Here is a 59,373-nt window from a genome sequence, read left to right as displayed (position 1 = left end):
ATCTTCTGTTTGTTGCAGCCCCACACTCAAAATTTTAGATATACAACTGAATAAATTATGTCAAAACTGATAGTTTTTACAATGCCTATAATCTCAGAATTTGAGAGGTTGAGGCAAATGGATGGAGTTTGGGGCCCCTGTGGGATACAGAGCAAGACTGTTTCAAAAAGGAAGGGAAGTGGGTGTGGGTGGCAGACACCTTTAATCCCAGCACTCCAGAGGCTGAGGCTGGTGAATCCCTGAGTTTGAAGTCAGCCTGGTCTACAGAGTGAGTTCTAGTAGAGACAGGGGTACACAGAGAAACCCTGTCTCAAAACAAATAAATGAATGAATGAATAAATAAATAAATAAATAAATAAATAAAATTTATAAGAAAGAAAGAAGAGAATGTGGGAAGGATGGAAAAAAATGTTGCTGGAGGTAACAGACATTTTATTTGGTGTATGGTAAATAAGAATGAACACTATCCGCCAAGTGTTTCAGATTTCTTTAGGAGCTTGGTAAAAAGTGTTTTATGTGATAGAAGAGGAAAAGGAAAAGAAAACAGCCTATAGAGCCTCACTTTGGCAAGGTGAGCTGGTATACACTTTGAAGGCAGAGACAGGAAATGCTGCAGTTTGGAGACCAGCTACGGCTACAGAGCAAATACATGAGAAATATCTGGCCAGCCAAGCTAACCTAACAAGGTCCTGTCTCTACAAACACAAAAGATAGCATCTCATTTTCATGGTGGTTAAGGCTTCAAACCTCCGTACTGTAATCACTGGTTAACTAGGGTAACTATGGGCCTAGAGCTATGGTTGCGTTGTTGCAGTGTTTGCTCAAGCACGAGGACCTGAGTTCGGATCTCCAGCACCAAAGTGACGTGGTGAGGCTCACCTAACCTTACTTCTGGGAAAGTGAGGACAAGAGGATCCCTGCAGCTTACTGCACAACTAGTGTTAGCACACATACAGTCCTTCAGGGGCCTTTCAGGGGCCTAGCAACTTCTGAGGTCATCAGCTGCCATGGCAAGGACCCTACCAGCCTCCCTAGCTCTTTCTTTCTTACACTCTCCCCAGGTTTCACTCTCTCTGTTTCTGTGTCTCTCCTCTCTCTTTCCCCTCCCCCTTTCCCACAATAAACCTCCCTTATACCAGATCTGTTGCCTGGCATGTTAACATTGGGGGAGGGGGCACTCTCCCGTTGTCTTGGCAAACTGGGACCCCTTCTATACCCACCCACAATAGATTTGTTTTCTGGTCCACTGATGGCTGCATTCCCACATACAGCGCCGGTCACCATGAACAGCAATGGCAGGCTGTTTTCACCGACTCTTGTTCTGACTCTTTCCTCAATACTCTCTTCTACCAGCAGTTTCCTCTCTCTAGATAGCACTAGGTGGAACTGGTGTCCCCATTCGGACCTCTAAGCTCCCCATCTTGTTGCTCTCTGGAGAACCTCACACCCCTACACCTAAATTGCCAGATTACACTGCCAAGTGATGGGAGTGGGAGGGGGGTTGTGAACCACCAACCCCTGTCCCATTCCTGTCTGGTTGCTCTGCTAAGCTGTGTTGCAGTGGGTCAGCGCTGGATGGGAGCACCCAGGCTGCAACAGTCCTGCTCCCTCTGACAGCTGCTCCGAAGCAAACAGCTTCCTCAAGAGCAATCCTTGAAGTATGTATGTGCGGACCGCTTGTCTGTTAATTCTACTCAGAGACCAATCCCTCCACATGGCTCTGGTTCTCAATTTCTCCATCACATGGACCCCACCGCCTCTGGCTCCTCCCCCCTTCCTGAAGCCACATTGAAGCCACATTGCAAGCACGCACTCCCTTCTTCACTCTCTGCTACAAAAACCTGGCCGCACTCAAAGAAAAAAAAAAAAAGGCGGCACACCAAATACCTACACTCTGCTCTACGCTCCCAAAGCCGCTCATCTCTGAGCCTCCACCTCCCAACTCTTAAAAATCTTTTCTCTCTGTTCTCTTTACACTCTGCTCTCAAAAGAAAAATTCGTATCTTAAGATTGAACTGTGAACTCTTATCTAAGGATTTATAATTTGCTTATTGGGCACGGGGTTTAAAATCCAAGTCCAACTCTTGTTTAGGACGTAAGTTTGCGATTGTATGTGCATGTAAGCAGCCATGTGGACCACATGGCTTACAACCTGCCATGTGACCCACCATCTTAAGATGATCATGTGGCATAAAGCACCAATTAGAAAGCCTCTTAGTCCTAGTGAACTCTCTGTTTATTATTTTACCTTCTTTTAGACTAAAAAAGCAAAAAAAAAAAAAAAAATCTCATTTTAAATTGGTCTGTATCTTTATAGAAACTCAAAGTTACACTTTTTACAACATTGTACGTTTGATTCAATCCTGGTTCAAAATGTTCTTTATGTGATGGTGAACTTTCAAGGTTATAATGTCTATTCAGATTAACAAGCTAATTTAAAATACACATCTAACTACTTCTGTCTTTGCTAGTTCTTGCTGCATACATGAATCAAGTGTTTCTTTCTCTTGCCACCAGCTGCCTGTGCTCAGGGTTTACCACTAGGCTTTCTGGCCAATGGATTTGGTGTAATAAATTCAACTGTAATTTTAAAGTTGTTTTGTACTGTGCTACTGTATTGCTGACTCTAGAAATAGGTTACTCACCCTTTCACAGACCCAGCCATGTTTTTAAGATCCAGGGTCAAAAACAGGATATGGTGTTACTAGGGTTAGTAGTTAAAAGCTTGTGCTTAGGTAATTTTAAACCATATGATATGATTCCAAAGATACTTTTGAGTTGGGATATATCAATTCTAGAGACATTCAATTGTTTACAATGTTAGCACTTAGTTAGCATTGTCTTCACTCTCAAAAATCACTGCCTTAAAAATGTGTTTGGCCTCCATCACCTGTACCAAGCCCAGGGAACACTGCAGGTTTATTTGACTCAGGTCTCACGGTCACATTGCCAACTTCTGTCATGGGAGTGGACAAAACCTTCCTCTTTTCCATCTAAGATCCCGACTTCTATCTCAGGCCATGGATGGGTTTAAAGGATAGTTAGTGAAAGATTTATCGATATAGCAGCAGAATCCAAGGCTTCAGATGCCCTCTCAGTCTTCTTCGTGTGTAAAAATCAGGCCTTAAGCCTTATGCATAGGGATGCTCTAGGCCTGCACACAGTCTGCCTTGTTACCATACTCGGAAAAACAGGCCTCAAATGTGACTTTTTACCATTCCTTTAACTAAAGGACAATGACGGCGCCCAACAGTCTCACCTGTGTCTCATGGTAAATAATTGGATGGGAAGAAAGATGTAAAGCTTACATAAGGCCTAAGAATGTAGATGCTTAAGTTGGGAGGACCTTAGAAAATATTTTAAGGTCTAAGGAGGTGTTTTAAGGCTAACAAATACAAATGAAAGCCTAGATGGGTATAAGAAGGTGATTTAAGGTATCCAAAAACTAAAAATCACTTCAGATTTCTTCCTGTTGTTATGTTACTGTTGTATTAAGACTATTCAGAGCTTTGACATTAATCAGTGGAGCTCTGATTTATTCACCTAACTCTGGTAGAACATTCCACTATATGATCCACTATCATAGTTCCCAGATCAAGATTTTAAAATTCCTTTGGTTTGTCTCTTAAGTATAGACTTAAAAACGTTTCTCATTGTACTAAATTTTTTTCTTTTTTTTTAATGTTAATGAGGTAGAAGCTTAGAGGTGTTACAGGTTAGTCATGGGTTATTCATGGGATAAGAAAGTCAGGCCAGCTGAGATCTTATAGATGGCCACCATGCGGTTGCTGGGAATTGAACTCAGGACATTAGGAAGAATTGCCAGTGCTCTTAACCTCTGAGCCGTCTCTCCAGCCCTCACTGTACTAAATTTATACACATCCAGCCTTCTGGATAGAGGGAAGAAGTCCCTCTTTCATGACAAGTAACCATACTGAAAATCAAGATCAAGTGAGCTTTTGCCCCTTCTACTTCATGGAAGGCTTCTTGTCTTTCCTGAGCTCACCTCAAATAGTGTTCCTGTGTTAACACAAAGATGTGTGTCTACTGCCTTTTTTGACAATATGTGTTTTCATTGCAGATCACAAACAATGGTGATGCTAACATGTTTAAAAGTCATCTTCTTTGTAAACTAAAAAGGATTCTTGTAAGCTACAGGAAATCCACCTCTTAGGTCAAATGAACTCCAGATAAGTACTGCCATGCAACAGCCCAAGTTTCCCACCTGTTGCCTATTGCAGAAGGTGGGATTCCTCCCCACATCCCTAGTTTGGGGACCTCCCCCCAGTTCCGAAACCATGGGTCCAAAAGTTTCAAATGTGCACCTACAAGGAAAAAATTTCTCCCTAACCTACTTAACTTTGTCTTCTGCCCATATATGTGTTCCAGCAGCCTGGCAAGTCCAGGTGTTTCCTACATCCATGACAGCACCAAAACAGCTGCTCACAGGTGCACCAGTCTAACCTCGAAGGCTGAGTCAGCCGGACCTGCGTTTTCCTTCCTAACCAGCAGATGTTCTCACAGATCCTGGACAGCAGTAAAACAGCCAGCTCTCCCCGGACTTCGCCAGCCCCACCCCCATTCTCTTCAGATCCCTGAAGATGTCACCACCCTGAAGTCAGCAGGAAGCAGCCTTTTTTTAACACAACATCCTCATCCCCTCCCCACCCCACCCCTTAACTTTGTCATTTTTAAATTAAACCAAAAGGGAGGAATGTTAGCAAACAGTTGGTCCCTCTGGCCCACCTTCAGGGGTCTTTCAGGAGCCTAGCAACCTCTGACATCATCACCAGCATCACCTGGTGTGCACCGGGCGTGTGCCTGATAAGAGGACCCTGCCATCCGCTCCAGGTCTTTCCCTCTTACACTTTCTCTCAGTTTCACTCACTCTCTCTGTGTCTCTCTGTCATGGCTGTTCCCTCCTCTTCATCCCACTTCCCACAATAAACTTCCTTTTTCCAGTTCTGTTGCGTGGCCTAATAATAATTAATAATTATAACAATCATTATTATAACAGCTAGTCTAGCTGAATCAAGCAGCTCCAGGTTCAGAGAGACCCCGCCTCAAAAAATAAGGTGGAGAGCCAAGATGGCGGCGTCAGGAGAGCACTGTGTCTGAGAAGCGGGACAGCACTCTCCGTGCAGCGACCAGGAGACTGAACTCTGGGCCCTAAAACTGCAGCGATCGTGTTTCCCAGGTGAGGGGAGGCTCCCACGGCGTGGGAATCGGTCAGGTCCACTCTCGGCTGCCCAGCCAGAACCCGGAAGAAATCCTGGGTAACGCGGGCTTTGGGTCTCCGGGCTGGAGCCGCAAACCTGCGTGTCCTGATCACTTTCCCAGGCTGCTCGGTGGGCACAAGGGTGCCTGAGACTGGGAGTCCCAGTCGCAAGAAAACCCCACAGGGAAGCAAAGTTGTGAGTTTGATCATGGGTCACCTAGTCTTTCCCTGGAAGGTCTCCTGACCGCAGGTACCCGCCAACATCGCAACTGAGCTCCCGCCGCGCTGAGAGCTGTGCGCCTAGCTCACCGGCACAGACAAGCTGCGCGCACCACTGCAAAAGAGACTGGGAATCCCTGTCCGAAGAGGGCCCCACAGGGAAGGAAGAAACCATGCTGCTGGGGTCACCTAGGCTGTGCCTGGGGAAAGTCTAGCAGACTGCAGATCACAAACAGGCGAGTACGCCTAGCCATCACAGATCATGGCCCAAGCAGGGAGCACAGAGATATTGGGAACCCAGCCCCCCCAGACTAGCAGGCGGGCACACGCTCCGCCAGCCCAGAAGCCTGCTTTGTACCAACTACTCCTTACAGACAGAACTGTGTGCCCCAAGACACCAGAGTCTTAGACTCACTGTCTGGAGAAACCCTCACAAGGAACAAGGAACTAAGCAAAGGGGTTGGACTTAGGCAACCCAGTATATCCCCGGAAAAGGTCCCACAGACTGGCCCAACCCAGGGAACTGCTGTGCCCCAGATAGCCTGCTGTTACCAGGAGAGCAGTACTCACCCGCCACAGATTACCTCTTGGGTTCTGCGGCACAGAGCCCCAACCTCAGACCTACAAAAGACCAGGAATCCTGAGATCAACCCCCAGATACTGCTCCAAGGGGCAACCAGTTATCCCTAACAAAACCGACCAAACCACGGGACACACAGGTTACAGCAGCTGATCACTAAATTTACAGCAAGAAACCCAGAAGGAGGGCAGCTGTCTCCAGGACTTCTCCCGGTAAGAGGAGAGCCCTCTTGACTAATCAGGACCACAGTTACCACCCAGGTCTCTATGCCTGAGGTGAGCTGTAGCAACTCCTGAAAAACACCAGCCATCCAGTGACTATACCCAAAAAGCTGAGAAGGCTTCCTTCAGGAAAAACCATCTTCCTACCAAAGGGATTCTCTCCACTACAAGAGTCCAAGAACAACCAGAAACTAAGTTCAAACAACTAAGATAGCCCAATGGGTAGAGGACAGCATAAAAGTTCAACCAACAAAAACCAGAGCAATATGGCATCTCCAGAACCCAGTTATCCAGGGGCAAATAGCCCTAGATACCCCAGCATAATTGAAATTCAAGGAGATGACCTAACATCTATGCTCATGAAGAAGATAACAGAGGAAACAAATAAAATACGAAAAGAAATAGAGGAAGCTGCAGCCCAACAGTCTGTGGCCTTTAGAGAGGAAATGCTTAAATCACTGAATGAAATAAAAGAAACAGTGGATAGTTCAAACAAACAGCTGAAGGAATTGACGGAAAAACATGAAAATACAGTCAGACAGGTGAAGGAAACCAACAAAATAGCTCAAGACATGAAGATAGAATTGGAAAAATTAAAAAAAAAAAAAACACAAATGGAAGAAATTGTGGAAAGAACTTAGGGAAGAAAACAGGAACTACAGAGGTTAGCATAACCAATAGGCTACAAGAAATGGAAGGAAGAATCTCAGGTGTGGAAGATACAATGGAAGAAATAGATGTATCTGTCAAAGAAAATGTTAAGTCTAAAAAATTCCTGACACAGACCATCCAAGAAATTCAAGACAACATAAAAAGACAAAACCTAAGAATAATAGGAATAGAGGAAAAAGAAGATTCCCTGCACCAAGGCCCAGAAAATATCTTCAACAAAATCATTGAAGAAAATTTCCCCAACTTAAAGGAGAGGCCAATAAGAATACAAGAGGCCTATAGAACACCCAATAAATTAGACCAGAAAAGAAAATCCTCCCACCACATAATAATCAAAACCGTAAGTATACAGAACAAAGAAAAAATACTAAAAGTTGCAAGAGAAAAAGGCCAAGTAACATATAATGGCAAACCCATTAGAATCACACCTGACTTTTCAACAGAGACTATGAAAGCCAGAAGGGCCTGGACGGATATCATACAGACCCTAAGAGAACACAGATGTCAGCCCAAGCTACTATACTCAGTAAAACTCTCAGTCCTCATAGACGGAGAAAACAAGATATTCAATGACAAAAACAAATTTCAACAATACCTACAAACAAATCCAGCATTACAGAAGACACTAGAAGGGAAAATACAACCCAAGAAAACTAGCTACATCCAAGAAAACACAGGAAATAAATAACCCCACTACAGTAAAACAAAAAGCAACCAAGCACACAACCATATGACCACAGCCAACATCAAAGTCAAAGGATTTAACAGCCACTGGTCATTAATCTCTCTCAATATCAATGGACTTAATTCTCCAATAAAAAGACACAGACTAACAGAATGGATGCGTAAACAAAACCCAGCAATCTGTTGTATACAAGAAACACACCTAAGTCACAAAGATAGACATTACCTGAAGGTAAAGGGATGGAAGACGGCTTTCCAAGCAAATGGATGCAAGAAGCAAGCAGGAGTAGCCATTCTAATATCTGATAAAATAGACTTTCAACCAAAATTAATCAAAAGAGATGGGGAAGGACACTTCATACTCATCAAGGGAAAATTCCACCAAGAAGACATCACAATCCTGAACATCTATGCCCCAAATAGAAGGGCACACACATTTGTGAAAGAAACATTGATAAAACTTAAACCACACATAGATCCCCACACACTAATAGTGGGAGACTTCAACACCCCACTCTCAACAAAGGACAGGTCAACTAAACAGAAATTAAACAAAGAAACAATATCTCTAACAGAGGTAATGAATCAAATGGACCTAACAGACATTTACAGAACCTTACACCCAAACACAAAAGAATTTACCTTCTTCTCAGAACCTCATGGAACCTTCTCCAAAATAGACCACATAGTTGGTCACAAAGCAAGTCTCAACAGATACAAGAAGATTGAAATAATCCCTTGTATCCTGTCTGATCATCATGGAATAAAGCTGGACCTCAATAACAACAGAAATAACAAAAAGCCTACACATACATGGAAACTGAACAACTTGCTACTAAAAGACAGCTGGGTCAGGGAAGAAATAAAGAAAGAAATTAAAATCTTCCTAGAACTCAACGAAAATGAAGACACAACATACCCAAACTTGTGGGATACAATGAAGGCAGTGCTAAGAGGAAAGTTCATAGCACTAAGTACCCTCGAGAAGAAATTCGAGACAGCGCATTCAAGCAACTTAATGGCTCACTTAAAAACCCTACAAAAAGAAGAAGCAGACACAGGAAAAAGGAGTAGACGGCTGGAAATAATCAAACTCAGGGCTGAAATCAATCAATTAGAAACAAATAAAACAATTCAAAGAATCAATGAAAACAAGAGCTGCTTCTTTGAGAAAATCAACAAGATAGACAAACCCTTAGCCAAGCTAACTAAAAGGCAGAGAGACACCATCTAAATAAACAAAATCAGAAATGAAAAAGGGAACATAACTACAGACACTGAGGAAATTCAAACAATAATTAGGACTTACTTCAAAAGTCTATACGCAACAAAAATTGAAAATTTAAATGAAATGGACAATTTTCTTGATCAATTCCACTTACCAAAGCTAAATCAGGACCAGGTAAATCAATTAAATAGTCCTATATCCCCCAAGGAAATAGAAGCAGTCATTGAAAGTCTCCCATCCAAAAAAAGCCCAGGATCTGATGGTTTCAGCGCAGAATTCTACCAAACATTCAAAAAAGAGCTGACTCCAGTTCTCTTCAAACTATTCCACAAAATCGAAACAGAAGGAACATTACCAAACTCATTCTATGAAGCCACAGTCACCTTGGTACCTAAACCTCACAAAGACCCAACAAAAAAAGAGAACTTCAGGCCAATCTCCCTTATGAACATTGATGCAAAAATACTCAACAAAATACTCGCAAACCGAATACAAAAACACATCAAAGATATCATCCACCATGACCAAGTAGGCTTCATCCTAGGTATGCAGGGGTGGTTCAATATACGGAAATCCATCAATGTGATCCACCATATTAACAAATTGAAAGAAAAAAAAAACCACATGATAATCTCCCTAGATGCTGAAAAAGCCTTTGACAAAATCCAACATCCATTCATGTTTAAAGTATTGGAGAGATCAGGGATACAAGGCACATATCTAAACATAGTAAAGGCGATATACGGCAAACCTATAGCCAACATCAAACTGAATGGAGAGAAACTTAAAGCAATCCCACTGAAATCAGGGACAAGACAAGGCTGACCACTCTCTCCATATCTCTTCAACATAGTTCTGGAAGTCTTTGCTAGAGCAATAAGACAGTTGAAGGAGATCAAGGGGATAGAAATTAGAAAGGAAGAAGTCAAATTATCACTATTTGCAGATGATATGATAGTATCATATCATCTGCACGTTATCATATCATCTATCACGTTAGTGACCCCAAAAACTCTACCAGGGAACTCCTACGGCTGATAAACACCTTCAGCAAAGTGGCCAGATACAAAATTAACTCAAAAAAATCAGTAGCCCTCCTGTATACAAAAGACAAAAGGGCTGAGAAAGAAATTAGGGAAACAACACCCTTCACAATAGCCACGAATGACATAAAGTACCTCGGAGTAACCCTAACCAAGGAAGTCAAAGACTTGTATGAAAAAAATTTCAAGTCTCTGAAGAAAGAATTAGAAGAAGATATCAGAAGATGGAAAGATCTCCCATGCTCATGGCTTGGCAGGATTAACATAGTAAAAATGGCCATCTTACCAAAAGCAATCTACAGATTTAATGCAATTCCCATCAAATTACCAACACAATTCTTTACAGACCTGGAAAGAAAAATTCTCAACTTCATATGGAATAACAAGAAACCCAGAATTGTTAAAACAATCCTCTACAATAAAAGATCTTCTGGAGGTATCTCCATCCCTGATCTTAAGTTGTACTATAGAACAACAGTTTTAAAAACTGCATGGTACTGGCATAGAAACAGAATGGTGGATCAATGGAACCAAACAGAGGACCCAAAATAAACCCACACACTTATGGACACCTGATCTTTGACAAAGACGCCAAAATCATACAATGGAAAAAAGATAGCATCTTCAACAAATGGTGCTGGTCTAACTGTATGTCTACATGTAGAAAAATGAAAATAGACCCATACTTATCACCCTGCACAAAACTGAAGTCCAAGTGGATCAAAGACCTCAACATAAAACCAGACACATTAAATAGGCTAGAAAAAAAAGTAGGAAATACCCTAGAACTCATTGGTACAGGAGAAAACTTCCTGAACAGAACACCAACAGCACAGGCTCTAAGAGCAACAATCAATAAATGGGACCTCATGAAACTGAAAACCTTCTGCAAAGCAAAGGACACCATCATCAAAACAAAGCGACTGCCTACAGATTGGGAAAGAATCTTCACCAACCCTTTATCTGATAGAGGACTCATATCTAGTATATATAAAGAACTAAAGAAGCTGAAAAGCAGCAAACCAAGTAATCCACTTAAAAAATGGGGAACAGAGCTAAACAGAGAATTCTCTGGAGAGGAATATCGAATGGCAGAGAAGCACTTAAAGAAATGTTCAACCTCATTAGCCATGAGGGAAATGCAAATCAAAACAACCCTGAGATTTCACCCATGATAATGGCCAAGATCAAAAACTCAAGTGACAACACATGCTGGAGAGGTTGTGGAGGAAGGGGAACCCTTCTCCACTGCTGGTGGGAATGTAAACTTGTACAACCACTCTGGAAATCAATCTGGCGCTTTCTCAGACAACTAGGAATAGCGCTTCCCCAAGATCCAGCCATACCACTCCTGGGCATATATCCAAAAGAGGCTCAAGTACACAAAAAGGACATTTGCTCAACCATGTTTGTAGCTGCTTTATTTGTAATAGCCAGAAGCTGGAAACAGCCCAGATGCCCCTCAACTGAAGAATGGATGCAGAAACTGTGGTACATCTATACAATGGAGTATTACTCAGCAATGAAAAATAAGGAAATCATGAAATTTGCAGGTAAATGGTGGGACCTGGAAAGGATCATCCTGAGTGAGTTGTCCCAGAAGCAAAAAGACACACACGGTATATACTCACTCATATAGACATACAACATAGGACAAACCCACTAAAATCTGTGCATCTAAAGAAACTGAGCAAGAGAGAGGATCCTAACTAACACGGTCAATCCCCATCCTGAAAGGCATCAGAAGAAGAAGAAAACAGGAAACAACCTAGGAACCTACCACAGAGGGCCTCTGAAACCCTCTGCCCTACAGACTATCAAAGCAGATGCTGAGCCTGATGGTCAACTGTTGGGCAAAGTGAATGGAATTTTATGTTAGAAGTGGGAAATAGTAAGAGCTGGAGAGGACAGGGTCTCCACAAGGAGAGCAACAGAACAAGAAAATTTGAACACAGGGAACTTCCCAGAGACTCATACTCCAACCAAGGACTATTCATGGAGATAACCTAGAACCCCTGTACAGATGTAGCCCATGGCAGTTCAGAGTCCAATTGGGTTACATAGTAATGTGAAGAGGGACTGCCTCTGACATAATCTGATTGGCCTGCTCTTTGATCACCTCCCCCTGGGGGGGAGCAGCCTTACCAGGCCACAGTAGAGGACAATGCAGCCACTTTTGATGTGAACTGATAGACTAAGATCAGAAAGGAGAGGAGAACCTCCCCTATCAGTGGACTTGGGGAGTGGCATGCATGCAGAAAGGGGAGGGAGGGTAGGATCGGGAGGGGAGGAGGGAGAGGCTTATGGGGGATACAAAATGAATAAAGTGTAATTAATAAAATAAAAAAAATAAGGTGGAGAGGTAGACAGGAAGATACTTTGCCTCCACAGACAAGAGCTCGCACCTACACATACATACCAACAGACACCCATGCATATACCATACACAAAAATTAGTTTGAATTTCATAAACTTCTTAATAGATGGTATTATACCTTTTTCAACACATGGTCTTCCTCTCTGAGAATGAAGCACAGAAATATTATTGGGCTGATAAGTTATGCTTTATACAACATTTTACATAATTTTTATATAATTCCATGTAAATTATATGAAAGTTAGATACTAGCATGAGTCATAAAATTCTTTATAGTACAGAACCTTCTCTTAAATAAGATTTTCCCTTATATGATCAGAATTCTGCTGAGTAAAATAGATATTGATTTCTTCAATGTTTAGGTTATATTGAAGAACTTTTAAAATAAATATTATATTGACAAGCGAACTGGATCACATTGTGGCCATACCTTAATGATCCTCAGTAGCATGTATGAAATAAGATGTCTAATAAAAATATAGAGAAAATCCCTAGTTCAGCATTTGTCCCATATCTTATGCTGATCTCCACAGTCCCTCCATCTTTCATCTTCCATGAAGACCGTGCTTTCACACATTGTTGGAACACCATGTTGGGTTTTCAAGGATTCAGACCACTTGCGTGTCATTTTCACAAGCATTTGAGGGTGAGGAAACCGGAGCCAGCCAGGTAAGCAAAAACAACTGCTCTTAGGTCAAGCAGGAATGAGGTACATAACTGGGAGTCCAGAGGTACATAACTGGGAGTCCAGCCAGACATTATCACCCAAGTTGACCTCAGGCCCTCCCTGCCAGCCTCACCAGCAGCCATCTTCATGTGGGTTCTGTCACTTGCCCGGGTAAACCTTTCTAGCTAGTGTGCTTTTATCGTCTTTGCTGAAATTGATATAAATGATCTATGATTCAAACTTTGTCATTCAATCAAAATGGGAGAATTAGTACATTGTGTTTGCTGTTCTTTTTCTCAGCTCAATTTGTGCTGGGTTTTTTTCAGCCTTAGCCTTAGGGAAAATCTGAACTGCCTGATAGCCACCAACTGGCCCCAGGCAGGGCCAGCAAAGCCAAGGCTGACTGAAATAAGAAGCTGACTGGTGTAACTGAGGAGTCGTTCAGAGTACTCTGGGGATAGGCAGTGAGTGAACAGACAGTGAAGAGTGAAGGAGGGGGTTTTGTCTTCAGTTTTAGTTGTAGTTTTTACTTTGAAACAGGATCTCAAATAGCTCGGGTTGACCTCAAGCTCAGCTTGTAGCTGAAGATAACCTTGAATTCTGATCCTCCTCTCCACCTTTTAGAGATTATAGCCACTCACCACCACACCCAGCTGAAGAATGAAGATAAAAAGGGTCAAAGTGCAGCCGAGTCACACAGAAAGCAAAGCTATTGTCCTTCAGCGGAAGGGGTGATCTTAGCCGTCCAGGTTGAATAGAAAAGTCTGCCTTCACTTGTTTGAGGATAAAGATATGTGGGGGTCTGTGAAACCCCAAAAAGGCTGAGGGCAGTCACCATGCTGACACTTATGTATCTAGGTCTGGTTGAGGAGAAGGGCTTATTGTTATTTATTAGAATGGAAGTCCATGATTGCTTCCATGCTAGTGAGGGTATCAGCCACCGTGGAGGCTCACCACGTGGTTGCTATTTAAAACATCTGTTTTCCCAAACAAGAGTAGAATTCAAGCTGCATGTATAGTAAGTAGATCTAGTTTTCTAAGTGAGAGTTGAATCACACATAGCAAATTAAGAGTCAACCTTTTCTTAAAAGTTTTAAAATAACTTTTTGTTACAGATTTTGCAAATTCTTTAACCACACCCAGTGAATTTATAAATATTTAGGTAAAGAGTGCTTATGCTATACTTATATATATGTGTGTGTGTGTGTGTGTAATTTATTTATTTATTTATTTATTACAATTTAATCACTGTGTATCCCCGCTGCAGCCCCCTCCCTCACCTCCTCCCAGTCTCACCCACCTTCCCTCTTCTCTCCCTATGCCCTTTCCTTAGTCCCCTGATAGGGGAGGAACTTCTCCCCTTCTATCTGACCCTAGCTTATCAGGTCTCATCAAGGCTGCATCAGAGGACTGAGAAATTATAGTGATAATGGACTTAGAACAGTGAACATTGAGACATAAGTGTAGAACAGAGGAAACTGAGATGTAAGTGTAGAGGTGACCTTCATTCACTTTGTATTAGAGTGTGTCTCTGTATATTCAATTGCTAATTGCGGTGACCTACATGCTAACAGATTCAGGTATTGTCGTTACTACGGAGGAATCTCCTGTCTCAGTGTTGTGTAAACATTATTCCCCAATTATCTCTGATTGGTTAATAAAAAAACAAAACAAAACAAAAAACTGAAGAGCCTATGACTGGGCAGAGGAGATAGTAGGTCAGACTTCCCTTCCCAGTCTGGGGGTCGCAAGCACAGGATGGGGAGAAGGAGTTCACTTGGCCATGAGATGTCACCAGGAGAAAGATGGAACACGAGCAGCCAGGGTGAGAGTAGAGGACAAGTAACAGGGCACATGGCCAGAAAGTAGGCCAGGCTAGCATACTTGAGTTAGAATAGATCAATATCTGCCCAGTTACGGTGCTTGAAGCTTAATATAAACCTAACAGATCTCTGTCATATTTGGGAGCTACACTGGACATAGAAAAAAGCCATTAATTGCAACATATAAGAGATTTGGGGAACATTCGTTTGTGCAGTGGCAGAAGTTGTTACCGTATGAGAGATTTGAAAATCAAGTGATTGGGGTGTATTGAGGCCAAGCCATTTGCAGAAGACAGCAAGGCTCTAATAAAACCTGAGTCCCAGAAAAAAAGACAAAGGCTCAGGTCAGTGTAAGGAAACCAGAGGCTCAAGAGGAATCTGTGAGACTTGGCAGGCAGTTCCTAGGGGAAGATAAGAAGAAAGGATCATAACTGAATGCCCAGGAGGGCAGAGAGAGACAGAGACAGAGAGAACAGGTATCTTTGAGGAGAAGGAGGTAAGGAAAGGGCCATAGGCCCATAAGCGTCCAAGGAAGCCAGGGAACTGCCGCTCCCAGGGGGAGGTCGGGAAGCTCCAGGAAGAAGCTAAAAACAAAGGGAAGAGAAGGGGTAAGTGTTGTGGTGACAAGCGTTTCAATCCAGGGCATCCCCAAGCGGAATGAGACTTGTCAAGGAGAAATGTCCCAAATCACAGGGGGGAGGCATACCTTTCCATGTGATAGGGACCCAATAGAGTGAGAGGAACATCTTGCCACACCAGTGTGGCTTTCATAGTAATAGCAGACAAAGCAGGCAGCTCCAGGGTGACACTTAGCTGGCAGAGGAGAGAGCAGGTAGAAGTGAGAACTGCTGAAGAGGTGGACTGGGAGGGGCATTTGGGGAAGGGAAGGGTTCCAATAGAGGCAGGGGAATAAGTGTCTTTAGCAGAGAGATATGCCCCCCCCATGGTGCAGCCTTTGAGGGGGTAGTAGGTTCCAGAAGCCTGAAGAGAGGACACTTACAAGCAGGCTAGGAGAGACAGAGACAGGTAGAGGGAAGAAGTGGATGAAGAGGTGGACTCTGGACTTTGGAACATGGTGGCTGGCAAACAGAAACATGATCCATACATACCTTGGGAAAGTCAGATCAGCAGCTTGGTTCAGAGATGCTGAGTCTTTTGGAAAGGCATTTTTATATACCACTCCTGGGTTTCAGTGCCGGATGGATGAAAATGAGGACATGACTGCTCCAAGGTATAGTTGAGGAACCATGAGTACTGAGTGAGAACTGTCGCAGGTTTCTTTGAGACCTGGTACCCAGATACACAGGGCACCTCAGACATAGCACTTGGCACCTGAACAGCTCAAATGTAAAGAAAATATCTTTTAAACATGGCTTCTTTATAGAAATACAATATCCTCATTGCTAGACCTACTGCAAATTCAAACTGGTTAATCTTGAGGTCTCTGAAAGATATCGCTTCTCTTGTTTACCTTGTTAAAAGGGTAAACCAAAAATTATTTCTTGAGTTTAAGATTTATTTATTTATTACGTTTGCAATGTTCTGTCTGCATGTGTTCCTGCACGTCAGAAAGCTCCAGATCTCATACAGATGGTTGGGAGCCCCCATGTCCTCGCTAGAAACTGAACTCGGGACCTCTGGAAGAGCAGACAGTGCTCTTAACCTCTGAGCCATCTATTAACCTCTGAAACCCCATCGTTTCCTTTAAAGACAGTTTCCTCTGAACACAGTTTGATGCTGTGCAGCAGTATCTGACTACCTAGCACAAGAGCAGGTGTTCAATCCACTTTTATTGTCCTGTGTATACTGCTTTAATGTCTGTGTAACAAACGACTGTGCTGGTTTGAATAGACTCATGTGTTTGAAAGCTTGGTCTATGGGAAGTAGCACTATTAGGAAGTGTAGCCTTAGTGAAGTAGGCATGGCCTTGTTGGAGAAAGTGTGACACTGTGTGGGCGAGGCTTTGAGGTCTCCTATGCTCATGCTATGCCCAGTGTGGCACACAGTCTTCTGCTGTCTGTGGACTGAGATTTAGAACTCTCCAGGCTGGAGAGATGGTGCTGTGGTTAAGAGCACCAGCTGCTCTTCCAGACAAGCCATGTTCAGTCCCCAGCACCCACATGGCAGATCACACCTGTCTGTAACTCCTGTTCCAGAGGATCCGACTCCCTCACACAGGTAGGCACAACACAAACGTACATAAAATAAAAATAAATAAATAATTTTTTTATAAAAAAAAAAAAGAATTCTTGGATCCTCCAGCACCATGTCTACCTACATGCTGCCATGCTTCCTGCCATGATGCTAATGGACTAAACCTCTGAACCTGTAAGCCAGCACTGAAATGTTTGCCTTTGTTAGAGTTGCTGTGATCATGGTGTCTCTTCACGCAATAGAAACCCTAACTAAGGCATAACCATAACTACAGCAATAACAGCAACAAAAACCCAATCTGTCTTACCCCAACCAGAGCACATTAGCAACAGTTTTGTACTCACAGGTGAAATGACTCAGATGAAGCATCTAGGTCAGTGGTCCTCAACCTTCCTAATACTGTTATTTCTTATTCCTAAGCCCTCAATACAGTTCTTCATGTTGTGGTGACCCCAACTATAAAATTATTCTCATTGCTACTTCATAACTGTAATTTGGCTACTGTTAGGAATTGTAATTTAAGTATCTGGTTTTTGATGGTCTTAGACCACCCATGTGAAAGGGTCATTTGATCCCCAAAGGGGTCACCAGCTACAGGTTCAGAACTGCTGATTTTATGGGAAAGGTGGTATATTATGAAAGTGTCATGCCTTTTACTGCAACAAGAATGTTAAAGCTGGGTAGTGGTGGCACAGGCCTTAATCTGAGCACTCTGGAGGCAGAAGCAGACAGATCTCTGAGTTCAATGCCAGCCTTATCTACAGAGCGAATTCCAGGACAGCCAGGGCTACACAGAGTAGCCCTGTCACAAAACAACAACTACGAAAACCAACAAATGCATACATACATACATACATACATACATACATCTATGTGTATGTGTGAATGTGTATATATTTATATATAAGCCAAGAAATAACAATTACGATACAGAGGAAATGTTAATGAGGGATATTTTTTAGGTGGCCCACAGATCCCTGACAGGAGTAACAGACAGATATGAAAGTTAGCAAATATCTGACTCTTTCCTCCTGACCTGAGACAACAGCCTGGCAGCTGAAATCAAACTCCAGGTGGGCCTTTTCTCCTGCCAGTAGGCACCCTGCTGGTGGGCCTGTCCAACAGCTCAAGGTCAGATCAGGACATGTTTACCCTAAAGTTGAATGCCTATGAGCCTACTCAACTTTGTCCAACTCATGAACCCTCAATTAAAAGAAGATCCCTCAAAGACCCTTAAAAACCCAGCCCTTAAGGCTTTCTGGGTCTCCTTCTCTCTGCAGGGAGTTCTCTCTCTCTCTCTCTCTCTCTCTCTCTCTCTCTCTCTCTCTCTGTGTGTGTGTGTGTGTGTGTGTGTGTGTGTGTGTGTGTGTGTGTGTGTGGAGGGGTGTCTGTATCCCTAATAAAAAAAAAAGCCTTTTTTTCTCCAGCTGGTTCTCACTGCCAGAGATTTTACCCTACTGCTACCTGTCGGACTTCAGAATTTTCCTGTTTTTTAATTTTTTCACTGTCAGGAAAAAAAAAAAGTACACCATCAAGACCCCTAGTGGTATTAGGAATACCTTCAAAAAGGAATGAGTCGCCCTCTCCCGGAGCTCCCCAGAACAGGATGGGTGAGGCTGAGAGAGCACCTCCCTGTCTGTGCCAGAACCAGGGCTGAATTGATCTTGTGTAGGTAACTGTTCTGGGTTTCTGAGAGCTACAGCCATGCTAATTGTACTCACATTAAAGTGAATACTAATTGTACTTCACACTAAAGTGAGAAATGGGACTTGGTTGTAGTGATGGAGGACTCTGATGCTTCTGTGTCTGAAGGAGAATCCTGGGACACTGAGGTCCTGGCTTAAAGTAGACTCTATGGGTGCGCAGTCCCAGGAAGAACAATGTTACTGTGAAAGGTAAGAAGTTGTTGAGGGGCCTGAAAAGAAGAGCAAATCCAAGTCCTTTTAAACCACAAAAAATAGCACCAGTTCACCGTGGCCAGTGACCTTGGCCATCTTGCGATAGTAGGCAAATTACTGAAGTAAATACCATAGAGCAAGTCAGAAATACATGTCTCCATTTTTCATGTGCCTGCGGTTTGTACATATGTGCGTGAGTCTTTGTTCAGGTGTGTGGGTGCACATGTATGGAGACCAGAGGTTGATATCAAGATGCATGCCCAGCTGGAGTCCATGGTGTAGACCACCGGCTACACCTCCAGAAGACCCGGTTCGATACCAGAACCCACACAGTGGCTAAACCACCATCTGCAGCCCCATTTCCACAGGATCCAACACCCTCTTTTGGCCTTTGCTGGCAGCAGGCATGAAAGCGGGTACACAGACACACATGCAGCCAAAACAGCCATTCACAAAAAATAGTGAAAGGAGGAGGTGTGGCCTGGACACGCAGACTGACACTCGAGAGTTCCTGGACCTGCACGTGCTGTAAGCAGAAGCATCATTGGGGACAAGGACCGCATGTCCATCTGGACGAATGTGACGGAGGCTGACAAGGTCATAGGCAGCTTTCATGGTTTCCGCTGTCCAGCAGCAGGGTCACAGCAGGATGGGTAGATCAAACAGTTCTATTCTCTAATTGGCTAAGGTTGATAGTATTGTCTCAAAGAAAAAAATGGGGTAATATTTGTCATAAACAAATGAGAAACCAAAAAAGAAAAAGAAAAAAAAAGAGAAGAATCCTTCTTCCTCTTTCTCTCACCTTATTCCCCAAGTAGAGTCTCTCGACAGGATGCAGAGCTTATGGGGATGGCTAGTCCAGCCAGCCAACTTGCTTTGGAGACTATCCCCTCCCCACCCCCACCCTACCCTCAGAGGCTGGAATTATACCTGGTGGCCATGGCTTTTCACCCAGCATTTATATGCCTCCTGGAGAGCCAAACTTTGGGCTCCCCCTTGCTCATCATGTGCTCTAGCTGCTGAGCCACCCTGCTACCCTTGCCCCAACATTAACATTTTTAAGACAGGTAATTATACAAACATATCTCTGCTTTCCTTATCAAAGGTTAGAATAAAAAGCACCTGTGGTGCGCCTGTTCACAGGGACACTGGAAGAAAATGCCAGTTTCCACTGTGGTTAGGTTCTATTGTCATCTTGACAAAAACTAGCCTCAACTAATTTACTTTTATATATATAGCTACTAAGGGAAGGTATCTAGCTCAGTAGTAGAGGGTTACCTGCCACACACATGACCCTGGGCTCGATTCCTAACACTGTAGTATGTATGTATGCACATGCGTAAACACACACACACACACACCACAAAACCTTGCCTTACCAAAATGTCACTTTACCAAAATGTCAAAATAAGATGGAACTGTAAAATCAACAGCACACAAATGACAGAAGTAAATTTACATCCAGTGATACCCAGAGCACATACATCAGGATAATTTTAGCAATGTTGAGTCACATAGTGATTAATAAAGAGACCCGCTAATTCCAAGATTGTTTGGGTGTTGTTGTTGTCTGGTTTGGTTTGATAGGGTCTCACTATGTAGCCCAGCCCAGGCAGACCTGGAATTCATGTAGCCCAAGCTAGCCTCCAAAGTACAGCTACCCTCTTGTCTGTTCCCCCCTTGAGTTCTGGGGTTACAAGCAAAAGCCACCACACCCAACTTCCTCACCCCTGCTCATAAAATAACTTAAAAATCTAAGAGACTTTATCAAAAACTGAATTTTTTTTTTGAGACAAGGTTTCTCTGTGTAACTCTGTCTGTTCTGGAACTCACTACACAGACCAAGCTGGCCTTCAATTGGCAGAGGTCCTCCTGACTCTGCCTCCTGAGTGTTTAGATTAAAGGCATGTGTCACCATGCCTGGGCAAGCACAGCAAATCTTAAGTCATGCTATGATGTAGAGAAATGTAATGCTCTGAAGTACGTCATTAAAGTAAGATCAGGGGATTTTGTTCTTGTCAGTCAGTCTTTCTCCACTGTCACAGGAAAGGGGATTAAACCAGTATTGTTCATGCAGCTAGGGAAAACCTTGCTAAAATGGCTAGACTGGCTGAATGTGATTTACAGTTTACACTCATAGAATAAAAACAGCTGTCTGCTACCCTCCCAAAATGAGAAGCACCATTCAATAGCCCAGATAGCGTTGAAGTAGAAGGAGCCAGCAGATAAGAGAGCTCAGTTTTCCTACAGCAACAAGGCTGTTGCTGCTGCACCATCTGTGGACTTCAGACTCTAGCTCCCTCAGCCGTTTAACTCAGATTCATATCATCCACTCTTCAGGGACCCCAGGCCTTCAGCATGCACCAGGAACTGTGTGGTTGGTCCTGGCCTGTGGTGGTTTGAATGATAATGGCCCCCATAGACTCATATATTTGAATACTTGGTTCCCAGCTGCAGGAAGTGTTTGGGAAGGATTAGGAGGCGTGGACCTGTTGGAGGAGGTGTATCTCTCTTCTTCTTCTTTGCCTCCTTCTTTTGGATTATATGCAAACTCAGCAAACTGTCTGTTTGCTACCATGCTCCCTGCCACATAATCATGGACTCTAACTCTCTGGAACAGTGAGGCCTAATAAACATTTTATTTGTATAAGTTGCTTTGGTTATGGTATTTTGTCTTGAAAAGGAATTAAAACAGTGTCTTTTTGAGGCTCCCAGTTTGGCTGAAGCAGCTGTTGGGTTGTTTCAGTTGCTCGGTTCTCCAGCATGCAAGCAAGCATCATGGGACCATCCAGACTCAAACTGCATAAACCAATCTATCAAATCCCTTTCATAATGACATAGTGTACAGCATCTACTCATCTAGGGAATGTCAGCGTAAATTACATAAGAGATATGGAAAACTTGGATCAAAAGCAGAGAGAACTCAGGGTGTTCCTTTGGTGACACACTGGGTCATTGTTTAACTCTGCTCATTCATGAATCACTAAACTATCAGGGCAAAATTCCTTTGGCTTTTGCACAGAGCTTTTTGTATGACTCACATAGGAATTAAGAGTTTAGGTTTAGTGGGATTATATATTAAGTTACAGGTAGACCGACAGACCTAAGGTCATTTCAGTGGGATTGAAAGGATGCAGGCAGCAGTTACGTTGTTTTAGGATTACAAAGCACAATCTTATTCTAACAGTCTTCTTAAATACCTGCACGTTGGTTTCTTCTAACAGCTTTTTCACCTTGCTGATTCACCCACTCATGAGTTAATTGATGCATTCATTCCATATCAGAGTGACAATTATGTTTGGGGACCCTTATAAATTATATTCAGAAAGGTAGTGATGAGACAATGTGCTTAGAATATAGTAAATCCTCAGTAAATACTAAATTTTATTAAATCTCATGACCTAATAGCTTCCATATTGGATTTTTAAATTTTGGTGCAATTCACGGAGGGAACAGATGCATGCATGTGTTCCTAGCCCCACCTCATGGTTGGGAGACTACCGAGCACTGTGTAGATTTCCCATGTGTAGCACTCACACAACACACAGCCTGCAACCACACTCTACTTTGGAAGCTATGCATCCTGCCAGGAAGCTGCCTGGCTTTGTTTCGTTTCGGTTTGGGGAATTGTTTGCTTGTTTGTTTGTTTGTTTCACATGAAGTTATCATCCTGTTCTAAAGAGTTACCTTTTAAGAGTTTTTACCAACGTGATGCCTCATCAGGAATATTCTTCAGGAATGTCTGACCGTAACAAATCCTGAGGTCTCATTCCTCCAAAAGACTTGGAATTTAACTACAGATAATTCCTCCATAGCAAGCACGACTTAAACCTGCTGGAATAAGACTTTAACAGCTGGTTGAGCTTGTGTACACCTAAAATTCCAGCATTCAGAAAGCAGAAGCAAGGCCATCCTAGCCTCCAGGCCAGCTTGGACTACATAATGAGACCCTAACATGTGTGCTTGCGCTATACACACAAACAAGTTAGCTGTGCGTTTTAGAGGATAATTTGAGGATAATCAATAAAATGTTACAAGTGGAGTGTAGAGAATAGTAAAGAAGAAAGAGCAATAAAATAAAATTTGATTAGGAGTAAAAGGACCAGCAAAATGTATACCCAATAGAGGTCCTTCTTCTCTTTTTAGCTCAATTATATTTTTAACTTTTTCCTGTTGAATCATTCTGCTTCTTCTACAATAGGGTCAAATGTGCGTTTGTGTTATCCATCTCCATGTTTGTTTGTTTTTTTTAATCCATGTTTTTTTCGCAGCATGTTTTGACATGCTGAGTTTTCCAAGTTAGCCTGGGTGACCAAGTAAAACACCATCTCAAAAACATTTTATTTTATAAGAACTTTTAAAAGCAGAGTACTGATTACTTATTCACACTTTGCTTCATTTAAAGCTTACTCAAATGTTTATTGTTTTTTATAATCAAACATCTGAAAAGGACTGTAGTTAAAAAGTTTAAACTGCTTTCCAAAACTTAATTACATTAAACTCTGAGAAGTTCTGCTGAACCGCTTCTAATGAGTTGGGAACAGGATGTAGTAGTTCTTTTCATTTGCCACTGGATCTGGGCAATCGTCGTGGTTGCCATTGGTTGTTAGACTTCCGTTGGTTCATCTGCCTTTAGCTTTCCTATTATAGTATTCTTTACAAAGATCATTTCCATGTCTTTCTCCATATTTCTTTTTGTTGTGCTCACATTGATATTCACTACCCTATTTTTAAGAATTTTTTTTTTTTAATGGCATTATGCTCCAGCGCACTTGAGAGGCAGAGGTGGATCTCTGTGAGTTCGAGACCACCCTGGTCTACAAAGCAAGTCCAGGGAAGCCAGGGCAACACAGAGAAATCCCGTCTTGAAATACACACACTAAGAAAAAAGTTTTAAAATTTGGTCCTCTTTTTTCAGTTCTAGATTAAGAATGCCATGAAGCAGGGGATGGAATGTTAATGAGTCTGCTGTCCTCGTAGGCTCAACATACACTTATTTTCATACACAGTTTAATTTATTAACTTATGGCCAATGAGTTTAACCAGAAAGTATATGAAAACATTGTTTCCTATACATGAGGCCCTGTATTTTATTTTTTGTTTATTTAATAAGAAAAACACTATCTTATTTACACTATTTTATTTTATTATTATCTTGTTTTGTTTTGTTTCAAGACAAGATTTCTCTGTGTAACAGCCCTAGCTGTCCTAGAACTGTCTTTGTAGCCCAGGCTGGCCTCGAACTCACAGAGATCCACCTCCCTCTGCCTCCTGAGTGCCAGGATTAAAGACGTAAACCACCACGCCTGACTTTATTTATACTATTTTAATTCCTATCAGTTTTTTTCCAAAATTGATGTTCTGTATAAAAATTATAAATCAGCCCATTGTTGTGGCACATTCAGGTAGGATCCCGAGTTTGGAGCCGGTCTGAGCTACACAGCAAGGGCCCCCTTCGGCTTCCTGAATTTTATATTTATTACCAATCACAGATCTTCGGGGCTTTATCTACTTCATCTCATAAAATCCTTGCACCAACAGTGTGAAGTACAAACCATTATCAATTGAATGTCATAAAAAGAGAAGCTGAGTTTCTGAGAAGGGAGAAGTCTTGTCCAAATGTGCTCAGGTAGACTATGAGGGGTGTAGGATTCAGATCTGAGCTCGGAGTATGAAGCAGCATACAGCTATTTAAAGTTTAACTCTTATTAAATGTAAGAAAAACTAAGAATTCAGTTCTTCATGCTTGGTCACTACATGGGATTTTTGCCTACTGCAGTAAGCAGTGCAGGACATTTTACACTGGCTAAAGTTATGTTTTAAGTTTAAATTACTGTGATTAAGAGGCCTATAAACCAAGAATGCCTCTAATTTCTAAGCACCAAGTGCTCAAGGACAGATAAAGTCCTAGAATTCCGGGGGTCATTGTTCATATAAGATAACAATCTTACATGTTCATATAAGATAAAATCTGTAGACAAGCTTGCTTGACCCAACTTCACAGGATGTGTGCTAGATCACACACAGCTCGGAGGCAGGAAGTATGTCAGGATGCATGCTTGCCTCTAATTGGACAAAAGTCAGAAGTGTGTTGCTTTGTGGGTGTTTGTCTTTATAAGCCCCTGACTAATATAATTTGGCACCATACTCAGAAAATCCCTGGTATGGACCTGGCCAGTATCCATGGTCTTGGCCAGTATTTAATAAAGTCCTATTCAAATTTGGTTCAAAATTTGTGGTAGTAGTCTTATTCTTGCCCCGTGAGATTAACAATTTCTGGAGCCTCCAGGAAGATGAGACTACTCACCCAGATTTTAAAGCCTGGCCTTCATTAGGGGCTGAGGGGCCACCTCAGGACATGTCCACCTCAAGACATTCTAAAGCGCCGAGGAATGCTTTGGGTTTCGCTGAATGTCCGGGTGAACTGCTATGCCAAGAAAATCAGCAAGCAAATACGGAGACATTCCCCTGGTAAGTCATAGCACTTTTCTGTGACATCTGGTTCTGTTGGGATCCTGGTCTGGGATGAGGAGAGGTTCGACGGGACCTCATACTCTCCTGTCCAGAGCAAAAAGTGAGGCATCGCACTGCACACCTCAAGTTCTCACTCTGGTTTTGTGTCTTGTTTGCCTTATTTTGGTAAGTCTTGTCTTTGGCTTCATTTTTGTTGCCTTCATCTCTTGTACTGTTTTCTGTGTTTATTGGTTTTGTTTTTGCTCTTTGCCACTGTCAGCCACTGACCACTGCCCCCTTGACATGCCTCGGATACTTTGACGGACTCAGTTTAGCAGGGATTCAAATGGTTTGGGGGTGTGGATAATATTAAAGTTGTTTTATGCTGCTTTACTTTATTGAAAAGCTGGCTCTGGAGTTAGATTAAGGCTCTTCTTTTCCCAGACCCACACATGCTTATTTAAAAGCTTCTTCTACATCCTGTGTCAGGCAAGCTGCCCAAGTCTGTGACAGGGAGAAGAGAGTAAAACAAAAAGGAGAGAGAGAGAGAAAATGACTATTGGTTTCATTTAAATGCCTAAAACTTTTGCTAAGATATAAATCTTATCTCAATAGTTTTAAGGCTATCATGTGAACTTTCTGTACCTCAAGACTCATAGATTTATTGGCTATGGTAAAATAAAATCTGTTACAAAAACGTTAACTTAAAACTTGTAATATAGGGTGGTTGATAGTTCAAAATCTATACATAGGTGATCTTAAAGAAACCATGTAGTGTGACACCACCTTGGGATGTAAGCAACATGTGGCTTGCCACCATATTAGCCGATGACCCCATCAGGATGGAGGCAACCGTGGAGCTGGCAGCCATCTTTACTAAGGTTAGAGAGGAAAAGTGCCACGTGACTTCACTGCCATCTGGATTAAAGGGGACTACATGCTCCGTGTTTCTTCCTTTGTGGAGTAAAAAAGGCAATTTATTTGTTGATATCGTAGGTTCCCACAATTGAGAGATATTAAACTTTTTTTAAAAGGCAAATTTAAAATTTTACAATAAAAAAATAAATAAGCTGGTAGCTGAAGCCCTATGCTGTTCTGTACAGCAGCTAAAGATTTAATGCTGTCCTATGTGACAGCCAGAGACCTACAGCCTCTGCTCCCTAATAAAGCCATGGAGAAGAGCCCACAGGAGCCTACCAGGATAATCATCCAGATAGCTGGTAAGTCTTTGTCATTTTGATCAATACAGAGGCCATTTGGCTTATCCTGCCTGCCATAATTTACCTTTCTCAGATCTCTGATGGTATTAATGGCTTAGCCAGTTTGGCCACAGCAGGAACCCAGCCCCTTCCCCAAGACGGCAGCTACCTTTTAGTTTATATCATCTGTAAAAACCAGGCTTTGCTTTTTCTAGAGCTTTGTTGAGGAGCAGAGGTTAAAGGTCTTTGGTAGTGCTTTCTTTCTCTCTCTCTCTTTTGCTATTCTATAATAAAGTATAAAAGATGTATACTATATTATCAGAATTCTCTAGGATAGCAGAACTTGTAGAATGAATCTCTCTCATATATATATAGTCATACACACATATATTCTGGGACCTTCCATTCATAGGCAGTCATTATTGGATTAGCTGTATCATAGTCTGTATTCCATTCTAAAAAAATCCTCATATATATGTATGTGTATATGTATATATGTATATATACATACCTATATACATACATGTATATAGGATATATATATAGGAGATATATATATATATATATATATATATATATGATATATATATAAACCCTGACTAATACAGTATACATTATTTCTACTTTACTGTAGACTACCGACAGAAATAAGTTATTTTATTATTATATTATATATTATTACATAAATATAATACATACAGGGATTTATTACCTAGGTGTACACACACATATGGTTTAATTTTTCAGCCAGATTTCCTCCTTTTTAAGAGTTGTCTGGTTGTGGGGAATCCTATGGTGGACTCTGAAGCCACCTTGTCTGCCACCTCTGTTAAACACTACTTGATCATCACAGTAACTGTAATAAAAGCAGCTACTACATTTTGTCAATGAGAAAACTGATGTGTGAAGACTTACCGACATTTGCTGTTAGTAAATGGGTAAGCCTAGGACCCCAAGACAGTTTTCTGGCTCCAATTTCAACTCCTATATAAGTACGTGGATTAGAGAGAAAGACAGAGAGACAGAGTGTCGTTGTAGTGAATGAAAATCCCAACTGTTCAATTTTACCAATAAGACTAGGGAACTGGGGTGAAAACTTGCTAGCTTAGAGAAAGCACCCAGCTGATCCACCTGTTCAGCCCACTCTCAAGAGAAAAAGGCTTGCTAGCTCACCAGACAACCCAGGAGGAAAAAGCCAAAGAGCCAAAGAGCTAAAGAACCAAAAGCTAAAGGCCAAGGAGCTGAAGAGCTCTTTCTTCTTCTCCATGCTGTTTTAAATACCCTCCAACCTTACTATTTACACCCTGTCGGCTGGCTACTTGCTCTGCCTCCTGACCTAGCGTTTAAATCCTGTGTACAGAAAGCTCTTGGATTAAAGGTGAATGTCGGGGCTGGCCGAACCACACCAGAAAGTTCTTGGATTGAAAGTGTATACTAGGGCTGAACAATGCCAAACAAGAAACAAGTTTTTACAGTTCACAGTCTAAGGGTTCACAATGGAATCAAATATTTTGTAACCACAGAGACACACAGAGAGAGAGAGAGAGAATGAATTAACCTGGACCACAGCCCTGACCCACCAGTCAATTTTATAATTGAAAGGAAAGAATTAGGAGAAGAGTTTGAAGATCTAAGGTCTCCAGACATCTATGGGTCCGAGACACAGTTCATACCGAGTGATAAAATCAAAATGATCTACAAATAGATAGGCCTTTGCAGGTTGAGCATGACTGAAAGAACATTTTATATTCAGAATTGTTTTTAAACAGTCATGAGATACTCAACCTGTCATTTACCCCAATCACCTGGTTTAAACCCTGGAATTTTCTCACAGTCAGGTAATGAGTAGCCCTGAACCTGCTCTTCCCCACGAGCAGCACAGCAGTGAACAGGGTCAGAGAGAGGTTAAAGGGAGAGGGAGTAGAAAGAAGCCATAAACCCAGGCTTTCGGGCTCCAGGAGAGAGGTGACTAACCTGCCTCAATCACATGCCTGTGGGTGGTGGAGGAAGCTGAGGTGCTCAACCCTATGAGCTCTTTGCTCCTGAGAGGGACCCCACATCATCAGTCCCACATCCTCCTTCCTAGGGAGCATGGCTGTGCTTTCCATAAGAAATGTATCTGACTCTAAAAATTACAATCGGCAAGGGGAATTTCCCAAAGAATTGGTTGTAGCTCCATCTATTCTTTGTAGCACATCTGCTGTCTATTCTCTGTGCTATACATACACGGAACCTTGAGCTATTCCTGCAGAAAGGATGCTCAGTTGAAAGGTACTAGGCACCTGCTCAACACATGATACCGTGTGTATTAGCACATGAAGCTTGGGATGCGCACAGATGTAACAAGAGGCTGTAGCTCAACAGCCTCGCCAGCACCTCAACCATCCGTATCACCCTGCAGCACAGTGAATGAGTTATGAATATGGACAGTTGACCTTGTTAGAGCTTGCAAACAGAGTTGTGTTAGACTCTGTGTTGGCTGGTTTTGTGTGCCGACTTGACACAAGCTGGAGTCATCAGAGAGGAAGGAGCCTCTGTTGAGGAAATGCCCCCAGGACATCCATCTGTAAGCCAATCTCTCCATTAGTGACAATGGGGAGGGCCCAGCCTATTGTGGGCAGTACCATCCTTGGGTTGGTGGTCCTGGGTTTCATAAGAAAGCAGGCTGAGCAAGCCAGGGGGAGCAAGCCAGTAAGCAGCACCCCTCCATGACTTCTGCATCAGCTCCTGCCTCCAGGTTCCTGCCTGGTTTGAGTTCCTTTCCTGACTTCCTTCAATAATGAACAGTGATATGGATGTATAAACCAAGTAAATCCTTTCTCCCTAACTTACTTTTTGGTCATGGTGTTTCATCACAGCAATAGAAACCCCTAACCAAGGCAGACTTTACCAGCCTCCAAAACACTTGAACAGTTGCCCCAAATAACACAATATTATTGTGTTGCATAGCAAAATACACCAAGCACTCAGCTTCCTTCATTTTCTCTTCTCTGATTTATTTATTTTTTATTCTATACATGTGTGTATGCATGTGTGTGGAGGACTGTTGGATTTTGGATGTGTCGGGTGGCTCAGGGAGACACTGAGATGGATTACTGAGAACTAAAGGGCTGATTAGAAGTTATTAGTGCCACAGACAGACAGACAGACAGACAGAGAGCCATCAGCATGTTGGGGGCTTGGAGGAAAGCTCAGGCCCCAGCAGAGACAGCCCGAATGGTACAGTGGATGCCTCTTCTAACTTTCTGAGGATAGAGAGATCTCACAGGAGGAGCCTGTAGCCAGATTCTCTGCTTCACAGACAGAGGATATGGAAGTGGGCAGGGACCAAGCTGTGGTACCCCTCTGATGTAAGCTTGCTTCCCAGGTGAGATGTCATGATACCAGCACATCTAAACGGTCTCCCCAGCAGGGCGCCAGTCAACGTCTGTGAAAAGGGCTGGCGCAGAGGTTGGATTCTAGCAGTACAGTCTTTTTTAAATTAATTAATTTTTTTATTAATTACAGTTTATTCACTTTGTGTCCCAGCTGTAGCCCCTCCCTCACCCCTTCCCCTCAGTCTCTAGCAGTACCTTCTTACAAAGGCAACTTTAGAAAATGAGTTCTCGCCTTCTACCCTGCTGACGCAGGGTCTATCTCCTTGTGGCTACTGCCTCCTTGCACGCTGCAGGCTAGCTGGCCCTCAAGCCTCTGGGCAGTTATTTGAGTCCTATCTTGTAGGAGTGATGGGATTACAGATGTGTTCTATCACAGCTGGATTTTTGTGTGGGTTCCAGGGATCAGACTCAGGCTTGCATAGGTTTTCTAGCTGAGCCATCTCCTGGGCCTAACTGAAAAAATTTCAATGGAGCAATAGTTTGAAGTATATGAAATTGAAATCATCATTTGCCTTCTTAGACCAGGAAAAGCAACACGTTTTTTGGAGGGGGTGGGAAGGTTGTTTGGTTGTTTTTTGTTTTTGTTTTGTTTTGTTTTGAGACAGGGTTTCTCTGTGTAGCCTTGGCTGTCCTGGACTCACTTTGTAGCCCAGGCTGGCCTTGAACTCACAGAGATCCTCCTGCCTCTGCCTCCTGAGTGCTGGGATTATAGGCCTTGGGTGTGCTAGGCAAATGCCCTCCTGAGCCCTAGGATGATAGAGGAAAGATCAGGGTTCCCTTTTGTGGTTCTTAGTCAATTTAAGAATTGACTCAAACAGATGCTCAAGGGCAATTTTCTTTGAGTTCAGAAGTTAAACTTGCACAGCAGGCAAGCTGTGACTCGGAGGGAGAATGGAGGGGCAAAGAGGAAAAAGCCATGTGGTCAGACAGTGGTGAGCACGCCACCACACATTGTGGAGGGAGACCTGAGAGAGTCAGGAAACCTGCAGTATCAGCAAAAAGAGAAAGCCGTGCCTTTGACTCAAGCCTTGGAAAGGTGGAAAGACCCAGGCAAACCTCAAACCTCATGGTGGCTGCTGGAGGAGGGTGGGATCTCTGGGAAGAAACGTTGAGTAACTCATTTAAAAAGTTGTCATCTCTTTGGCATGCCTTCAGGTGAGCTTGCTTTCCCAGAGGTCCCTTGGCCAGGTAACAGACCCAGCCCAAGCAGAATGTTCCGTCTCCACCCAGGCTATTCTCCTGACCAGAAGTTTTTTCTTAATGGGCTTTATTGCTACTTTAAGAGAAAAAGGGCACATGAGCTCACACACTCATCTAAAATAGTCGTCTTACACGGAAAGTAAAGGGCTGTGGCCAGGTGACCTCACGAGTTATTTCTAGACCAGCATTATGGAGCAAGTGAGTACTTCCTCAAATAAAACATTTAAATAGATATCTGTTCTAACCCCTACTCCCATAAAACCTATCATTGAGAGAACCGTAGGTCTATTATCTCTTTTTAGGTAAAAGTGTCTCTTAACCTACTTTCTGTCATTTTGCCAAGAATAACAAGAAAGATGAAGCTTGGTCAGCTGGCCTCAGGTTTGGCAAGAGTTGCTAGGTAACAAATTGTGTGTGCAAAGTCAGTGAGAGGCCTGCAGTGCAAAGCAGGGCATCAGAAACCGAAGAAGACAACATTGGAGCTTCAGCTCCTGGCAGTGTTTCTGCGTAGTGTGCACAGGGTCCTGCACTAAGACTCCAGCACCAAACACACTCACCCTTTCTCTCTCTCTCTCTCTCTCTCTCTCTCTCTCTCTCTCTCTCTCACACACACACACATACACACACACACACTTTCTCTTGTTTCTCTCTCTCTGTCACATGCACACTCTCTCACACACACACTCACACACATAATGCCCTGTCACACATTCACACACATTCACACACATTCACATACACACTCTCACACACTCTTTTACACACTCATACAATTTCTCTCACACACATACTCTCTCAAACTCACATACATACTCACACCCACATGCAGACACATTCTCTCTTACACATGCACACACACAGCATACCCACACCCCTTACACTCTCTCTCTCTCTCTCTCTCTCTCTCTCTCTCTTTAACACACACACACACACACACACACACACACACTGAACTGAAGCAGAAAAGCAAGGCAAGGAGGGCTCTTTAGAAACCCAGTACTTGCCAGAGATAAGCAATGGTTTTCCACTGGCCCAGCCCAGGCCTGCTGGCTGTCTGCAGCTTTAGCATGTACTTTTCTGTTCATGAGAATTGCTGCCCTGGGTGACCCCACATGCTCTCGTGGCTGCCTCCTCATGCTTACCAAAGACAAGACACATGGTGAGTTCTCTGTTTTCCGAATGCCCTCTTTTGCTAGCAGTGAGAGTCTGGGTTCAGCTAGGTGAACTACCTAGCACTTCAAAAGAGAGAAGAATTCTTTATTACTTGAAACAAAGATGGCAGACAGATTCTTATCTCACAGATAAATCCTCCTGGGGATCCAGGGCTGTGATGGGTGATCTGACAGGGCTGAGGAAGGGGCAAAAGCCAGAATATAGCTGAGGTATTTACTGTCTCTGCTTTTAGAATGCATAGGTCAGGGGGCTTCAAGATGGTTCAGCCAATAAAGGCACCTGCCGCCAACCAAGCCTGATGACCTGAGTTTCATCTGTGGGACCCAGACAGTAGAAGGAAAGACCTCTCTCCTGCAACCTGTTCCCTGACTTCCAAACATGTATCCTGGCATGTGCATGAACACACACATATGTACACACACATGCACATAAAGACAGTTAATTAATAAATGTAATTAGATTATAACCTAGGTCAGACCTAAAGCTAATAAAGCTTTTAATACATAACAGTGTATTACATAAACATGCATGAACTGTGGGTTTAATGGTGAAATATCAGGGCATTTATTTTATAATGAAAGTGTTATCAAACATAGAAAGAACACTTTTCTTAAGATGAGGTGCTCTTCTTACAGGTTAAGAAAAATTAAAAAAATCTCCAAATAATTTTTGAAAAATTTTAGCCAAACAATAATAATAGAAAAGAATTATGTGCTATAAGCATTAATAAGACAATGACAAAATCATCCTCATTTTCTGAAGGACATGATGACTATACTGGCTTCAGTGACAATGTTCCCTGAAGGCTCTTGAACCCTTGGTCGCCAGTCGGTGGTTGCTCTTTGGGGAGGTTTAGGAAGAGTGGTTTTCTGGAGGAAGTATGTCCCTGGGGGTGAGTTTTGAGTGTCTATAATCTTGTCCCACTTCCTGTTCATTCTTTCTATCGCTTATTTCTTGGACGTGAGTGCTCAGCTCCCCCCACCTGCCACCATGCCTGATGCTTGCTGCAATGCTTCCCTGTCTCAACAGACTCTGACCCTCTGCAACCACACGCCCAAATAAACCCTTCCTTTTATAAGTTGCCTTGGCCATGGTGTTTTTATCACAGTACCGGAACTGTAACGAATACACTGTTAGCCCATGTGATGGTTCTTCTTGGTGGTCAAGTTGACGAATAGAATGGACTATAAGCCAGAAATGGGGGACATACCTGGGAGAGATTTTCCACTTGGTTTGAAGTGGGTGAAAAAAAGAAAACTTCTATTCTAGACTTTTCAGGTAGGAAGACACACACCTTTGATCTGGACCTTGAGTTGAGAAGATGCCCCTTTAATCTGGGCCATATCTTGTGCTGAAAGCCTGTATAAGAACATGAAGAAGGAAGCTGTTGCTCTTTGCCTGCTTGCCCTTGCCTTGCTAGCGTGTCCATCCCTTCGCTGGTATTGAAGCCTACTTCTTCGGGATTCCAGTATATATATAGGATAACAGCTGAGACATCCAGCCTTGTGGGGCTGAGCGACTGCTAGATTCTTGGACTTTCCATTCACAGCTATCTAGAGTTGGACAGATGGACTGCAGCCTGCAAGCCATTCCAGCAAATCCCATGTGTATTCATTCTATAAGATCTGTGACTCCAGAGAACCCTGACTAATACACCCCAGAAGTCCTGTGTGAGTAACAGATGTGGGGGGTGCACATGTGTGTGTGGGCACGTGTTGCTCACATGGGTGTAGAGGCAAGGATGTCAGTCTTCAGGCACCATCCTTTTTTTTTTTTTTTTTTTTGAGACAGAATCTCTCATAGACTTGACTTTGGCAATTAGGTCAGCCTAACTAGCCAGCAAGCTCCAGGGATCTGCCTGTCTCCACTTCCCCAGAGCTGGAGCCAAGCGGGAGCCACCACACTCAGCTTTTTCGTGTTTCTGTGCTTGCAAGACACAGCACTGCGCTGTGTCTGCAGCCCATGGCTCTCCTACATCCTAAGAACTAACAGATGCTCGACTAAATAGCAGCAGGTTATTTGTCTTAATGTCAGTCGCTAAAACGTTAGAAATCAATAGCTAGGACTTCCAAGACCAGTGTGAGTAAGTTAGGATGTTCTCCTGCTACTCTGTGGACATCAAAGAAAAGCAGAGAGGAAAACAAACTAAAACTATTTTTAGCAAAACAGAAGACAGATGTACAATGTAGACTCTGGGACATGAACAGACTTCTCGGCAAAGCCTGGCCAGAAGCCGGCGTGAAGAGAGACAGGATGCCAGCATGTGCAGCAAAAATACGTTCCTCAAGGATGAGGGTCCCTTATTGCGTCGAAGGCTGTAGCTCTTCAAAGGCTGTAGCCCTTGTAAACAGGCACAAGGGATGGATGCAGAAGAGGAAGTGGGGGTGAAAGAGCAGCAGGAGTCTTCCCAAAGCAAGTGTGGCTTGAAGGATGCTGTGCAGTCAATGGGGCAGGTGAGCCATCTTTGAAAAACAAAACAAAATCACCCTTGGCCTAACCTCCCAGAACTGGCTCCAGGATCTCTGCAGACATCAAAATTGACACTCAGTTCCTTATATGTATGCCTTAGTCAGGGCTTCTGTTGCTGTGATGGAACACCATGACCAAAAAGCAACTTGAGGAGAGGAGGGTTTGTTTAGCTTACACTTGCACATTTCTGTTCATCATTGAAGGAAGTCAGGACAGGAACTCAAACAGGATAGGCATCTGGAGGCAGGAGCTGATGCAGAGGCCATGGAAAGGTGCTGCTTATTGGTTTGCGCCCCATGCCTTACAGGACTAAGTACAACAGGAACTTATGGAAGCATTTTCTTAATTGAGGTTCCCTCCTCTCAGAGGGCTTTAGCTTTGGTCAAGTTGACATAAAACTAGGCAGCACAGCATGGTATTTACACTTGTTCTCTGTGCATGTTCCTATAAGCTTTAAATCCTGCCTAGGCTACCTCTAACAGCTGAGGCAGTGTAAGTGCTGTTTAAATGGTGGTTATACTCTGTTTTTAAGAGGAAATATTAACAACAAAGCTCAGATGGTATCAGATGTTCAGAATTGCCTCAACTCCCAGTGGCAGTGAGCCTCCTGCCATACCTCATACAACTGTACGCATATGCCTGAGAAGATGATCCTGAGCTTTTTAGGACCACCAAGAACCAACCCTGACTCCACTGAGAGGGGATGCCTGAAAGGAAGGAGCCTTTTAAGAGCATGATGAGTATGACCCTGAATCTCCTTTCTCCTCTCCAGTCCCAAGAAGCAGCCAGTACCAGGAAAGGTGTTACTCACTGGGGAAGGCTCCATCTCACCAGCCTCCTCCATCTATATCATCAGCCTCCATCCATCTCATCAGCCTCCTCCATCTCACCGGCCTCCACCCATCCTACCAGACTCCTTACAGCCAATGACACCTGAAGAAAAAGAGATTTTTTTTTTTTTTATAGCAAAAGGGGTGAATGTTGAGCACAGTATGACCAAGATATACTTTGTTCTGTTGATTTTGTTTTTGCTTTGCTGGAGAGAAATTATTTTCCACTTTTTGTGTGTGTGGTGCACCTGCTAAGCAAAAATTTGACCAAAGAACTACATCCTACATTTTTTAAGGCTAGAGTTAAAGATGGAGAATGTGTCCCATAGGCTTGGATATTTGAACACTTTGTTCCCTATTGTTGGCAGAGGTTTAAGGGAACAGCCTTGCTAACGGAGGCTCCTGTTGAGCCTGTCACAAACCAGGAACGAGGTAGAATGGGTAAAGCTGACAGTTCTCATTCAACAGGAGTGGAAAGGAGAAAAGAGACAGTAAGAAAAGGAAATGTGCCTTTTGGCAAGGTACTCCAAGTCCGATTTCCAGGCTGAAGAGTACAGGGCATATTCCAACAAACATAAGGACTTCACGGAGCTAGTTACTCCCTTCACCTTGCTCCCAATTTAAATATGCGATGTCCCCCATAGGCTCTGCTGTTTCAACTCTTGGCCCCCAGGTGGCATGGCTGGACTGTTTTTAGAGGCTGTGAAACCTTTAGGAGGCAGGGTCTAGCTGATGAAGTAAGTGACAGAGGCCGGGGCCTTGGGGTATATAGCCCAGCCCTAGAGCTTTGCTCCCTGAGTGGTGAGGAGATAAAACCAGCCACCTTACACTTCAGCCGCTGCAGCTGCACCACTCCCTCATCATGCCTTTCCCCACCATGACAGAAAGTAGTCTCCCAGTCTGGAACTAAAAATAGACCCTTATTCCCTTAACTTGCTTCTTATGAGGCCACAGGAAAGCAGCTACGTCTCCTATGGTAAGAAAACCAAGCAGATGAACCTCAAACACTACCATTGGGTCCTCTCATCTGAGCAGAACGCCCACGTGCCCAGACCTTAACATGTGTCACCAGACGGAGCAAGGAAGTACTAAGATGAGCAGTGTTCACTCATCTGAGGTTTGAGGTGGAGAGCGAGCAAAGCACAAATGGCAGGATTTCGTTGAGGGTGTCATGACCAAATCCAACACAGTTTGACCTGTCAGTCGTACTTCAGAAGACACAGGGTCCAGGACAGGAACCGGTGAGGACCCAAGGAGATCTTCCACATTCACACGGACTCTCCAATGCCTTGGTTCCACAGGCTTTTTGAAAACCTTCCCCAATATCAATGCTTGAGGGCTGTCTGGAAAGGCTGCGCTTGCTCGTGCATCTGAGCGACGGTTTGTCAATGAATTCCCCGCACAGGAGCGAAGCCAAGGGGAGAAGTCTGTGTTCCTGTCTGAGCTCGATCAGGACAAGCACTGTGACTTTAGCCACAAGTGAATGGACGGGGTTGAGGGCATGTGTGTCTCATGCTTTGCTTTATACGATCACACGTAACACATGCACACAGGTTTTGAAAGGATATGTAGAGGATTAGTCAAAGCAGACACTATTGATTGGTTCTGGGGGATACAGCTATGACTTTGGAATGTGGTACATCTCAGGAAAAACAAAATCAATATGCAGAAGACATTAAAAAGCGCAGTGCCCGACGTTAAAGTGGCTGTTGTGCTGGAGGGCGCCCCCTTTCGTCAGGCAAAGCCCGGCGGCTGCTCTGCCCTCTGGAGGCTGCATGGAGGAGCGAGTGGTCCTGAGCCCTCTTGGGACTCAGTCAGTCAGGGAGTCTCCAGTCCCTAGGGAGGCGCTTGCCCATCACCCAGCAGCAGCAGCAGTCACCCCGACCCCCGCCCCGGTGGGTCTGTTGCAGTCACCTGTTAAAACAGAACTCAGACGCTCTTCAGGGACGAACGAAACGTCAAAAACTAAGAGTTGGCCCTTGGCCCACCCGTTAATGACTCAGTGATAGCCATGACAGGCTGTAAACCCTGACACACTGCGGACTGCCAAGGACTTTGGACTCTTCCCGTTCTGTATGCAGGCCACAGGTGAGTAATAAAACAGCACGGGGGTGGGGGGTGGGAGAGGGGTGTTAACTATGCAACTTCTTGAAATGTTAGTAAATACTAGAATTTAACAATACAACCTTCAGATTTCCACCATCGCACATTCATTGTTAGCATTTTCCAAACTTACTTCCAATCCATTTCTTTTTTTTAAATAATGTTTGAGGTTTTTCTAGTTAAGCAATTATGATCTATTTTTATGATATATTATTAACAATTTAAAAGCTATGAAAAAAATCATAACGTTGGCAGGCTTGGCAAAAATAGTACAAAACTGGCTAAGATGGTTTTATTGTTTTTCAAGTCAATGCAAACATTCATAACTATTTTGTTTTGTTTTGCTTTGTTTTTTCGAGACAGAGTTTCTATGTGTAGGCTTGGCTGTCCTAAATCAGACCAGGCTGGCCCTGAACTCAGAGATCCACCTGCCTCTGCCTCCCGAGTGCTGGGATTACAGACCTGTGCCATGGCACCTAGAAACAGTCATAACTTTTAGGTCTTCTACAAGTTGATTTAATATTTAATTGATGCTGAATTCCTAGCAGACTATTATTTAAGAGTATATCTTAGTGATAGGTCAAAGGAGGAGTGTTCATCACTGAAGAGTATTGAGTAGCCAGAAGTGGATCAATTGGTTCAGATACTTGATTATCAATCAAGTTAAAGGCATACTCTAAGTTCCTTGGATATAAACTCTTTGGCACATCCTTTATGCAAACATTAATTGTGCTCTCCAGGCTGCTTCCTGCCACTTCCTAGACGCTGTACCTCTATAAAACGACAGCACAAAGTCCTAAAGTTCTTGTTTTGTATCTGTTTGAAGGTAACCAGATCTTTTTTCTTTCTTTTAAGATTTATTTAGTTATTTAATGTATACGAGTGCTCTATCTGCATGTACACCTGCACGCCAGAAGAGGGCAATAGATCACATTGAAGATGGTTGTGAGCCACCATGTGGTTGCCCAGAATTGAACCCAGCTCCTCTGGAAGAGCAGACAGTGTTCTTAACCAGTGAGCCATCTCTTCAGCCCCGGGTAACCAGATCTTAACCTCTAACTCACCCAGATCCAGGCTTGCTGAACCTTTCCATGGGATTGTTCCCAGGTGTGTCCCATCTGGTGTGTCTAAAAGAGAGCCCACCATCATCCCTCCAAAACTGCTCCTTCACCAAGGTTCATTATCACCTACTTGGTCCACCAGGAAGCAAGAAGCATCCTGGGCTACTCTCTATCTGCCCTCAGCTAAATTCTTATTACTTAAACAGTGTAAAAGTCCCCTGTTTTGTATCAGGATCTAGATAGCTCTTTCCCACACTTTTCCAATCACCATTTAGTAATACTGCTTATCCCCAATCTTTCTCCCCTCTACTTTTATTCACGATGCAACCAAGACAACAGACTGAACCACTCAAGTCTAAAAATAAACTAGCAATTCAGGTAGTACCACTTGAGCCATGAAAAAGCATGAGACCAAATAACCCTATGACATCTTCTGATGCTTTGAATATGTGTGTGTGTGTACATATACATATATAAAAGGGTTTGTAATCAGTAAATAGACATTTAGGTTATTTCAGATTGACAAATGCCTGACACAGAAATGTGGGTTGACATGGGAGTCTCATTCATGAGTTCAGCTCTTCCAACATCCTACTGAATATAGAGCTCCCCCTTTTATAGCTCCTGAGATACTCAATCCTGTGGGAGCAGCCACTGTACCAAGGGAATAGAGCTGCTTAGAGTTGAGCACTGGGAAATACAGGCTGAATGGTCCCTCTCTATGCTGGAATTGTCCCAACCATTCCACTCTATTTCTATTTCCTTCTACCACCCAGGACAACTGGAATCTGCCCCCTCCTGAAACTTAAAGGACTCTTGTAGGATTCTCTCTGGTCATTCAGGCCTCTGTAAGTGTTTAGGGTTCCTCTTGATACCCATGACTCCTAGAGATCTCTTTGCTGCTGCTGCTGCTGCTGCTGCTGCTGTAGCTACCTCAAACAGAATCTGACTGGAAAGGGTAGGATTGGAGTGCAGGGAGGTGGAAGTCAGCTTCACCTGGATTAATTTCTTTGCAGAAACACTGCAATCATTGTGGTTATGATCTGTACTATTATTACTAGAACAGTGATGTTTTGGGGGTGCTTAATTGGACTTTGGGGATCATCCTGGAAAATTAAACTACTGCACAAGCTCCAAGCCTTTAGGACTATTGCAAGGAAACATTAGAGGTCAATCAGCTAAATGATATCTAAGTCTAATAGATGATCTTTAGAATTGTGTCAATGTTTAACTTAAATTTCTTTTTAAAATGTCCACAGGACACACTTCGTCCATAAACTGCTATATCCATTTTCACTTTTTTTTTTTAAGTATCCAAAACCAATTAATATGACTTGCTTTTGTGGGTTAGCATAGTCTACTGAAATGGAATTTAAAATACTGTTTTAAGGCCGGGCGAGGTGGTACACACCTGTAATCCCAGCCCTCTGGGAGGCAGAGGCAGGGGGATCTCTGTGAGTTTGAGACCAGCCTGGTCAATAAAGCGAGTGTCCCTATCACAGTTTTTCAGAGTTCTCTTTGATGGCTTTCTTGTTTTGGGGTTGTCACAGAAGCCCGCTACTGCCCCCTTTTCAACTATTTGTCTGCAGTCATCGACATCACGGCAAAAGTAGCTCCTTGCCCTTTGCAGTCATCAGGAGCAGAGGCCCTGGCTTCCACATGGTTTCTGGCAACAGCACGGACCACGAACATCCATATGTGGTGCCAAAGCCCCCCACCTGATCTCTGGTGGCAATATGACCGGCAGACATCCCCAGAGCCCTCTGCTGAAGCGTGTGCCATGGGCCAGCCTGGCCTCCTGGAGCACGGGCCATGGAGGTCATAGATGAAGTAGATGGGGGGGTTGGATGTTAGCCAAGTTGGTCAGCCTGGGAGGGGTGGGGCCTGCCTTCCTACACTAGGGGGCCAGCCTCCCCTACTTATTTGTATATAAAACTGAAAACAAAGATTTGTTCTTATTCGATGTGGTAACTTGTTTGTTTGTTGGTTGGTTTGGTTGGTTTGGTTTGGTTTGGTTTGGTTGTTTTGTTTCTTCCAGGCAGGGTTTCTCTGTGTAGCCCTGGCTGTCCTGTAAGTCACTCTCTAGACCAGGATGTCCCCAAACTCATAAGGATCTACCTGCCTATGCCTCCCAAGTGCTGGGATTAAATGCATGGGCTACCAGTGTCTGGCCAGTGTGGTGACTGTTAAATGAGTTACTGTACCTCTGACATTATTAAATTCATAGCTTTGTCAGTTCTAGTATGAGTGCAGTCACATGCAAAATTTCTAGTTAATGAATTTCTACCTATTATATTTCCAAGATTCTATAGCCAATCCATTGCAGGCCACTGCTATAATTTGCTTCATCTTCCTCTGGCTGATATTTTTGTTTAGATGTCCCATTACAGCCTGAGGTGGTGGCACACTCCTCTATTCTGAGCACTTAGAACATGGAGACAGGAGGATCAGGAATTCAAGTCCAGCCTCGGCTGTACAAGTTCAAGACCAGCCTAGGTTTTAGATATTTAGTCTCAAAAATAAACAAACAAACAAACAAACAACCCCACAAAACACCTAACAAGAGTCCCAAAGCCCTTTCCTTCCCATTTATTGACCGTTTTAATGTAGACAAGCGTTTCCCTCAGTAAGACCAGAACAGCATCAGATGGTTAGTTTTAAAGGAAAAAAACAAAACAAAACATTTTTAAGACTTTACTCTTGAACAAGATATTATTAGGTTAGGCTCAATAAAGGTAGTTATTAGAGAAGTACGTATTAAAACCAAGCCCCACTTATTAGAACTGTTTTATCAAGATAAAATATAAGGGCTGAAGAGATAGTCCAGGTGGGGAGCCCCAGATCTGGGTTCTATTCTCAGCACCTACATAGCAGCTCACAGTTGTCTGCAACTCTAATTCTGGGGCATCTGGTTCTCTCTTCTAGCCTCTGCAGGCACGAGGCACATGCATGGTACACAGACATGTATGCATGTAAAACACCTCACTCTATATATAAAATAATTTTTAAAACAAATTATAGCAAGCATTAGAGAGGATATTTAAAAAGAGCCATCTTAGCTGGGCATGGTGGCACACACCTTTAATCCCAGTACTCAGGGAGGCAGAGTTCGAAGCCAGCCTGGACAAGTTCCAGGACAGCCAAGGCTACACAGAGAAACTCTGTATTGAAAAACCAAAGAGAGAGAAAGACTTCTTGCACACTGTGGGTGAGAACACACTTTAGCCCATCCAGTATGAAAACCACACCCGCGCCATCACCTAGCAACTATACCTTAGGGTGCACATCAAGGGTATGGAGTCACTAGACCAGAGGGCAGTCTTTGCTTCTTTGTTCGCTGTAGCATTATTCAGAATAACAAAGGTACAGATCCAACCTAACTGCCCATCAGTGTAAAATGGATAGAGAAAATATGGCATCTATACACAATGCAGTATTAATCAGGCTTTTAAAAGAACAGAAATGCTGTCATTCTGGTATCATACGTTACATAGAAGTCATTACACAAAGAAATAAGGCGTGGATGGAATGACAAAGACCACATGCCCTCACTTATCCATGGACTCTGAATAGAACGCCATGGTGATAAAGGTTTGGAATGGGCTTGTAAGTGAGGGTGCAGTGAAACCACCAGCCCGGGCCACTCTGTGGGTAGAAAGAAAAGTTTATTTTTATGAACGACTGCTGGGCTGTCTCTCAGAGGGGCAGAGAATAGCTGGCTATGGCAGAAGCCTTGTCAGGTTTAGGGCAGAAGGAGAGATTTAGGCCAGAACAGCCTAGGATTTAACATGGGGGCAGGCTGTTCAGGAACTAGGTAGCTGGCCCTGCTGTTGGGACAAGTAAGGAAAATGGTGGCTTTCCTGGTAAACAGAAACCCACCTTACAAGATTCCGAGGAATGTTGGATTTGGGCTTCCATTTACCCAGTGATCGTCCTTCAGTTTATCCAGTCAGAGTCCTTTTGTTTAGGACATTGTCAACAGCACTGCCAATTTGGGGACCCATTTTGCACCAAGTAGGGGTCAAGTGCACAAAGCTTCAGTGGGGAGACATTCTGGAGTTCTACTAATAGCATGATGACTATAGCTGAAAGACTCCCAAGAGCCTATCTAGACGGGGAGACCCCGCTTCCCAAGGAACAGCGAGACCAGCCTTCAGATGCAAGCCGCAAGAGGTTTATTTTGATACACGGGTACCCGGGGCGACCAAGCCTATCGGAGGACTTGCGCGCCTCTCGGTTGGGGTGACGGGTTTTTATAGGGCTCGGGAGCAGGAAGCGCGGTTACAGAAGCGAGAAGCATAGTTACAGGGGTCTGATTGGGTGGTTTGAACAAAGCCGTAGTTAAGTCACGTACCCAGAACAGGGAAGGCGGGAAGGCAGATTGTGAGCCGAGTCACATACCCACCCGGAACCGGGAAGGCGGGAAAGAATGCAGCGAGGTAGCTCTCCCCTCAGGGAACTTACTGCTATACCGCGCCTACTCTACATAGTGTTAACAATCGCTGCTTATCTTTGGTCTCTCATAGCTAGAATAACAATGTGTTATATGCTAAAAATTAACCCAGAAATAGAGAATAAGTATTTTCATCACAAAGTAATAAGTAGGTGAAGTCTTTGTTGATATGTTAATTAGCTTGATTTAACAATTTTGTAATGTGTATATGTACACTAAAATATTAATAATTCATTTAATTTTTATTTGTCAACTACCTGTTTATAATATAGGAGAAGGATAAATAAAAACCAAAGCAAGGGATATATAAAGTACAACTAAAACTCACTTTTCCTTGAGAATACAGGTAAATAAAATTTTTTTCAAGTAGGAAATCAAATCAAGAGTTTTGGGGGGCCGAAGAGATAGCTCAGTGGTTAAGAGTACTGTCTGCTCTTCCAGATATCCTAAGTCCAATTCCCAGAAACCACATGGTGGCTCACAACCATCTATAACGTGATCTGGTGCCATCTTCTGGCGTGCAGATGTACATGCAGACAGAACGTTCATATACATTTATTTAATAAGTTTATTTATTTATTTATTTATTTATTTAATAAGTCTTTTTTTTTAAGTTGTTCAATACAACCAAATAGAGGACTTTATCTAGGCATTTGAGAATAGTCCAACCACTAGAGAAATATGATTTAATGTTTCAAGAAGCTGAAGGTAGTAAAACCACAATCATAACAGTCAGTTTCGGGCTGGAGGGATGATAGGAAAAAGGAGCCCATGAGAGGAAACAAAGAAATCTTAAAGAAGGAAGAAAAAGAGAAGAATTGATACATGAAAGAGGAGAGCAGAGAGTGACTCTTTGGGGAAGGATGGGAGTGAGAGGGGCAGGGAGGGCGAAAGGGAGGGGCCAAATCAGAACAAAGTATGATGACATGTTTGTAAGAAAATACGATAACGAAGCTCATCACCAGGGATGGCAAGATGGTTCCGTGGGTAAAGAAATGTGACCACAGACTTTCTGACCTAAACTGGATCCCTGCAAGCCACATGGTGGAAAGAGAGGGCTGACTCCTGCAAGCTGCCCTTTGACCTCCACGTGCTCCCTGTGACACACGCATGCACAAACACTAAATAATGAAATAAACGAGATGCAAAATTTAAATAATAAGTTCATCACGTTGTAGTCTAACTTTAAGCATTTGTCTTTGCTATTTTTCATGACGTGTATGTGGGTTTGCATGTGGTGAATATGAACATGAAGGTAATATCCCTAACACTATTTCCCGTCGGAGCTGGATGGAGTTACTGCTGGATGTGAGCAGCAGACCTGGGGGCTGAGAACTGGACTTAGGGCCTCTTCAAGAGCGGCACTTGCTCTTAGTAGCTGACCCATCTCTCCTGACCCACGCATTCTAATTTTTTTTTAAAGTTCCTTTAAAAAAAAGAAGAAGAAGAAAGTACCCAAGCCATTAACTCAAGATAAGGAGTCTAGGATCTGACTTCCCAAGACCTAGGCATATCTCACTCTCCAATCCTTTAATAACACGGAGTGAAATCCAGGCCTGTGTTTCCTTTACCACGTGCAGTGCTGATCCTGGAATGCCCGCCACTGGTAGAGCCTCACTGCTCCATCCGGTAGACAGATGATCAAAATAAAGTCTCATTTCAAAGTGACATTCGTTAGTTTCGCTTTAAGCCCCCAAATGGAATTTCTACAGTGCTCAATAGGGCACAGGGAAAGCTAATAATTCTGCCTCTTAGTCCCAGGCCTTTTTAATCCAACAACGTTTCCAATGCATTTCTGTAAGAAATTATATTATTCATTATGATTAATTTGGCAGGAAAGACAGCCAGCTGTTCAAGAAAGCGCCCAAATTTCGTAACAAATTGAATAAATGCTAATCTGTTTGTTTGTTGATACGATTACAGAATTAGCAAAATGGCCTGTGCCTAAGCAGCAAAACTCAAGATCCGAATTATTTAATTACAGATTATTTCTATGACAAGTAGAATCAAATAGGGACACCAACTGTCCAGAAACTGAAACAAAAATGCATTGTTGAAAATAAAGACTTCCTAAACACGGGGCAAATCTTTTAGAATGTTTTCACCTAACTTCGACAGTTTCATCCATGTATTCAATATTGATCATATCCAAACCTCACTCCTCCTCCACCCTCCAACACAGCCCTTCCCCACTTCATATTCTCTTATTAATTAATAATTAACTACTTAAACCAACTGATTACTAACTAGTTAAAGCAATTAGTTAATTAGTTTCAAGGCAGGTTGTCTCTGTGTATCTCTGGCTGTCTTTGAACTCTCTGTGTAGTACAGGCTGACCTTGAACTCAGCTCTACCTCCTGAGTGCTGGGACTAAAGGCAGACACCACCATGCCTTCATCTCTTTTAAAAAAATAACCCTGTTATTTAAAAAAAATTGGCTCTGTTCAATGTGCACATGTATGTACGAAGCCATCCACTTGAGGTTGGGCAAACTATCAGCAGTCATTCCCCGGAAGAAAGACTTCCCCTCTCCCAGAAGCCTTCAACTGTTAGCTCTTTAGTAAGGGGCAGTACCTGGAGATTAAGTCCATTCGCAGCTACATTGCAGGTTTGAGGCAAGCCTGGGCTACATGAGACCCTGTCTGGAAGGAAGGAAGGAAGGAAGGAAGGAAGGAAGGAAGGAAGGAAGGAAGGAAGGAAGGAAGGAAGGAAGGAAGGAAGGAGAGAGGAAGGGAGGGAGGAAGAGAGGAAGGAAGGAAAGCTCATAAGAACAGATAGCAAATATTTCTAGGTATCATTAGATCATAAATACTCAGTAGGACTTTCTACGAAACCTAGGAATATGAGCTGTTTAAAAAGAGTTCTTCTTTTCATTTGTGAATATGTGGGTGTGGCTGTAAGAGTTAACATACACCGTGAGAATGCAGGTGCCTCAGAGGCCAACAGAAGGTGTCAGATGCCCTTGAACTTGAGTTGCAGGCACACCCTCTGGGTGTGCTTGGAAGTGCACCCAGGGGAGCGGTAAGGTCCCCTAACTGCTGAGGACTGTCTCTCCAGCCCCAAGAAAGTGGTTTCTAATAGAGCAAACTGACCCCTCCCACTATCCTCACACAATGTTCCTTCTCAACATGCAACCACTTGCTCCATCCATTTTTTCTTTCTTTCAGAGGCTCCTTACCCATGCCATGCTCTCAGATTTCCAGAACTGGGAATCAAAGAAGCTCTCTTCCCAGTCTCAGACATTCTGACACAGCAACAGAAAACAGACTAAGGTAGGATGAGTTTGATTTCTACTCTGGACCTTATTTTCCTCTCGGATTTATATAATGTCTGTAATGCCTCTCCCAGTGAGGTGACCATTTACCCATCACCTGACCCCTGGTTCCCATGAGGAATGCAAATCAACGACTCAGAGCTCAGAGCTCTGGGGAAGACTGACATTTTACGCATTATTTGGTGGTGTAGTAGCCTAAAGGTTAGTGCCTTTTCCCACCAACCACAGCAAACTCTAACTCTTGTCCACCAAGTTTTGGATGCTACACACTCAGTTATTCTTGGATCAGTGCCACATCGCTGCTCTTTGAGGTTAAATTGGGCTGATGTTTGGGCTCAGGAACAAAAAAAAGAAGCAGAATAAGATGTACATGGCAGACGTGATGGTGCACACAGCACTTAGGTGCTGAGACTGGAAGGCCAGGAGTTCAAAGCCAGCTTCAGCCAAATAGTAAGTTTGAAGGCATCTTGAGCTACATGAGATTCTCTCAGAAAGCAAAACAACAAGAGAAAACAAGAAGCAGAGGGAGCATAAAAAACAAAAGGCTCAGAACTCAGGCCCTCATGCCTGTTTCCTCACCGACCACCGCCCCAGAGGGCTGTGAAAGAGCTGGCTTTGCTCCACTCATTGCACAGGACTTGCTCAAGTTTCTTCACTGGAAAGGTCCCTGTGTTTCTGTGGCCTCACCTTCCTGTCCAGCAAGAAAAGCTTCCAGGAGGCAGCTGCCTCAGCTCTAAACACCATGACCACCTGTAGACCAGCCTCGGCCACTGCAGCAGCCTGGCCCTATTCATAGCTGCTGTCCTTTGCTCCCTAGGCCCCTGTTCCACACCAGCTCCCCTGAGGACATTCTTAGTTTCCTTGAACATCAGGCTCTGCTTTTTGCTCATTTCTATGACAGTGAACTTTCCAGACAGATGCTAGCCCTCTGCTTTCCTTGCCCTTCTACTGCCCACTCTCCCGATGGTCTTCCTTTGGTCTTTCAAGGAAAGCCTTCCTCATTCTCCTTCATGTTCCTTCTCTACTTGTCTCAGTGGAAGGAGGAAATGAGCAGCGTCCAGTAGTCTTTCTCATAGCGATCGGGACTGGAGGGCTGAGGTGCATGCTCTGAGTCGAACATAATAGGAGGAAGCCGTCTGCTGACCCCACGCTCATCCTGTCAGCCAGTGATTGAGGAGAGCGAGCAGCCTTTTGCTTAGGACTAAAACACACTGCAGAGCATTTTTGTACAGCTCAATTTTGCAAATGCAGAGCAAATTCCATGAGCATAGGCAGGAAGAGAAGCATATTTTTATCCACAGTGAGTCAATGCTATTTCCTAAGCCATTTTCAAGGGTTGGAAACCTCCAAAATCATCAGCAAGTTTGACAGCAGCTCATCACTCACAGAGAAATTTCTCCACAGGGCTGGAGAGATGGCTCAGTGGTTAAGAGCATGAGTTGCTTCTGCAGAGGACTCTGGTTCCCCTTTTTCTAACTCTGGTGGCAGGGGACCTGATGTCCTCTCCCAATTGTGCACAGACATACAAGCAGGCAGAATGCCATGTACATAAAATACAAATTGAAAATCTATCTGTAAGAAATTTCTCTACTACAGCTCCTACGATTGCTGCTCTAGGACGCCCTGTAACTAAGTGCCACGGGGTCTTCTGGTTTCATTTCTTTGTTGTCATGATGAAATACTCTGACAAAAAAGCAACTCGAGGATAGAAGCGCTTGTTTGGTCTGCATTTCTGCAATACATTGTGTCACAGCAGCTGGGGCGGTTTGAGTGAGAACGCCACCCGCAGGCTCCGGTGTTTGAACACTTGGCTCCCGGCTCTGGCTCTGTTTGGGAAGGCTTAGGAGGAAGTGGCTCAGTGAGGGTGGCTTCAGGGATTACGTAGCCTAACCCACTTCCTGTTCACAGTCTCAGATTTATGCTTTCATGGAAGATGTGAGCCCTCACCTTCCTGCTCCTGCTATTTTACCCCATTCCCCCTTGTCATAACAGACCCTTTTCTCTCTGGAGCTGTCAGACAAACAAATTCTTCTACAAGTTTCTGCGGGTCGTGGTGTTTTATCCCTGCAACAGAGAAATAACTAACACAGCAGAGAAATCAGTGGCAAGTGCTTGAAGTGGCTGATAACTGTGCCCACAGTCAAAGAGCAAAGGGAAATGGATGCATCCGTGCTATTTGCCTGTTTGGTGGTTCTCAGATCACTTTCCATACTCTTACACAGTTCAGGACCCCTTGCCTAGGGGATGGTCGTGCGCACGGTGGGCTGGGGCTTCTTATACCAATTAATTATAATTCCAGGCTGCATCAAGCTGACAATTAAAGCTAACCGTCACACTGGGCATAACTATATGGAGCTAGAAGGTTTGTTGTAAATCCCGTGAATACTGCCATAGAGTTACACCATCACACACTGATATGCAGTTGAAAATCGACTGGAGGTTCCTTGAAAAATGTAATGGTCCCTAATAATGCCCACAACTCAGTAAATGCAAAGGGGAAATGTGAGGCACATTCACGCCGCTGCTGCCTGGTACACAGAGGCTGCTGGGCAATTACTTGTTGGGCCGCGTTTTGAAGCCTCATGCTAACTAGGCCTAGACACTTCACACTCGCTGTAATGAGAGCACTGGCGCCTCCTATTCCCAAAGTAACAACTTATTCTTCAAGGACTCCTCCGTCAGATACTGGGTGGCCACAAGCATGCCCTCTTCACAGTCCAGCTCTGCTTATAATTACGGTAGAGCCTCAAGAGTGTTCTCTTGGCCAGATCCAGGTGTTCTCTCTCACTCCTAGATCTAGCTTGTCACCTCGTCCCTTGTCCCCACTCTTCCCCACGCCAAAGGGAAAAGAGTAAACTTTAACATTTCTTCAGCAATGTAACCTGCCCCCCCCCCAAAAAAATATATATATATATTAGCCTTTGATTTAATCCATATGTTAAATTGCTTGGATTAATCATTGGACGATGTATAAACATATTAAAACATCATGTTACTCAATGTTCTTCCTGGGCTGCTTCTTCCCTTTGGGGCATCCAGGTACCAATGCATACAGCTTAGCTGGACAGGTGGGTCAGCAGGATCCCAATTCCGAAATGAGTGTGGGCAGGGAAGGGTGGGGGTCCTCCAGTACAGCCCTTTCAGTGACACGGGTCTTCCCATGAGGCGGCTCTCTTTATTGGGGGGGGGGTTATGAGCTATATAAACCTTGGCCAAATGGGCGGGGATTTTTGAGTGAGTGTACATCAGTGGCTGGGGCTGAGGTGCTGGGAATGCTTCATTTGAATGGAGTGGAATGCCAGGTGCTGGCTGGGCATGTCCTTGTCACCAGGCTACGTGACTACGTCGAGGATGTCGGTAGCAGGGGGTCACAAGACTACATGCACTGGGGCATGCCGGCCCAGAACAGGGAGGGGGTGATCCTTACTCTTGCTCAAGAATGAGAATTTGGGGGATTAGACAGGTCTTGACCTCACTCTAGCTCCAGGCCAGTTCTCCCCACCCCCAGTCACATGGTTCATGTGCCCCCTAACATAGGACAAATTTATGTAACTTTTATTTGCCAATTAAAAAGTAATAACTCCTAAGCATGGTGGCATATACCCTATTGTCAGCACTGGAGATGTGGAGCAGGAGAATAAGGAGTTCAAGATCATCTTCAGCTACATAATGAATTGGAGGTCAACCTGGGCCACAGGAGACTGTCCCAAAGGAAGAAAATAAAGTAATGTCTTTACAAGCTAAAAACAGGGCTACACAGATGGCTCAATGATTAAGACTGTTCTTCCAGAGGACTAAAGTTCAATTCCCAGAACCCGCACGGCAGTTCAAAAACATCTCTAACTCCAGTTCCAAAAGATCTGACACCCTCTTTCTGGATTCTTCGGGCACCAAGAAAACAAGTGGTGCACAGACATATAAGCAGGAAGAAATATGCATAGACATAAAATTTAAAAACATAATTGAGATCAGTGATCTGCAGACATCCTTATCTCTGCTGCCTCTGTCACCCTTCAGGCTAGCCTGTACTACCAGGCTGCAGTCAGGACACCAACAGATGATGGTAAGTGAATCCATCAGGCATGCCTTGAAATCCATCAGTTTCACTATTGGGCATGGGGTGAGGATCCCTCACTGCTTCCCTGTCCAGAACTGCTCTGAGGAGGAGCTCGGTGAGGAAGGTGTGATTTTTAACACTGGTCTCGGTTACTGAGGAGCCCACCACAGAGCATCCAGTGTAACCGAACATTTCTTCCATCATCCTGGTGTGGAGCAGAGCCAGACAAAATAGCTCATATCACAGCAGACCAGAAGACAAAGAAACAAGAAGTAGACAGAGATAATATGCCCTCAAAGACCCAGCCCTGAGGCCTGCTTCCTCCTCCTTCTCCACCTTCCAAAGTTTCTAGAACCTTCCAAAACAGCCTCCCCCAGCTGGAGAACATTGAAAACAAAAGCACAAAGTAAATATTCCAGGTTCAGACCACAGCATCCTGTTCTAGCCACAAAAGGCCTAGGGCATCTCAAAATGCAAAACACATTCCGTCCTACCTTGACAGTTCCCAAACACCGTGTTTGTTTGTTGAGACAGGGTCATGTACATCTATATGATATGAAAGGGGAATGAAGCTGTTTAGGAGGGCAAAAGAGACTAACAAGAGAGGAGGGAAGGGAGACTTAGGAAGCTTGGGAGGATAGGAATATGCATACAATATGTACTTGTGTGAAAGCTTTAATTTTTTTTTAAAGAAAAACTTCACAGACTCATCTGAATTTTTTTTTTTTTTTTTTTTTTTAAAGAAGAGTGTTTCCAGGATGGCGCTACTCACAGAAGGTGACATACAAAAGCCGTTTCCTGGGTGGAGTTGCTCAGGCATTGACAGACTGCTGCAGCTATGGCCCAAGGGCCTGCCTGGCTAAGGCTTCAGCTGTCAGCTGCTTTTCCAGCTGTGCAGAATGTAACATTCGACATTACTGGATCTCTAACACCCTGTGGTCTCTCCTTTGAGGAGTTATCTTCATAGCTATATGGCTCATTCTCAGAGAGGCTGGCTGGCTCTTGCTTTCCTATGTAATGTGGGTGCAAGCCTCCCTTGCGCCATTACTGTTCTTTTTCTTTTCCTTTTTGAAATACTCCTTACTGACCAGACAAATTGGCTGGATCAATTTACCTTCCCACTAGCAGTGTATTAAAGTTCTCTTTTGTCCATGCCTTCACCAATATTTCTAATTCTTTTTTATGACTGCCACTCTGACTGGAGAAAGATGGGATCTCCCTATAGTTTTGGTTTGCCTATTTCGGATGGCTGTTTAAGCTGACAATATTTCATAGGGGCGTTGGCTAGTCTCATCGCACCTTTTGAGAGCTCTCTGCTCACTTCATCCTATTTATTGCTTGGGTTGTTTAGCTTCTTGTTTGTTTGTTTGTTTGTTGTTTTGTTTTTCAAGACAGGGTTTCTCTGTGTAGCCTTGACTGTCCTGGATTTGCTTTGTAGACCAGGCTAGAACTCACAGAGATCCACCTGCCTCTGCCTCCCAAGTACTGGGATTAAAGGTGTCTTGCTTAATTTTTTAATTATTTGTATATTGCAGGTCTTAATCCTTCATCACATGTATGGCAATGATGAGCTGGCTGTCCCACTCTGTTCTTTTGAACACTGAATAGAAAGCCCACTTGGCTTTGTCTACACAGTAGGGTTTCTCCAGCTCAGTCTACAAACTCTTGCCACAGACTGTTTCCAATGGTTGAAGAACCGTATGGTCAGGTTTTCTCACAACAACCCCACTTTCCTCGTACCAATTCTGATTTGTTTGGATGGTTTAGTTTTTCAAGACAGGGTTTTTTTGTGTAACTCTGGCTGTCCTGGAACCAGTTCTGTAGACCAGACTGGCCTTCAGAAATCCATCTGCCTCTCGAGTGCTAGGACCAAAGGCATGTGCCACCACCATCTGGTCCCAGTTTTGTTATCTTTACACGGGTGTGACTAAATGCATAGCAAGAACAACGTAAGGTGAGTACTTATTTGGGCTTGTGTTTCTAAGCATTTGGTCACAGTCTCTCTGTATCGTGCAACTGAGCAGGAAATTGTTAGAGTTGTGAGCATGTGACAGAGGACAGCCTGTCCAGTCACAGTAGAAGCAGAGACAGGAACCAGGAGTAGCCAGGGATAAGACCCTTCCAAGTACTGGCCTTCCAGTGGCCCATCTACTGCCTCCGTCAGGTCCCAACCCCAAAACATCTAGAATGTCTGCTGCCTGCAGAACAAGCATTCAAACACCAACCTGTGAGAGACATTTCAGATTCACTCATAACACTAGCCATGGTCACTTGGTAAGTAACTAAATCTCCACCTGGAAAGAAAGAAAGAAAGAAAGAAAGAAAGAAAGAAAGAAAGAAAGAAAGAAAGAAAGAAAGAAAGAAAGAAAGAAAGGAAAAAGAAAATTAAGCCAGGTGTGGTGGCACATGCCTATAATCCCAGCACTCAGAAGAAAGACAGAGGCAGGTGGCTCTGTGAGTTTGAGGCCATCCTGGTTTACAGAGTGAGTTCCATGACAGCTAGGACTACACAAAGAGACCCTGTCTAAAAAAAAAAAAAAAAAAAAAAAAAAAAAAAAAAAAAAAAAAAAAGAAAGAAAGAAAGAAAAAGAGAAGAAATCTTTACCTGTAAATTGGAGCTGATAGAAAATGCATACCTATAATAACCCACATCTGTGTTATTTCTTACTATGAAGATAACCACATCTTTCTTTCTTTGCAGGGAGTGTCACGATAAGCTTGATTGAGACTCATAAAGAATGGTGAATGAGGCGTCATCAACTCCTATAACTGCACACAGTGTTGATCCACTAGGGACTCCTAGCACAGTAGTAAAGTCTCAAAATGGACCCAAGGCTAGGCTGGTGACTGCTTCCCCCTTCTTTAGGGAAGTCTCCTGGGGTGACCTTGCCCCCACACCCCACATTCCTTATAGTCACACCAACCTGATGGACTGTTACGGGTGTTTGAGGCTAACACGAGGCAATCTGATTGACCCTTCAATCATATAAAGGCTGTTCCACTACACAATAAAGTTAGACCTGCACCTTGAGTCTGATTGCCAGGATTCTGTGGGGGTCCCGTCGCCACTCAGTCTCCTTCTCCCGGTTCCTGATCCCCACACTTCTCTATCTTAAAACAGACTTGATCAGAAATAAACAAGAACTTATAAAAATAAGTGTAATAATAAAACAACCTTCATCTCCATAAGTGACAAGGAGTGAGGAGGGCTGGTCCAGGTTCATGACGCATCTCTGCAAGACCAGAGTTCTGATTCAACATCTCTGCCACAGCAGCAGCTGCAGGAAGCTCAGTGTGGCGTCTGTGGTGACTTTACCTGAAGCTTGAAAGAAAGCAAGCTCCTGATCGGAGGAAATAACAGGGGAAGTTGGGCACACAAGTAAAAGTGTATGGTAATGAGAATGAGAAAAGAATAGAAAGGGAAACTAAACAGGGAGGAAAGAAGGAAGAAAAGGGAAAGGGAGAGAAAGAGGAAGGACAGGAATGGGAGAATAATAAAGAGAGACAAAAGAGTCATGAGGTTTGGACTAAAGTGCTGGTGAGCCACTGTGTAGGTAAAGATTATTACCCTGTCCTCACATCTCTTCCTTAGGATCTGTCCTCAGTCCCTCAGCAGGGCGGGGACCTTAATAATCCACAGCAAAGGCAGCACAGCACAGTGATGAAGATGAAGTCCAGGGCAGCATGGTAGCTGTCTCTTCATGTATAACAACAATACAGCTAGAACTAGTGGTCTGAGTCAGCAATAAACACTTAGCTCCCCGTTCTGTGAGTCAGGGGCCCAAGTGTGGCATGTGTGGGTGGTTCTGGCTCAGGTTTTCTTATGACACAGAGGCAGACACTGCCCTGGGCTGCAGTCAACCTGGAGGCCCTTTTTCCAAAAAGGTTGACTAACATGGCAAGCAGGCCAGTACCACTTGCCACCCATTAGAAGCAAGAGAGTAAGTCCAACTTACATTTAAAGTTTGAGGGGGAAAGCCTATTAGAGGAGGAACATTTCACAGATAGCCATAAACTTTGGTGAAATAACTTCGAACAGCTCCTGTTTCCATCCATCACATGACAGGGCTTCCTCCAGGCTTGAACAAATCCTCAGTCTTCTGACTCTCGCCGCGTGATGCCCCAGGCTTGCTCAGTCCCCAGGGCAGTCTCTTTACTTCCCCTCATGCTGTTTGATCTTTCCTTGGGCTGCACTGACATGCCTGTTCCTCCTGAGAGGATGCAGAAATTGAGATAGAAATTTTATTTTTTTTATAATTTATTTAATTTAATTCTCTGTGCGTTGGCCTGAAGGTGTCAGAATACATGGGACTGGAGTTATAGACAGTTGTGAGCTGCCATGTGGTTGCTGGGAATTGAACCCAGGTCCTTTGGAAGTGCAGTTAGTGCTCTTAACTGCTGAGCCATCTCTAAATCTTATTTATGCCTGCATTCTCTTCTCTTTTCCCTCTACCCTTTCTTCCCTCCCTTCCTCTCTTTTTTCTTCATTGTCTTTTACTAGCCACCCACAGCCAGGTCCTGTGATAAGCATAAAGAACAAGATCCTAGATGAGACAAGCTCAAGAGGAGTCCTGCTTCTGCTTCTTTATACTGTTATGGTCCTCTCTTCAGCCAAAACGCATTCACTAAATATCATCAGAATCTGGTAAACACAACTTCTGAGCTGGAGTGATGTGTTGCCCAGTAACTTTCTACATTAACTGCATCCAAATGTATTTCTACAGAGTGACAAATGAAATGTCTCGCTTGGAATGACGCAGAGAGCAGAAGAGGAGGGGAAATTCAAGCTTATGGATTTTATTGGGCATCTCTGAGGCTAAGGAAAGAATCCTTGGAAATCAGAAGGGGAAAAATGTTTAGAAACAGGTAGATGACATTTCTTTGAGTAAAAGAATTGTGGAGAGAAGGACACACATGACTGAGAGACCAGAGGGGAACACGTCCCATCTGGGAAGTTTCATGGTGCAAGCTTGGTCCAGGAAGCATTCATAATAATACCATAAAAGAAATCAGTAGAGTTGGTTTATGGATCAATAGGTAAAGGTACGTGCTGCCAAACCTGAAAATCTGAGTTCCATCCCCAGGAATCTGACTTTACAAACCTGTCCTCTGACCTTCACTTGTGTGCTTTGTTACATACTCGCACGCGCAGTAGTAAATAAATAAATAAATAAATAACTGTAATATAATTTTTAGAGAGGAAATAGTGGCTCTTTAGTGCCCAAACCACCAGCAGCGGGACTTGACAGCATCACAGATCCAAGGCAAACAGCCCTGCACCACTGAGCTGCTGCCAGGCCCACTCAGCTGCATACATTAGATCAGACTGATCTCATTAACATAGCAGAAGTTGCAGGGTAAGAACTCACTTAGGAGCTCAGAAGCTCATGGTTCCTTATGCCAAATACATTGGCCTTTTCCCATTCTGCTCTGACATGTGAATTCTTTCACTCCCGCCAATCTCTTGTCACAAGCATGTTCTAAATCTGCATGATCTCGGCAGAAAAATGGTGAAATAGAAACAAAACAAAACATGCGAGAGAGCACCCCCAGAGAGCTATTCTCACAAATGCAGTCACCTGACCTTGGAAAAGGAGCAAAAGCAATTCTATGGAGAAAAGGTCAGCTTTCCAACAACTCTACACTCACAGACAAACACAGAAGTGCACACAAAGACTTTATGCCCTTCACAAACCACGAAACTAGGAGAAAACATAAAGAAAACATAAAGAAATGTAGGCATCTTGGACCATCAATGCCCTTCAGGAAGCCACACCCAAAGCATGAAGGATATTGGCAAACTGGACTTTCTTGAAATGACATACTTCTGTTCTGCAGAAAGCTTTGTTAAAAAACTGAAAATCAGCCAAGCTTGGTCGTATACATTTGTAATCCCAGCACTCAGGAAACTAAGGCAAGAGGAACATGTATTCCAGGCCAGCCTGGGCTACACAGTGAAACCTTTTCACAAAAAGAATCTTTCTTAAAAAAAAAAAAAAAAGGAGAATGAATAACATTTTGATAAACATTACATAAAGAACCTTTATTTAAAATATGTGGAGAGCTTTTAAAATTCAGTAATCAGGAAACCCCTTTTTGTTGCTTTTGTTTGTTTTGGTTGGTTGGTTGGCTTGGTTTGTTTGGTTTATAGACAGGTTCTCTCTACATAGCTCTGGCCCTATGTTAAACAGACGGGTCTTGAACTCACAGAGATCTGCCAGCTTCTACCTCCCACGTGCATCATCACATCGCACACATCACACCACATCGTTTTTGTTTTCTGAGACTCTGGAGTCTCACTCCATAGTCCATACTAGCTTTCAGTGCACAGTAATTCTCCTGCCTCGGCCCTACAAGTTCTGGGATAAAATGTGAGCCATCATACCCAGTATCAATATATTTTTAAAGTTAAGAAAAAAAAAATCTAAACAGCTACTTCATTATCAGTATATTCTAAAGCTAAAAAGAAAAATCTAAACAGCTACTTCGCTAGAAAAGATTATGGTGCCAACCTGTTATCACAATATTTGAGAAGCTGAGGCAGGAGGATCACAAGTTTGAGGTCAGCCGGAGCTTACACATTGACACCCTGTCCCAAAACACCAAAAAAAATTTTTTTTTAATTTATTTCTTAAATAAAAAAACTTTTAAAAAGACATATTTATGGCAAAAGAACATGTTAAAAGGCAATTGATATTATATGGCATTAGAAAAGTGTACATTAAAGCCACAACAGTCTAGTAGAATGACCAAAACAAAGATGAAAAGCAACAAGAAGCCTTTGACATTTTGAAAATGTCTAAAATAAAACACGCACCACCACAACCACAACAACACTTTCGGCATGTGGTTCAGTGAACACATACATCCCTTGATAGTTCCCCAAAGGAGGTGAAAGTTTACATCCACAAAAACCCTGCCCACAAGTGTTTGTAGCAGCTATATTTGTAATTGACAAATTTTGGACATAACCAAGATGTGTTGCTATAGCCCTCTATGATGAAAAAAGAAAAGAGCTGCCAAGCTAAGGGTCCCTAAATGTATACTGCTAAATGAAAAAAGCCAGTCTTAAATCGACATTCATACTGTGATTCTAACTACATGACAAAACTATGAAACAGATAATAGAAAAACTCCACTGTTGGAGTAATGCTCTTGTGAAATGTATATAATTTACCCTTGCTCATTCGAATGCTGATTTCTCTACACCACTATCTGGTTTCAGTACAGACACTGCATTTGTGATGTTTATTCTAAGCATCACCTGTCTCAAGTTTGTGTAAACATGCCACTATTTGTTCTCTGTATTGTCAATAAAACAACCAGCCAATGCTGAGCAATGGAGAGAAAAGGGTGACATCCTGGTCCAGAGGGGAGGAGAAGAAAGCGAGTGGGAGGAGTCGGAGAGCAGAGAATGGCAGGAGAGGACTTGGAACCATGAGGAGAGATGAACCAGCCCTAAGATATGACTAAAAGCAAGTATAATGTGGGAAATCTGAATGGGAGAAAACTATGTAAAGGAATTTTAATTCAGAACATGGCTGCTCTGGCAAAAAGATTGCATCAAAGAGTTTCTAGGTCTGTGTGAACTGGCTGGAATACAGACACACCTTTAATCCAGGAGACAGAGACAAGTAGATCTGAGTTCAAGGCCAGCCTGGGATAGAATGAATTTCAGGTAAAGAAAAGCTTAGGTCCAGGCATGGTGGTACACAAATTTAATCCCAAACAATGAAGGTAAAGGTAGTTTGTAAGGAAGTGCCCATGTTTGAAAGTGATGTCTAATGGGGTGGTAGAAAAACTGACAAATCGGAGAAAAATTGGCAGAATACGATATGCCCGAACAGAGAGGAAAGAGAAGCTACTTAAGGGGCATTGCAGAGAGAGGGAGAGAGAGAGAGAGAGAGAGAGAGAGAGAGAACACAGTTATACCAGGACAGTAATAGACAGACAAATCGCAGAGAGAGAGAACTCAGGTGAAGAATGAATAAGCCAGAGAATGAGAAGGAGCAAGAAGGTTAGAGCAGATTGCTAAAGTTAGTTTGAGGCAGAGCAATTCAGGGGTTAAGGGAGAAGCTAGATTGAATAAATTAGCTGGGATAGGAGTTTGACCTGGAACAGTTAAATTCAACCAGCCAGCCTAGAACTCTGTCTCTTCCAACTGCTTCACTAACTACGCCTACTGTTATGGAGTGGTGGGAATAAACCCAGGGCTTCATGGGTGCAAGGCAAGCACTCTACCACCTAAGCTACATTCCTAGCCCCATTTAGCATTTTTGTGAACATTATCACGCCCAGTGATGAGTTTCGTAGGAAACTGTTCTGTGAAGTACATCCGTACTTGTCAGCACTCATCCCCGAGTGCCCTCCTACTTCTGCTCCCATCTCCCCCTTTCGACTTCTCTCCCCGCGTCTTAGTTTGCCTTTTGCCTTCCTGTTGTTGATAAAACATTCTGTCCAAAAGGAACTTGAGGAGGAAAAAGTTTATTTATCTTACCAGTTACAGTCCATCAAGAAGGGAAACGAAGCAAAGAACTCAAGGGCAGGCCCTGGGATCAAATTCAGGTCATCCAGCCTGGTGGCAAGGGGCCATACCCACTAAGCCATATCACCTGCCCATATATTGATATGTCAACATATGTAAAATTACATATATATTACAAACATATATCAATATAGATAGATATATTACCAAATTGTGTGTTTTGACCAGAACTGTGTTTCTCTATCCTTGCGGCCCTCTGTAGGCAGCTCAGTGAAATACAGACCTTTCATACACCTGCCGAGTATATATTGGCCTCAAAGAACCCTTTCTGAAGCTATTTCAACACAGAAAATTTACAGCACTAACATTACATAATGCGTGTTTGTTTGTTTGTTCGTTGTTGTTGCTTTTGACTTTTTGAGACAGGGTTTCTCTGTGTAGCTTTGGCTGTCCTA

At 43.3% G+C, this 59,373-nt stretch overlaps 1 long non-coding RNA gene across 1 annotated transcript; it reads left to right on the top strand.

The window, feature by feature from the left end:
- The first annotated feature begins 37,278 nt into the window (after window positions 1-37,278).
- On the top strand, window positions 37,279-53,447 carry LOC132652143 (uncharacterized). Its single transcript, XR_009589625.1, has 3 exons — window positions 37,279-37,573; window positions 46,270-46,374; window positions 53,135-53,447. It is a non-coding gene; the product is annotated as an uncharacterized LOC132652143 (long non-coding RNA).
- Window positions 53,448-59,373: the final 5,926 nt, after the last annotated feature.

The sequence above is a fragment of the Meriones unguiculatus genome, chromosome 2 (assembly GCF_030254825.1).
Source record: "Meriones unguiculatus strain TT.TT164.6M chromosome 2, Bangor_MerUng_6.1, whole genome shotgun sequence".
Taxonomy (NCBI): domain Eukaryota; kingdom Metazoa; phylum Chordata; class Mammalia; order Rodentia; family Muridae; genus Meriones; species Meriones unguiculatus.
Note: the sequence above shows the minus strand (reverse complement) of the source record. Positions and strands in the feature narration are given on the sequence as shown.